The 72089-nt window shown below is 31.6% G+C and overlaps 3 protein-coding genes across 5 annotated transcripts; 1 reads left to right on the top strand and 2 right to left on the bottom strand.

The window, feature by feature from the left end:
• The first annotated feature begins 21198 nt into the window (after window positions 1-21198).
• Window positions 21199-24313, top strand: LOC111288086 (cytokinin hydroxylase-like). The gene is made up of 4 exons (XM_022878851.2): window positions 21199-21579; window positions 21734-21963; window positions 22506-23114; window positions 23772-24313. Exons 1-4 carry the CDS (start codon window positions 21282-21284, stop codon window positions 24198-24200), a joined length of 1566 nt encoding a protein of 521 aa, XP_022734586.1. The 5' UTR covers window positions 21199-21281; the 3' UTR covers window positions 24201-24313.
• A 7335-nt stretch (window positions 24314-31648) lies between these two features.
• On the bottom strand, window positions 31649-46244 carry LOC111281175 (tripeptidyl-peptidase 2-like). Of its 2 annotated transcripts, XM_022868821.2 has the most exons (34): window positions 45871-46244; window positions 45673-45751; window positions 45484-45557; window positions 44883-44992; window positions 44691-44771; window positions 43970-44056; window positions 43745-43887; window positions 43298-43448; window positions 43083-43205; window positions 42650-42733; window positions 42355-42542; window positions 42060-42234; window positions 41814-41935; window positions 41650-41729; window positions 41182-41240; window positions 40732-40886; window positions 40290-40468; window positions 40046-40158; window positions 39807-39977; window positions 39239-39367; window positions 38994-39094; window positions 38764-38881; window positions 38458-38537; window positions 38041-38113; window positions 37664-37749; window positions 37503-37554; window positions 37296-37424; window positions 37045-37116; window positions 35840-35932; window positions 35079-35174; window positions 34281-34379; window positions 33752-33844; window positions 32534-32743; window positions 31649-31973 (listed from the first exon to the last, which is right to left on the bottom strand). In XM_022868821.2, the coding sequence occupies exons 1-34, from the start codon at window positions 46070-46072 to the stop codon at window positions 31815-31817; spliced, it is 3966 nt and encodes a 1321-aa protein (XP_022724556.2). In that variant the 5' UTR covers window positions 46073-46244; the 3' UTR covers window positions 31649-31814. The 2 variants fall into 2 exon arrangements, with proteins under 2 accessions (XP_022724556.2, XP_022724563.2); XM_022868828.2 differs by lacking the exon at window positions 35079-35174.
• A 1838-nt stretch (window positions 46245-48082) lies between these two features.
• On the bottom strand, window positions 48083-55751 carry LOC111281149 (Pectinacetylesterase family protein). 2 transcript variants are annotated; one of them, XM_022868789.2, is made up of 14 exons: window positions 55450-55751; window positions 55127-55372; window positions 54951-55033; window positions 53264-53393; window positions 51669-51748; window positions 51299-51385; window positions 50536-50660; window positions 50402-50462; window positions 49788-49844; window positions 49627-49704; window positions 49411-49534; window positions 49037-49185; window positions 48599-48709; window positions 48083-48510 (listed from the first exon to the last, which is right to left on the bottom strand). In XM_022868789.2, the coding sequence occupies exons 2-14, from the start codon at window positions 55251-55253 to the stop codon at window positions 48505-48507; spliced, it is 1218 nt and encodes a 405-aa protein (XP_022724524.2). In that variant the 5' UTR covers window positions 55254-55372; window positions 55450-55751; the 3' UTR covers window positions 48083-48504. The 2 variants fall into 2 exon arrangements, with proteins under 2 accessions (XP_022724524.2, XP_022724531.2); XM_022868796.2 differs by having other exon boundaries at window positions 49411-49516.
• Between the last annotated feature and the right edge of the window lie 16338 nt (window positions 55752-72089).

Below are 72089 nucleotides of genomic sequence, written 5' to 3'. Positions count from 1 at the left end.
CAATCAATTAATCAAGCACATAAGAGACGACAATTTAACATAGTTTGGTCTAACTGACCTACATTCACGGATGAAAAAATAATATCCATTAGTTGTAGAGAATTACAAACATACGTCAAATCAATCTCATTCAACAATTAATACTCATAGGCTTTTTCAATCTCCTCTAGTCCTACAAAGTATTCTCAACCCAAATAAACATAAACTCATGTGTACTTTTTTAACATAAATAAACATATACCTATATATATTCATTCATCATACTTATGTGGACCATCTCAATCCCTTCTAGTCCACTTTCAAATATTCAAATATATACACGTATAAGACGTAAATCTTTAATACTCTTATGGGGAGTCTATCTCACAAAATCCTACAACTATCTTATATCTTTTTCTCATACCTAACCTTGAAAAAACTCCTTCTATTTATAACTACACAAACTTTCTTATTAACAATCTTTTTTTTTATTTTTCTTTTGCAAGTCAAACTTGTCTATTAAGAACAATTTTCCTTTTAGAATTCTTTTTTTACAAATTTTCTTATCCATCAAATAATGTCTAAAAATCCAAAACAAATCTCTTATAGATTTTGAGTTATTATAGACTTTGGCTACTCTATTTTAACCAATCTAGTATCATTGTCGTTTCATTACTTTCATATTTCAAAGGAAAAAACTAGTTGTTGCCAATTTCCTTTAGCACAAGAGCAACAACAAATTACATACAAGGCTATGTATTTTTAAGCATATCGGTTGTTTAGGTTTATAAAAATTTATTCGAAAAAAAATTTACAAGTGAAATGCAAAAGTATTGGCTTTTCTCTTATCATGTCTCATTTTTTGTGAGTATCCCATTTATGGTACTTTCATATTTTGTGAATATTCCATTATGCAGTGGGGCTTGCCTTGCACATGAAGACTCTACTCTATTGAGTGCCACCCACAACTATCATTTCCAATCAACATATTGTACGAAATTCTCGCATTATCAAGAAAACTCTCTTGCAATAACCTCTTATTCAACCCATCATTGAACTTCTAGGCACTGAACCACCGCACTTTTCTCTGATCGAAAATTGAAAAAACTCTCCTGCTGTAAAGTGCTAGAACGAGTTTTAATTCAATTCAACCCCAAGGAAGAGGCTGGTATGGGAGACATATAGGAGGGCCCATCCTTACCTCTTTCCTATTTGACTTATTTAAAAGATAATAAAGAAACTTTTTTTTATGTGTAAACAGGCTTATTGCCCGCCACTGGGAGTCAAATTTATAGCCCATATGGATCTAGCATTTAGTTTTCTATAAAAGCCCTAAATTACTGAGCCCAAAAGTTCGAAACAGACCATCATTGATGTTTATACGCTAATCTATAGACCCTTTTCATTGTCCAGAAATCTTTAATATAATGATTAAAAGCATTTGAGAAAATATTAAAGATTTGATTTTGAATTAATTTTTTTTATTTGTATTAAAATTTTATCTTTGTGATGTAACTAAAAAATATAAACCCTTTTGATTTTATTATTTGCATAACTAATCAAATTATTCAGATGACCAAAAAAGGCAAATGAGGTGATTAGTACGTCATCGAATATGCCCCCAATCTATTCCCCTCTCATTATCACTGTAAATAAATCTCCCTCTCTCTCATCATCGTTCAATTTCTAAGTATAATTATATAAATCTATACAAATTTTACTTAAGTTAAAATATTTAAAAAAACTCTTAAATTACATTGTTTTTTAAATAAATTTTTATACTTTTATTATATTCAAATAAATTTATCTTTGTCTTTTGATTTATATTTAAATTAATTCTTACATAAAATAAAATATTGATTTATATTAAAATATTATTTGGTTAAAAATTAAGAATTTTTTTAATGCAATAAAAATATAGAGATTCATTTAAGGAAAGTGATAAAGTTTATAAGTTCTTTATTTAACTTATTTTTTATTTATGCATTTATATATATATATATATTAATATTTTAATATTTTTTAAGTAAAATATTATTGAATTATTTAAAAATTAACTTATGACTCCTGTAATGTATGAATTAGTATTACTCATTTAAATATATATAGATGCACATAAATTAATTTTTTTAAAATTATATTCAAATCTTTTAAATTTATAATGTATATAAAATTTATATATCTAGCTAACATGTTATAAAAAAATTAAACGTTTTGAATAAAGTGACAAAATTTTAAATTTATAATAAACAATATTATTTAGAAAGAATTGAAAATGATAAAATAAATAAAAATTTTTGAGTAAAATTATTTTTTATTTCCTCCATTTTTATCTTTAATAACATTTATATACTTACAAATTTATATCAAATAAAGATAAGTTATTTATATTTGAAAAAATTATGAATTTTCATTCTTTTAATGATTCCGTCTCTTTTATAAAAGAAATTATGAATTGATATATTCAAATAATGTAATTGAATTTTTTTCTCCAAATATAGATATTCTGTTTGAATCTTATACTTTTGCTTATATATAGTTAATGGTCATTTTATTGTGTAATTAAAGGTTATGTTTTTATTAAAAAATGAAAAAGATATTAAATTTTACCCAATTAATAATATTTGAAAATATAAGTTGACGTCTTTATTGATGACACATTTTAAATACCTAAGACTAAATGAATCATTGCACTTTATCCAAATTTTAAAAGAATGATTTGAAACTTTATAATTAAATTAATTTTGGATTAATTTTAGTATATTGATTGGCTGGTTAAGATGTTTGCCAAAAAATTTTAAAAATATTTGTATAAGAATAAAATAATATAGTTTGAAAATGAAATTAAGCTGTAAATTGAAAATATAAATAAAAAAGATGTAGTACATATTATTTGCAGACTTGAAAACTTTTGGATGGCAAATAGGATGTAATTTATATTTTTTAAAATTTAAAAAGGATATAATAAGTGATAAAAAAATTAAATTTTTTATCAAATGTCAAACATATTTGAAATATAAATTTGATAATTTTAAATTATTAAAAAATATTGACACAATAATCTTGATCAATTATTGAATAAAATATAAAAAAAAAATGTTAGAGATGTGTATCAAAAGAAAAAATGAATTGAAAAAAAATGGTTATAGAGAAAAAAAATGAAAAGTAATATATCTTGGAACAAAAATTTACAAATTAGAAAAAAAAAATGATGTAGCATGTATTATTTATAGACTTAAAATTATAGGATAATTCTTGGACGATAATTATGATAATTCTTGGACGATAATTATGATTCATAGATAATTTTTAACTATTTAAATTTGAAATGTTGTGCATATTTGAATAACTTATTTAAATTTTATATTTTGTAAATATGTAAAAAGAGTAAGTTGAGAGATACATTTTGCTTGATTTAAATAAGATGAAGCATATAAGGGATAAAAGGCTTGAATAAATTTAATCTTTATAATTTTGAAACATTGAATAATTGATTGGATTATAATTTTGAAACATTAGTAATTGATTAGATAAGATTATTTGGTAAATTTAAATTTGATAATTATTTATTGAATCTTATGTGTCAAAATTTTAAATTATCCATGTAAGGATCTAATGGCATATTTTATCAAGTATTCATGTATTATGTAATATAATATAATTTGATTGTTGACTCATCTTATGCACGAAATAATTTTATCTATTTAATATATGTATGTACATATGAATTAATATTCTTTTTAAAATTATATTTAAATCTTTAAAATTTATAACATGTATAAATTTATATATTTGATAAACTTGTCATAAAAAATATTTAAAAAAAAGAAGAAAAGGAAATGTATAAACTTTATCTGTAATAATATATGTCATATATATTTATATTTTTCCAAACTTAGAAATAAAGAAAGAGAATTTATTGTGATAAGATAAAAATTCAATTATACGCAGAAACATAATGTAATACAATAAAAAGAATTATATAAAATTGTATGGATCACTTAATGCACAATATAACCTATATTGCATAAACCAAACCTTTCACACTACGATGAATGATAATATCAAATTTGTAAAATTAATATAGCAACTCTAACTCTAACCTAAGAGAGAAAATTAAAATTGAAAGGTTGAATATCTTAGTTATTTTTAACATTGTTTTAATTATTTTCCAATTATTATTGAAATCATGCCTTTTTAGAAGATTTAATTTGTGATCTAGCAAGTAACAAGTTACTTACCTATCCCTGATACTAAAACAAATTTATTGAGTTTATTTCTTGTTTGTTTATATATTATAATTAAAAAAAGACATTACCATAAATGGGTTATAATTAAGCAAATTTACAAAGATTAAAAAAAATGTAAAAGGTAAAGCCAAATTAAATTGATTAAGTGAAAAGTCAAAGTTAAAAATAAAAGGTTTATGTACATTACCTATAAAATATAAGAATAAATCTTATTATGACTTTGTACTTTGTAATATATAAGAAAATCAAAGTTAAAGACATGACCTAAAGAACTAAACACCTAATAAAATTATGTTAAATAATGACTTATTTTTAATATATATATATATATATATATATATATATATATAGACACACACAAACACACATTATCAAGAGATTAAATTTTGTCTTTTTGAATAATAAAATATTATTATGAAATTTATTAAGATAAAATTAAATTTGATATTTTTGAATTTAAAAAGATAGATATCTAAATTATTAAAAAATTAATTTTGAAAGATAAAAAGATGTATATTTAAATTATATATCTAAATTCTTAGAAAATTAATTTTGGTTAACTAATAATTTTTGAATACATTTATTTATTTAATAAATACCATAAAATTATTAGTAAATTAATTCTAGAAGATAAAAAGATATATATCTAAATTATATATAAATCATTAGTAAATTATTAAAAAATTAATTGTAGATAACATATATTTTTAAATATTTTTATTTATCTAATTAATTTAAAAGATAGAAAGATATATATTTAAATTATTAGGAAATTAATTTTAGATAACTAATAATTTTTAATTGCTTTTATTTATTTGATAAATGTCATAAAATTATTAGAAAATTAATTTAATGTGATAAAAAGATATATATTATATTATATTAAAACTAGTTTTTTTTGCTCGTGCCTTGCAAGGAATTTTTTTATTATAATTTTTTATAGTTTAAATTTTTAATTTATATTAATTTTTATATTATATATAGATAGATAAAAATAATCATAATCATTTATAATTTATAGTTTAAAATTAAAAAAATTGTCGATATATAAACTATTATGAAAGAATCTAAATAAGCATTATGAAAGTTTTAGATTATGAAAGTAAAATTATATACAAATATCAATGAGAAAGTTAATCTTTTATTCACAATTACATAAATTTTTTAAAAGTATATATTATTTTAGTATAAAAACTAAGATTTACACATGTGATATATTATGAAAGACTTTTTCATATTTAAGTTTGAAACTTTATCTTGTCAAACTTTTATGACAAAAAAAAATATTGATTGTGAGAAAAAAATCATAAATATATATTTAATAATTATTTAATTTAAAAAAATTTAAATTTTTAAAAATTTAGTTTATCCAAGTTTAATTTTAAATTAAGATAAAAAAAGTTAGTATAATTTTAAATTTAGATATGTGTGTAATTTTGAATTGAGATAAAATATTTTTTTATTTTAAATTATAAAAAATAAAGAAAAAAATTGATAAATAACAGTGATTCAATCATAAATTTTATTTATTTAAATTTATATGAATATTAATTTAGACGGTGTATAATTTTTTTTTATGATTTTTAAGATTTAAAAATTTAACCTTTAAAATCTATTTAAATTGGATAAGAGTGAAATATAAGAAGATATATTTTATTGGATTTAAATTAAGATAAATCTTATATATTTTGAAAGAATTTGATAAATGTAAATTTTGAAACTTTAAAATTTTTAAAAATTAAATAATTGATTTAATAAAGTTATTTGAAAATATCTTACGTGTCAAAAATATAGATTGTCCACCTAAGCATCCATATAAATAAATCTTATTAGTTTTTTATGCATGTTGTAATATAATATTATATATGATTATTAAAAAAATTAATTTTTAATAACTAATAATTTTTAAATGTTTTATTTAGTTAATAAATATTATAAGAAATTGTCTATTAGTGCAAGTGTAGTACTAGAAAATAAGATTGCATCTTATCGGAAAATTTAAGCATATATATGGTCTAAATAGTATGTTAATGGAACTTTACCTAGTGGATTTTTTATAATAATTAATTTTTGTTTGTTTTTAGGTCACATTAAAAAAATTACATAAAAGTTAAAGCTGAATTGAAAGATAATAAATTACTTGATTTAATGAAAAGTCAAAGGTAAAATAAAAGACCTAAAAATGCTTTTGGTTAAGGAGAATTCATAAATTTTTTCTCAAAATCTTGATGATGGATGTTTTATATCTATAAAATATAAAAATAAATGTTACTATAACTTTGTATTTTATAATATATAAAAAAATCAAAATTAAAGATAAATGACATATCATACACACCTATAAAAGATAAAATTAAATTTGATATTTTTTAAATTTAAAAAGATATATATCTAAATTATTAGAAAATTAATTTTGGATGACTAATAATTTTTAAGTACTTTTATTTATTTGATAACTACCATAAAATTACTAGAAAATTAATTTTAGAAGATAAAAATATATACATTTAAATTATATATTTAAATTATTAGAAAATTAATTTTGAACAACTATTAATTTTTAATTTTTTATTTATTTGATTAATTTTAAAAGATAAATATATATATATATATAAATTATATATATCTAACTTATTAGAAAATTAACTTTGGTTATATAATTTTTAAATTTTTAATTTTTTTAAGAATATCTCTAGATTGATTTGGATTGCAATTATAATTTAAATAATTTTGATATTTGAAAAAATTCAAAATTATTTAATTTTTAATTAAAAAAATTATATTTTTTAAAAATCTATCTTCCGTGTCATCTAAAAAAAGTGTTTACATAGATTATGTTTCGGAAGGTTCTTTCTATCTTACTGTTAATGATTTTTTCTAATGTTTACATAGACGTTTATATAGCAAACCTTATCAAGTATCTATATATATTATAATATATATATATATATATATATGATTAGATTATTCTTAAATTCATTTTTTAATATATTTTTTAATAAAATAATATTTCAAATTTAGTTGAATTTAATAGATTAAATTGAAAGCCCATAAACAGTCCAGCCCATGAAAATATCTAAATTAGATAGTCTTATTTATTTGGAGTTAAAGCAAGCAGAAGTTATAACTCTAATCTAATCTATGACTTAAGGTGGCAAATAGGAGAGTGGAATGGGTTTAATTTGCCAGGTCAAATAAGAAAAGATTAACCATTAATAGTTTTTACAATAAAATTAATCATCTTTTGCATTTCATTCTTTTTATTATTATTATTATTATTGTTCTAGATTTTGTAATAGTAGTGATTTTTATTTGATTTGATATATTTTTAATTATTTCCAAAATAAAAATTTACTATGTAATTTTTTTAAAAATAAATGGTTAAATAACACATAATCATTCATATAGCAATTTCATTAGTAATTGTTTAAGCATGAAGGCATTTTTGTCAAGCTTGTAAATCATAAACCCGAGACCAATCAAATATAAGTAGAAGCATTAATTGTTAATTTTTTAAATATAAAATATAGATATAAGAAATTATATATATCTATTTGCAGTAAAATTTTTAAATATTTGTAAGCAAAGTTAGTAGATTAACACATATATTTAAGATATGATAAAAAGGTAATTAAAAAATTTAAACATGTAGCAGTCTTCTAATTGCGAGTATATTACTTATAATTATTGTATCATAATTAACTATTATAATTTTAAATTATATAAGATTTATTAAAATTTTATATGAAATCCATATTTATAAATGATAAATTTTTATATAAATTTTTATATAAATTTAATAATTATAAGATTGTAATAAAAAAGATTATAACTAAAACGCTTCTTTTTTTAACTGCACTTATAAAATTAGAAAAAAAATTATGTTGTAAAAAAAAAATATATATATATATATAAATAAATAAATAAATAAATAAAAGCAGAAGCTTTTTATGTTCCGGCCCACATATCAGTAAATTAGTGACAGGCCGGGGCCTGAATGTTGGTGGCTAAATTTTACCGGATCGGACTTGGAGGAAATTGTTTTCTTTGGTCCATTTGTTCACCCATTGGATTTAAAGTTTTTGTTTCAACGTCAACTACATTATTGTTATTTCATACATTAAAATGTGGTTATGCGGTCACATATTAGAATTCTCAAAGGATTTTTTTATGAAAATTTTCTTAAGATATTTGTAAGAGCTTTTACCGTTTAAGAAAAAAAAAAAAAAAAAAGATCACCTATTTTAAATGTACTTGCATCCCACTTGGTAGACCTTTTCATTCAAATACCACTAGGTTGCAATTTGGAGACTGACCAATCCAAGTCGACTTAGTATGATCCGACTTATTTTTCTTTTGATTTCTTTTTTTGCCCAGAAATAATCACATCTATTGATTTAAAAAAAAATGATTTGAAGAATAACACTTAATATCATGTGGCTGCATGATACGGATGTTACGTTGCTCTCTTTTTCTTGGTCTCATATAGATGTTATAGTAAAGGGTGTTGATAAAGGTGAATGGAGATTTATGGGTTTCTATGGACGACTGAAAACACATGGGAGGAGGGAAATGTGGAATTTATTGAGAATACTCAGGGACAGAAGTTCATTGCCGTGGTTATGCACTAGAGATTTAACGAGTTATTGGCAAAGGATGAAAAACTAGGAAGGATCCAAAGACCTACATGGCAGATAGATAATTTTTGAGGGGCGGTTGATTACTGTTGTTTCTTGGAGATTCCTATGGCTGGACCAAAGTTTACGTGGACTAGAAGGGTAGATGGAGAAAGGATTCTAGAGAAATTGGATCTAGGGCTATGTAATGAACAATTATTATCTATGTTTCCATCATTGCTGGAGAGACACCTTTTGTCGACAACTTCAGACCATTTGCTGCTTCTCTTTCTTCTAAATCAGCCCGACATGAACATTAGGAGAGGTAAAAGGAGTTTTCATTTTGAGAATCTGTGGGTTGGCCATGCAAAGTGCGAAGAAATTATTGACATGGAGTGGAAACAATGACAGCCAGTAAACATAGATGATTTGTATGCGTTAATGAAAGGGTGTCGAAGAAGGCTACATACGTGGAGTAGAACACGGTTTCGGGATTTGAAAACTCGGATAGTTCAAATAAAACGGGAGCTTGAATTTCAAGGTCAAGGGTCAGACAGGTTCGAACAAGGCCAGCTGGAGCTAAATGAACTTCTACATCAATAGGAGGTGTTGTGCCTACAACAGGCAAAAGAGTTGTGGCTTAGAGATGGAGACCGGCACACAAAATATTTCCACTGTGTGGCAACGAGAAAAAGGAGGAATAATGTTATCTACAGAATCCAAGATGAGGCTGGGCAATGGTACGACCAAAAGGAGGAGGTTAAATCTGTACTCTTGAAGTACTTTGAGAATCTATACACGTCAACAAATATGAAGGCTCTTGATAGCTTATGTGGGGTGGTGGATGCTAGAGTCACGGTTGAGATGAATAGTTTACTGGATGAGGTCTTCTTGGAATCTGAAGTAAAAAAAGCACTTAACCAGATGAATCCAGGTAAGGCCACTGGGCCAAACGGGATGAATGCACTGTTTTTTAAGAAATATTGGCATATCATAGGGAAGGATATCACAAGCATTATATTAAAGGGCCTCAATGATAATCTAGTACCACAAGGGATTAATCATACAAACCTGGTGTTGATATCAAAAATCAAATCCCCAGGCTTTGTCAAAGACTATGGACCTATTAGTTTGTGTAATGTAATTTACAAAATAATTTAAAAGGTGCCACCCAATAGATTAAAAAAGGTCCTGCCGAAGATTATCAGTGAAACTCAAAATGTCTTTGTACCTGGTCGATCTATTTTCGACAATGCCTTGGTAGCTTACAAAACTATACATTATATGAGGAACAAATGAAAAGGGAAAGGCAGCCATATGGCAATTAAATTGGACATAAGTAAGGCTTACGACAGGGTGGAGTGGAAATATCTAGAGGATATCATGAGGCGATTGGGGTTCTTTGAAAGATGGATTGCGTGTGTGTACGGTTACATTCTCGATTTTGATCAACGGTCAATAATGTGGTAGGATTATTCCTTCACGAGGACTTGGACAAGGAGATCCACTTTCGCCGTATGTTTTTATCCTATGTGTAGAAGGGCTGTCTAGCCATCTCCATAAAGCCAAGAGTGAAAGGAGAGGTCAAAAAAGTGGACCTCGGATATCCCATCTACTATTTGCAGATGATAGCTTAGTCTTCATAGAAGTGAAAGAGGAGGAATGGAAGAACTTGAAGCAAAGCCTACGTGACTATGAAGCTGCCTCTAGTCAAATGGTAAATGTGGATAAATCGACCAACACTAGTTCAGAAAGCAAGAATAAGCTAATGGATATCCTTGGTATTCACAAGGTCATGGAAGATGGCTTTTATTTGGGACTCCCAATGTCGTTTGGAAGAGCTAAACAGACTATTCTTAGACCAATTAAAAGTCATATCTAGGCAAAGATTCAAGGGTGGTGCGGCAAACTCTTTTCACAAATAGGAAGAGCTGTTCTCATCCAATCTGTAGCATAAGCCATCCCATCATACATTATGTCTTGCTTTAAGCTTCCGAGAGGCTTAATTAATCAGCTATCTTCCTCAATGGCTGGATTCTGGTAGGTGTATGTTGAAGGGAAAAAGAAAATACATTGGTGCAAATGGGATTCCATGTGTTATTCAAAGTTAGATGGAGGACTAGGATTCAGGGACTTAGAAGCTTTCAACTTGGCATTGTTAGCCAAGCAAGAGTGGCGACTTATACAAAACGAGGACGCATTGTGCTTTAAACGATTGAAGGCCAGGAAATTTCTAGGTGGTTCGTTTATAAATGCTAAACGTGGAATGGCCCCTTCCTATCTTTGGATTAGTTTATTGGCAGGTAGGAACGTATTGCTTAAAGGGTCGAGATGGAGGATTGGGGATGGAACAAGGGTGGACATATGGCAAGACAGGTGAGTGGATAAAAATCCAAGCTACAAAGTAGATTATCCTAGGGGCCAAACTCCTACACCGATGAAGGTGGCTGGTTTAATAGACCAAGAATCAAAAGACATGGATAACCCGGATCACAGATGAAATGTTTTCAGCAGAGGATGCTGCTAGAATAGTAACATACCTTTGAGCAAGCATGGTAATCGGGACACTCTTATTTGGAATGATTCTTTGCTAGGAAACTTCACTGTCAAATCAGCTTACTTCAAAGCAAGGGAGGAGTTTCGCAAAGGTGGACCTAAGAGAGACCAAAGACACACAGTATGGAAGCTTATTTGGACTGCTAAAGTGGCCCCAAAGGTTAAGAGTTTTTTCTAGCAGCTTATACATGATTTTCTCCCAACAAAGGAAAAACTAAATGGAAAAGGCATGCAGGTGGAGAACTACTGTCCAGTTTGTGGTAATGTAGGGGAGTCCTAGCACCATGTTTTTGTAGAATGCAGCCTGAGTCAGAAGATCTGGTAAGGGATACAGCCGACAATTTTCTTTATACCGTACGATGGCATTCCTGAAGATTTTTGGCTAAATCTACTTTCCATAGCAGGACAGACAGCTTCACTATAATTTTTTATGATTTGCATCTGGTTGATTTGGACGAACAGATACAAGTGCATTCATCAAAGGAAATGCTTAATGTTTTCGAATCTGTTGGGGATTGCTAGTCGCGTGTCGAGAGAGAGGTTGGTATGGGAGCTCCAGAAAGTTTCGATATAGACAAACCATCAGCATGTCGATTGGCAACCACTTGAGCAGGGGATGTTTAAACTCAATGTTGATGCATCTTTCGATGCTTCTAGGAATGAAGTAGGAATGAGAGCAGTTTTTAGAGACTTAGACAGGAAAATTATCTTTTCAACATGTTCTAGAGGAGCCAAGGTCAACAATGCATTATATGCAAAAGTGGAAGCCATTAAATGGGGTTTGCAAATTGCATTTGATCATGGGGTGGAGAATATACTATTGAAGAGTGATTGCTTGATGGCCATAGGAAGATTGCTAATGCGGCTAACTCTTATTTCGCAGGAGGTAATATCATTCATGGCATTAAGGTTTTAGAAACAGGTTTTCAGAAATATTCTTTTCAACACATAAATAGAAAAGTCAATAGTCTAGCTCATGAGCTTACAAAAGTATCAAATTCCTTTGAGGAACAGAGGCTTTGGCTGAACTTTCTTCCACCAACCTTATGTAATTTGTTTTATCCGGACAATGAATGACGTAGCATCTATATATATATATATATATATATATATCTATATATATATATAAAAGAATGGAAATCAATACCGTATATATTTTTCTTTAAAAAAAATAAAGAAGAGCTGATAACTTATATATATATATATATATATATATATATATATATATATATAGATATATAAGAACTAGAAATTCTTTAGACAAGTTGACAATGATTGGATCTATTTATATGCAAGCATTATTTGAGTCATATCATTTTACATTTTAATGATTTTTTTCAATTGGGTCCAATTTATAGTTGAAGCCTATTTTTCAAAAAAAAATTTTAGATAAAATAAAGTGTCTACATTAATAATATAATTTTTCATTGCTAATAATATAATTTCGTCATAAATTTTTTTTTTCCATTTTAACTAAATTGAAGAATTAAAAATAATATTCCATCACTGATACATTTAATGATAGAATTCCATTGCTAAAGATTATATTTTTTGAAATATTTTACAAAAATTAAATTTACAAATCCATCACTAAAACATATTATCAACGGAATATTCGTCGCTAAAAATTCAATAAACCTGGTTTGCACCAATGACAGAATTTCTGTCACTAACAATTAGTAATTTTGTCATATTTTGAGGATCGATCCTTGTTGATTGAGAATTGATTCTTATTTTGGAAGAATCGATTCTTTACTCAACAGGATCAATCTTTTTTTTTTCTACTTTTAAGCCAATTTTTCAATTACAAATCCAATAAAAACCATTCATATAAATTTTAATATAACTATATAATACCACAATTCAACATTCAAATCAAGTATGAAAATATAATAAGTACTAAATATAATAAATAACATATACAACTATTTATACAAAAAGGTCTAAAAGCATAACAACGTATGTCAAATGCAAATGTAAGATTACTTACAAGGCAATTTGACGAAAAGAGACACTAAAAGGTAAGAATAAAATGTTCCAATAAACTAATTCTAACTTTTCTATTCCTCAAGAAAACTTATAAACTAATTTTACTAGCTATCTAACTTAGAAAAAGAAACTGGTTAAGTGAACTAACCAATCATCACCAACCTGCAAAGATTAAAGAGGAAAAGTAAAACATCCAAAATGAAAAATAAAAGGGTAAAGTCATAGCCTCACATCTTGAAATCCACAAATTGCATGCAAATTTTTCTCACAATAATTCCACACCAATTTCATAAATTCAACAACAATTATACATTCATAACTTTCTAATTAACAAATTCCACTAAATTCATGACATCAAATCCACAAATTTCAACAATTTCATAACTTGAAATTAAAAAAAAATTCATACAAATTTCACAATTCCTACAATAATTCCACATGAATTTCTAAATTCAACCGCAATTACACATTCACAACTTCAACTCCACAATTTCCAACAGTTACATAATTTGAAATCTACAAATTCCACACAAATTCCACAATTACCACAATAATTCCACACTAATTTCATAAATTCAACAATAATTATGCATTCACAATTTTCATATTAACAAATTTCACCAAATTCACAACTTCAAGTCTATAATATATTCCACCAAATGCACAACTTCAAATCTAGAAATTACAACAATTTCACAACTTGAAATCCACTTAATCCTTGCAAATTTCACAGTTTCCACAATAATAACAGACTAATTTTATAAATTCAAAAACAATTACACATTCACAATTTATAAATTCAACAACAATTACACATTTTCAACTTTCAGGTTAACAAATTTCACCAAATTTATAACTTTAAATACACAAATTCCAACAATTTCACAACTTGAAATCCACAAAGTTGATGCAAATTTCACAAATTTCACAATAACAACACATCAATTCCATAAACTCAACAACAATTACACATTCACAACTTGTAAAGAAACAACCCTCATTGTCATCTGCTTATGAAAAATTAAAATTAAATAATATAGAAATTTACCACATTGTTTTTGGCTCGTAACGAATATCTTGTATATTGATAATCTTGCAATATAATAATAAAACAATTAATAGACAAAATTAATAAAAATAATAATATAACTATTAATAAAAAAAACCTTGCACTAAAATAACACTAAAAAATAATAATCAATATACTAAAAAATTTTCAATAATATCAAATTAAAAAAACTGAAAAAAATGAAAAAAAAAAAAAAAAAACAAAAACCCTAACATACAACAAAATCCAGTGTTGGCAGTTTTGGTTTCCTGGATTAACAACAAATTACCAACTTAGAAATCTTCGATATCCTTACTAACTTAGAAATCTTTGATATCCTTACTTTTGGTGTGCTAGATTAACAACATATTTATCCGAAAAGATATTGGTAGTATCTTTAAAATTCTTTTTTTAGCATCACTTGCCAAACCCTTAATGTTCCAACACAATATTCTCATATTAAAATTACTCCCAATCAAACCAACTCAACTTAGGCCAAAACATGAAACAGGAGATAGAAAAGCACCGCACCTTAGGTACCCACTTTGAAGCAATCTAATTTTTCAATTAAAACCTCGAACCCTTTCAATTTCTCCACCACCAATGAGTCTTCACAATTTGTCGAGAATCCCAAGCGTTTCCCCAAATTCCACATGTCTTTTGCTTCTTTGGCTATAATTTTTATTTATTTACAATGTCTTCATCTGAGAAAAACTCATTGGCAAAACCTTCATTCCGGTTCACTATATTTTTCTACTTTCTTTTATTTTCCTTACCTTTCTTTTCTTTCTCAATAGAAATCTTACTTAGAATAACATTTTCCACTTCCTCTAGAGATTTAATTTTACAATGTTTGGTCCTAGTCTTCAACAGCTTAGGCTTCGTAGGGATATACCCCAAAACCTCTTTAAGGCTCACTTCATCAACCTTTAAATTTACCCCACAAACTTGAAAAAGTTCTTCCACCAAGCCTATTTCCAATCTATCTACACCTTTATCCATTTTAGCCAATCTAGTGGCCGATCCACTTGATTGGTCCAACTTATCCCTCCCACTCTTATTGGGTGACTCTTCAATAACCAAATTATTAGATAGCCTTTCATTTACCCCAACTACTAGAGAGTCCTCCTTATATATTAATGCAATATTTTCATCTACAAAATAAATATCCTCACCACCTCAACAACTCTGTCTTTGATACCCATGTAGACTTCATTACATTCTATAACAAACTCATTGTCCTTACTCCCATCTACTCTAGCACAATCCTTATAGCCAACATTGAACTCCGATTTCTAAACTTCCCTCTGTACTTCCTCTTCAATGGGAGATACTCCCTGGATTCAAATTAAAATCCAAGAGCGATTTTATTGTTGTTGGACTTCCCTGGCTTGCAACAACAATTAAACAGTGAATTGACATCGATTCTACTTCTATAACCCGGATTGGAAAGGCTTTATTACCATAATTGATCTTGATGACTTCATCTATTCTTTCCAAGCGGTTTGTCATGAAAAACATAGCACCTCTACTAAAATCATCATAAAACAAGGTTTTACCATCCATTGAAATAAAGTCCCCTTCATAATTGAGCAATAGACTTAAACGTATTATAGTTCCATCCATCTAGCGATACCTTATAAGATGTAACCCATATAGTTTTGAATTTATATTCAACTAACTCTAACCAAGAAAAGATCTTTACAAACCATTCTTTAATCCATGCCCAGTCCCTTACTTTCATGGCTTTTATAGTTTCTTTTTCATCAAAATTAATCTAGAAAAGCTTGCCTAAGATTTTTTTTCATATGGAGTTCGAATACACCTTGCATTCAAAAGTGTTTTTATAACATGGAAACTTCATAGTACCTTCTAGTTGTTTCTACCACACAGAACTCTAAGTTATGCAACACTTCCATATCTAGATCCACATTACATTCTGTTACACTTACTAACATCTTGCTTTCTTTCTTGTTGTTCATAAGAATCGTTGGGATCAGCTCTAATATCTTTCTTTAGCAGAAGTTCTTTATACATTTTATATCTATCACTCCAATCAAAACTACCCCTGCTAATACCTTAGGATTTCCAGGGTCACAATCCGATGATCTTCTTTTCCCCTGCCTTTGCTTTCAATTACTCTACAATGTTCTTGACTAGCTTCTACATGAACTTTCCTCAAAACGAAGATCTACCATTAAATCTAACATGATCACCCCGATCCTATAATCTGGAATCCAAGCTCCACTCATTCTCTCCACTACTCTCTTGGCTTCTTCAAACTTCTCAAATTGCACAAAGGCAAATTCTCTTTCTCTTTTGCTCTTTTTCTAAGAGATGAACACATCCGTCACTTTCCTGTGATTTTGGAAGACCTCTATAACCATCGCGAAGGTAGGATTATTGTTAACAAAGAACAAGAATACTTCCAAACTACCTTCTTGCTTCTAGGATGACAAAAAAAAAAATGATGATTGAACAATGACTCAATTTATGAGTATATATATGACTTTTTTTTTTATGAGTCTATCAAATTTTGAATCTTAATTAGTGAAATGAAGAGGTTAATATTTATCAACAAAACATGTGACTATTGGCTTTTAATTACACAAAATTTAAAATTTAAAATTTAAATAGTGAACTGATTAGGTGATAAATTTAATAATGGCTATATAAAAATTCATTATTTATATATTTATTGAATTATGGAAAATTATCCTATCAAAATACCTCAAAAAGTTGAATCCCACTTGAAAAATTATGAGAAAAAAAAATACATTTATCATTGCTTTGTTAATCTCATGTGAAGTTTAAAAAATTTATGAAATTATATATAAAAAACTCTTGAGATTAATCAATTACCCTATCTATTATATTAATGTGCACGGAAATTTTTCTTTTCAAAAGGGTTAAAATTCCCTATTTGTTAAACTAAACATGGTTCAATTTGTAATGTCTAAACTCATAATAATGACGCTAATTTCGCAAGTTGTGATAAATATAAATATGGAGGCACAATATATAAAATATTTGTTGAGTCCCACGAAACTTTCTTAGTGTATGTACGTAGCAGAAAACGTATAGTGGAAAGCATAGCCAAAAAACGAGCACATGTCAGTTTGAGGTTACGAAATTGTATCCATGCGAAAGAAATTAAAATTCCGGACAAGTAGCTTTCAGGTTTTTTCTGGTGGACGGCGATGCGTTTTCCACGTTTTTCCTTTGATTTTGTAATATTCCTGTTGTGGGGTTGAATTTTCCTGTCATTTCGTGGAATTCAAGCTGTACAAATTTTGAGTTAATATCTAACATTGAATCTAACATCAACATAAATCACACTACACACACTTTATGCATGTCATGTTTGTTTCCTTTTTTTTTTTTTTTTCTTATAATTCATGTCACCTTTTATTTCACCGGCCATTAAATCTATTTCCACAGCATGATCATTGAAACTGATCAACTTGCTTTGAGCTAATTAATATGGGATATAAATTTATATATATATATATATAATGCTTTTAATTTAATAAAGAGAAACGTTAATCGGTGTTTATACATATTAATTTGATATTTATAAAAAAATTATAATTAATCATGTACGTAATTTAATTTGATTAAAATAAATATTAAATGAAAAATACATAAAATTTAAAATAATACCTTAATCAGTGGTCAGATGTACATGTACGTCCAGATCCTATATAAAAATGTGAAAGCACTGTATAGACAAAAGGTAATGCACGATCATAGTGACTTTTTTGAGTTTTTCTATTCAAACATAGAGGCCTGACTATCATTTAAGTTTTCAACTTGTTATGCTACTAATTGTGTCCTTGACTACTATTTTTTTTTCTTTGTTTTGCTTCATTCTCTTTCCTTTGTTTCTTCTCTCACCAGCCCTCAAACAAGTTGAAAAATGATATATTATATACAATAAATCATTGAAAAATGATACAACATTGAAGTATATATAACAGCCAAATTCATCGGATAAAAATATACACGAAATGCATAAATAGTGATACAAATCGTTTCTTAACTAAATTTAAATGAAGATTCAAAGGAGAACTTAGGAAAAAAAATCATTTTCACTGTGTGTAATTGAAAATTAATGTACTTCTCAAACCAAGGAATAATTCTCTAGTCTAATTGGATTACAAACAATAATAAATAAGCTTATTTTTTATTAAGTTTTTACAAAATAAACATAAAAATTAAATCACAATATAGTTGACCATTGAATGCTGTAGCAATATGGTACCTTCTCTGTTTGAAAATCTCTATATTTGCATGGAGCTCGAGGGAGGGAGGGAGGGAGGGATTGTTGGCAGAAATCTTAATTCCTTTCAAACCATACCTCGCACAAAATCTAAGATCTAATTAGGATGGTAATAAATAATGGTTAAGTGACTTTAGACTTTTTTTTTAGAGTAAATAATTTTGTATAAGAATGAATATATAAAATTCAAAACTTCAAGTGTATTTTTAATAATTTATTAAAAACCGATAATTTCATACATTCATTCAAGAAAAACATGCACCAATTTGGACTTTCTAATATTAGGTGTTTAATATCTTTTCATTGTCTTAAAATCTTTGTGTACTTTTGACTTTAAGGATTGTATTTTATACAAAATAATAATAATAATTATATCTTTTTAAACAATGACGTAAAACACTATAATTCAGTTGAAAAGATCATGGAATTATTTCAACAAGATGTATGTATACGTATATAGACAATATGAAGAGAGAAAAGAAATGAGATATAAAGGAGAGATTAAATTTGACTTAATTTTTTTGGCCAAAAAATTTGTTTTCATGCCTAAAGGCTAAAACCACCATTAGTTATCGTATAATCGTTTCACAAATGTGCTCATAAACTTTGTATTTGGGACAGATATTGAATATGAAAATGTTTCTTCTAAAGTGTACAAATTAATTAGGGTTCATAAATATTTATTAATATTATGCAGCAGTGTGTATGTTTAATCTGTTTTCGCATGAGCTTTCATTACTGTTATAAATACTAACTAATTAATATACTTAGATCTGACTGGGTTTTGACCTTCTCATCTCAAATTCCGAACAGTGACTCAAACTTAATAAGAATATCTAATATTCCTCAAAGAATCCAAAAGAATTTCTCTTTTCCACTGTCCAAACACCAAATATTTGGAATGAAAAGGATTATGCTTTAATTTTTATGGAGGAGGCTAAAGCCTAAGGAATATTTACAATCAGGTATAATTAATTTGTATAAAGTATTTTAGTATTTTTTTAGAATAGTATGAAAATTTATCATATTCATTGATAATTAAAATTTTAAATTTTATTATCATGATTGAGAGGGTGACACTTATATTTTAAGGTATGTAAAAAAATTAAAAATTAAAAAAAATTGGCAACCTCTTAATCTCTTAGATATTACTTATAATTAATCAATCACAATTTAAAGTTGTGTGAAATCTATCAAAATTTTTTATTTAACCTACACTTATAAGTGGTGAATCTCTACATAATTCTTTTATTAAAATTTTTGGATTTTTACTAATTTTTTGAGATTTTTTAGAATTTTTAAAATTTTTAAAAACATTTCAGTTTTTTAAAATAATTTTTAGATTTTTTAGAATTTTTTGAATTTTTAAAATTTAAAAATTTTATAATTTTTAAAAACATTTTAGTTTTTTAAAATAATTTTTAAATTTTTTTAAAATTATTTTTAACGATGATGTGATATTGATTGAAATTTTTGATACGTATCAAGTATCTTATTATATACTTATGTCATGTCAAACAGTTTGACTAATAGCATTAATCTAAAATATTAAAGTAGATGACGAAATAAAAATTGAAGTATTAAATTGATAATTTTTTTTATTTAAGTACTAAATTAATAGAAAATATATAATACGTAAATTATTTTATTTTTAACCCTTTTATCCATTGATAATTAAAATTTTAAATTTTATTGTCACGAACCGATAAAGATGACATATAACTTTTAGGATATATTAAAAATAAAAAAAAATTTAAAAAGAAATGAAATATGTGGTAACCTTTCAATTTCGGCAAATATTACTTACAATTATTCTACTATAATTAATTAATTAATTAATTAATTATAATTTTAAATTGTGTAAAATCTATTAAAATTTTATATATAACCCACATTTATAAACGGTGAATCTCTATATAATCTTTTAATTACTTTGTGATTAAAAAAAATTACGGTTTAATTGGGGCGATTAATCTTCCTATAAATTCTCGACATTTTCAAAAGTCCACGTGTAATGTGGAAGCCAGTTGCAAAGTTACAAAAGCATCCGACGTGGGGGAAAGCAATTGGACAGAAGATCAAGAAAGTACGGGCTGCGTCAAAACGATATATATTCCGACCGTGTGTGTTAAACAATTAAAGCCGCAAGGGGACCAAAACTCGATAAGGGAACCAAGGTTTGACGAAGACAAAAATCAGGCTGATCGACGAAACCAAAACCAATATATTTATATGAAATTTGTCCATTAGTATTACTAGTATATTATTTAATTTTTATACAAAAGCAGCATACACAACAATTAAAGCAGATTTAAAAAAAAAGATTCAGCAGGAAATTAAGACTTGAAAAACGTACAAATCCAAAAATGGGTGGAGCAAATAGTCAAAACTCCGACATTTGAACTCCCCTATCCCTCCTTCCTCTTCTATAAATACCCATTTCATTCTCTTCTTCAATCATCAAATTTACTCGTAACAAATTTAGTTGGTACCTCAAGGTGCTTATATACAAAGAGCTGTAGCTAGCTAGAGAGATCGAGAGATCAGATTATACTTATATAATGGGGTTTTTCAAGTTATCCCAAGCTTTTTTCAGCACAGCCATGCTGGCTTTTCTTCTCTATGTGTTCTTGAGATTGTTATTCTCTTGCTGGATTCTGCCCATTCGAGCTTACCGAAAGATTAAGAAGAATGGGTTTGGAGGTCCAACTCCTAGTTTTCCGATGGGAAATATTAGAGAGATGAAAAATACTAGTAGTAAGATTAATATTAATTATTCTTCACTTGGATCCTCTGTTATTTCCCATGATATACACTCCACCGTGTTTCCTTACTTTGCTCGGTGGCAAAAATCTCATGGTAAGTTTTTGGTTCTTGTCATATAATTCACACGTCTCTCTCCCCCCCCCAAAAAAAAAATGAAAACCCTTAATTTTATTTTTTTTATTAAAGAACTACGTATGTTTTGGTTTGGTTAAGTGGGGTTAAATTAACGTTTGTGTTTGTCATGCAGGAAAAGTGTTCATCTACTGGCTGGGGACGGAGCCTTTTTTATATATTGCAGAGCCTGAATTCCTTAGGAAAATGTCATCAGGAGTCCTGGGAAAGAGCTGGGGGAAATCCAATGTGTTTAAACATGATAGAAAGCCTATGTTCGGAAGTGGTTTGGTCATGGTTGAAGGAGATGATTGGGTTCGTCATCGCCATGTTATTACTCCTGCATTCTCTCCACCAAACTTGAAGGTCTCTCTTAATTAGTTTCTCTTCATTTTTATCTCACAGTCATCAAGAAAAAAAACTAATCTAAGACTCCATCCTATACACTTCCGCTGGTGGAAAAAAGGACGTTAATTTTGTTCATAAAACTGCATTTTCTGCAAGTCACAGCTTGTTCGAAGTGCAAAAGTCTAAAATTATGCAATAGAAAACTTGGTCACAATCCGTTAACCTGAAGATGGCCTGTACACGGTGGTCACGAAAAAATTAATATAGTCTCCTTAAATGGCAAAAGGCTCCATTGATTTTCAGAGAATTCATGACCAAAAAAGAAAATAAAAGAGGGCATTAAAAACATCTTTACAAATTGAAATATTATACACTTAAAATTTACGTCTTAAAACTTATATATATATATATATATATATATATTTTTTTTTTCCTTTTCTGGATAAATGAATAAGTTAATGGATAACAATTTAGGTTTGATCAGATAGTGATTTGTTACTCGTCAATTCAAATCCTTGTCTTTTTCCTGATGAATTATATTTTTTTTTCTGATAATGTAGGCTATGGCAAGATTGATGGTGGAACCGGCCGCAAAGATGCTCGAAAGGTGGGCTACCCTAATAAATTCTGGTAAACCTGAAATCGACGTTGAAAGAGAAATCACAACAATGGCGGGGGAGATCATTGCAAGGACAGGCTTTGGGTTGAGCTACCAAAACGGGAGTAAAGTGTATGAAAAATTGAGAGCCATGCAAATCACACTTTTCAACTCCAATCGCTACGTGGGTGTTCCTTTTAGCAAATGGATATGCCCTAAGAAAACCCTAGAAGCCAAGAAACTTGGCAGAGAAATAGACCAGCTCCTATTATCCATCATAGACAATCGTAGGAAGTCTTGGGATGGATCCCCTCAGATTGACTTGCTCGGTTTTTTGATGGAAGGCAACCGTGTCGACGGAAGAGTGGGGAAGAGCTTAACAGCAAGGGAGATTGTTGATGAGTGCAAGACTTTCTTCTTTGCTGGTCATGAAACCACCGCATTGGCTCTCACGTGGACATTGCTGCTTTTGGCCATGCATCCAGACTGGCAAAGTCAATTGAGGGAGGAAATTAGACAAGTGATTGGAGATGAAGAGATCGATTACACCAGTCTTGCTGGCTTAAAGAAGGTAATTATTGATTTATATGATTATTCTTCTTCCATTTCCGTGATTATTATTATTATTTATTAGAAAAAAAGTTATAATATCCCATCTATTTCTTGATCAATTTTCACGCACACATATCTTTCGTGAGCCAGTCTGAGAATTTTCCCATATCCTTGAAGTCAAAATCTTGAACCGTGTTGAGTGGAAAGTTCAACAATAATATTCCATGTCAAAGGTTGAAGTTGGACCAATTGGCTAACATGTCATCAGCATCATATGTAGAAACAAACTGCTGCTTTTGGCAATTTGGCAACTCCCAAATAGTTTGGACTTTGCCCTAAAAAAGAAAACCCAGAAAGGCAGTTCAACCGACGTTGCTAGTGATAGTTCAAAAACTTGAAACTACTAGTTTTGGTTAATTTAATTGGGGTCTCGATCCCAATCGGCCAACTTAGAGTCCTCTTCAGTTCCACCCATTTCAAATATTGATTTTGTTCTTGTTACGTGGACAAATGTCATGGTTGATAAAATATATCCGTCCTGTTAAATATTGATTAAACGAATTTCACGTGGAATTATTTCTTTTCTCCATTTGTGTTTTCCCTTTTTTTTTGGTTTAATTTTGGTAAGTTTTATCAAATGCTTACAAAGATATAATTGTGTGGCTATGACATGCAGATGGGATGGGTGATGAATGAGGTGCTAAGACTGTACTCACCAGCACCAAATGCACAAAGGCAAGCAAGAGAAGATATAAAGGTGGATAATCTTGTTATCCCCAATGGAACCAACATGTGGATCGACGTAGTAGCCATGCACCATGATCCAGCCATATGGGGCGACGACGTTAATGAGTTCCGGCCGGAGAGGTTTAAGGATGACCATCTATACGGTGGTTGCAAGCACAAGATGGGGTTCTTGCCTTTCGGGTTCGGAGGGAGGATGTGTATAGGGAGGAATTTGACAATGATGGAATACAAAGTTGTCTTAACCCTTATGCTCACTAGGTTTTCCTTCTCCCTCTCTTCAAGTTATCGTCATTCACCTTCTATTTTGCTTTCCCTAAGGCCTAGATATGGACTGCCTCTCATAGTTCAACCCCTTTAGGTTCTTTTTTCCTGTGGTATAGTCGGATTAGATTTGTTGAAAGGTGAAGTTGTATTCTCTTCTTTTCAATCTGTTTCTTTCCTTACATGAATGTATTGTTTGCGCCATGCATATACAATGCGTTCAAACTTTCCTTTGGTGTTTGTGTATTATATATGGTAAATAATGGAAAGTTATTAAAGCAAAATGTTCAGTTTCTCTGAATTCATCATCTGTTTCTGTCTATTACATATATTTCTGTCTATTAATTTGAACATGTAGCTCAATTGTATACTATGTCTTCTCTATACCGGATCTAGGGTATTTGATACTTTTGTATACGTTCTTCTATCATTGTCACCCAGCAATTATATTTGACACTTGCTGTAAACTATATGCACAAAAACAGATTTTCTACTTCAGAATCTTGGCACTAATAATTAAACCCGGAAAGATTATTTGATACACATCTTAATGTGAGCTGTCTAATATAGATTAATATTTTATACACTGACATTGTAGACATTTCATATACTATCAATCAACTAAATGTTGCCACTTTATTAATGAAAAAGTTTAAAGATTTAGAAGCCCTCAAAGATAACTATCTTTAAATTTTATTCTTGAATATTACACATAACTTCCTCTTACTGCTCAAGCTTTTGAGCCACTTCTGCCATGTCTGAACTTTTAACCTTGTAACCCAGAACTGCCAAAAGCTCATCCATTCCACAGTCTTGTTGGGCGAATTCTTCCTCCCAAATCTTGGCCTTTCCGGTTGTAGAACCTCCGCAGAGGGATGAGCTACCCACAGTTATGAAAAACTGTTGTTGAAGACGATGAGATGACAGGTTCAAGATCAAGATTCAAGAGATTTCTTGAGTTATTGGCTAGTTACGAAAATTTTGGATTTGGGGATCTGATAACCTTTGATACTTGATTATGGGTAAGGTACAAGAAAGGCATAGTGCTTTTGCTCCTCCATTAAAGATTGTTGAAGGTCGAATGTGGTGTTCCTCCATCAAAGGTTGTTGAAGGCCGAATGTGGTGGTTGGAGTGGTGGCTACTTGTGATTGACATGAATCATGATGGTAGCTAGGGTTTTTTTTTGTTAAATTGTTTAAATTAAAGTAGAATTTTTTCTTTACCTAACAATTTTAGTTGTAATTATAACTTTGAATATTATATTTATTCAATATAGTAATATTATTTTTACAAAATTTGAACTCTTAAATTTAAACAGTTCATCAAAATTTATAAATAGATTTATAAAATTAATTTAAAAATTCTAAGTAATGATTAAGTTTTTGTAGAAAATAAAAAAATAAATTAGTTTTTAAAATAATGTTCAAGAATAAAATTTAAAGATATTTTTTCACTTAAGGACTTTTAATTTTTAAAATTTTTCATTAATGAGGTGACAACATTTAGTTGATTAATAGTGTATGAAATATATACATTATCAATATATCAAATATAAATCCATATAATATTTAGATATTATCATTATAATTTATATAATATTAAGATTTCATTTCATTGATTTTTTTATTAATCTTTTATATTTATATCTTTTTTCTTCTAATTCTTTTTTTTTTTGCTAAAAAAACTTCATTTTATAATAAAAATATCAATCAAACAAACATAATTTTCTGCTACCTTTTGTGCCAACTTATCCACGTGTTTCAAAAATTTTATTTTCTCTTTATAGATACTAAATTTGTCCGAGCTTTTGAATTGGATCTTGATTTAAAATTTATCGGACATATCAGGTTCCCAAGCCCGAAGCCCAATTTCATTTCAACTGAACCTAAGACCCGATTTTGATTAGGCTTGAGGTCCAATTTCGTTTCTAAGCCCAAAATTTGTTTATCTTTTATTTTATTAATTTACTAATTAAATAAAAATACAAAAAAAAAGATAGAAAAAAAATAAAAACAGAAAAACAAAAAGGGCCAATGGCAATGGGTGCCATGCACAGCACCATTACTGCCCCCTATTCCCCCTGTTCACCCCTATTCACCTCTATTTAACCTTGCAAACTATATAGCACCCAAACCAAATCTCTTGTGCCCATGTTCACCAAAGGCTTATAAAGTACTAGCCCCACTCACGCATTGCCATAGACGGATCCGCTCTCGAGACCAGGCTTTCATACACCTAGCCGCTCAGCACTTATCTTCACCCCCTTCCACAAGCCTCTACTACACATGATTTTATCTTGTTCAGAAAATCATACCCATAAACCCAATTACCCATCAAACCATAAGTATAAAAAAAATTAATAGAGAAAATCAAAAATAAAATCATAATCCTCTTCTGACCCAACACTAAAGCTTTCCTGAAAAAAAAAATTAGCTTAGCTTAAAAAAAAAAAAAGAAAAGAGGGGTTTGGCCGAAACTTTAAAGGTTGATCTAGGCCGTTCGGGACACTTTCGGGTGAAACCAAGTCCAGATCTGTGTTTAGGAGGACGAAGAGGATCTTTTAGGAGTTTTTGAAATTTTCTGACCAAGGCCAATGATCGGTTGATCGATTTAGAGAAAAAAGCTCTTAGAGAATGAGAGAGGGTAGAGAGAGAAAGAACTAGAAGAAATGAGCTAAAAAAATTGAGCTTTTATAGAAACTAAGAAAACCCAAAACGACATCATTTCAATAAGTGTCAAAACGACATCGTTTTAAGCACCCAGGATCCGAGCATCAACTTGTGACTCAACTTGAGGTCCGTGCACTCGACTTGATGACCTGCTTGACCTTTGGCTTCTGACCAGTTCAACTGAATCGACCTAGATCGAACTAGACCTGCCCCTAATCATTGAATTCGATTAGATTGTCGAACCAATCGGACTGACGTTGATCGAACCATTGATCGGTCCGGTTTAGGTAAACTTTTTTTTTGAATTTTTTAAATATTATTTTTGTTATTTTTAATTTTATTATTAATATTTATGTATGTTAAAATGTTTAAATTTGAGAGAATAATTTTTTTATATGATAAAAATTTGTGATAATTTTGTTATTTTAAAAATAAATCTTATAAAATAATACAAAAATAAGAAAAAAAAATTTTTATTCGATGATAAGATTTAAAAGTATTTTGAGTGGTGATACATATGCAATCTCTAGGCAAAAATTTTTTTTAAATATTTCCAGTGTATTGGAGTATTTATAAAAAATTTTTAATACAATAAAATTTTTTCTTTTTTGCTATAAAATAAAAATAAAAATTTGTTAAAAATAATAAAGTGACAAAAAATGAGAAAAAAAAATTTTATCCAATGACGAGATTCTAAAAGTATTTCGAGTAGAAATACTTTAAAAAATTTTTAGGTGAGAAGATTTTTTAAATATTATCAGTGTATTTGAATGTTTATAGAAAATTTTTAATATAATAAAAATTCCTCTTTTCTCCAAAATTTTTAAATAACAAAAATCAAAATGTCAATAAGATTTCTAAAGAAATAAATAAAATATGTGTGTCAACATATTAGCATCTTACATTGCATGCATAACATAGTTTTTACGAAAAGTAAATTCGAGCCTCTAAGAATGAGATTTTAAGGTATTCCGAGAAGCGATGCCTAAGAAATCTTTAGATGAGAAAAGAGTTCTTCTAATGTTACCAACGTATTGAAATATTTTAAGAATTATTTCAATAAAAGGGTTTCAATTTATTTTTCTGGAATAAAATTTGAACAATAAATAATAAAAAGATAATAAAAAAAAAACAAACAAATTTTAATAAGCAAAAGAAATCAAGAAAATTATTTTTCAAACACCGAAAATGAGACTATATTTTATCAAAATCAAAGAATAACACGTAGTTAATTAGTACTGTTTTTAAAACGGGAACCCAAACTGTTTCACAAATCATAAAATTATTTTTTAATAAATTTTAATTAATTTTAAAATCTTATTAAAATGATAAATTTTAATAGGTGACCAATCATATCTAACTAACAAAAATTGGTGTCAACTCTATTTTTATTTTTATTTTCATTTTTAAATTTATTGAACGGCTCTCAAACCGTTGCGACAGCTTTCAGGAATAATACAAAGACTCTTCATTTTCATTATCCTTTGGCATATATAGATTTTTTGAAGTGTTCGGAATGTGTAACTCTAGTTTTCTTTAATTTGAGTAACTCCTTATCTCTTCTTTCAATATATATACATTGTCATATTTATTTCATCGTTAAATTATTGTATAATTAATTATACAGATCATAGTATTATTTTTAGTAATTAATTAAGATACGAATTCATATACTTATTATGTAATATTGTTTAAATTTTCTATTTGAAAGGTACAGAGAATGAATTCAAATTGAGGAACCACCGAATCAAAAATGGATCTTTAACTTGGATTCTTAAACAAGCAAATAATAAGCATGACAATCATGATCTTTTAACTACCACGTGAAGACCAGACTGATCGAGGCCATCGTACAAGAATTTCAAGTCGTAAATCATTTCCTTACCGAGAGTGAGAAGCCAACTAAAGAAATATACGTGGACAGGGATTTGCAGCTTCTCCATTGGTGAAAAAGTGTTGGATGGAAGTAAGCTTCACCATCCCTAGTTCAAATCAATGACCATGCAGAAAGAGATGTTCTGATTGATCGAAGTTTAAGTGCGGTCCTGACCGGGAAGCTCCGAAGAGACCAGCAACATGTTTATTTCGAGCTCCCTTCAACAAAGCATAAATAGTCATTATGTGGTCTTTTGACTATTATCAAACTAAGTTGCGCCTAGCCATGATGTCTATGAATTGATCATGAAAATTAGAGCATGCTTATTTCTAGTCAACGAGGCACTAAACTAAATTATTCAAGCAAACATATTAATCAAGCTAAAAAAGATTTTAGATCACGTCATGACGGTTCAGTTTCCTAATCAATTTGATTTAGAACTAGCATCAAAGCTTTTACATTCATAATATATAGTTTTTTAATGGAATTTTTTAACCATTTCTAGTATCCAAGCAGTTTTATTTGGGGGCGACATAGCTAGGATTTTCTTTTTTCCTTTTTGTAGAAAGAAAATGGCTGAAGATGGGGTGGGTATTTCGAGTATTACAATTTTTTTCTTGTGTTTTATGGCTTGAAGTGGATAATTCCTGCTTGATCACCAATCTATGCCTTAAGTTTTCTCTGTATCCATAACCAAGGACTTGTGTCCTATTCCCTCAAAATCAGCTTATTAGGATATACAACGTCAATATTTTTTTATACCTTAGTAACCTCCTTTCACATTCGATGTGGAATTGAAGTATCTTACCTACTCTTTCTTGGAGGGTTTATGCCAATATTTTTTATATCCCAGCAATCTCCTTTCATGTTCGATGTAGGATTGAAGTACCCTGCCTATTCTCCCTAGAAGAGCTTGACGAGACATTCTTCCTAACCCAATCTGGTGATGCTTACCCTCCTTAAGGCCTTTCACATTCGATGTGGAATTGAAGTACCTTACCTACTCTTTCTTGGAGGGTTTATGCCAATATTTTTTATATCCCAGCAATCTCCTTTCATGTTCGATGTAGGATTGAAGTACCCTGCCTATTCTCCCTAGAAGAGCTTGACGAGACATTCTTCCTAACCCAATCTGGTGACGCTTACCCTCCTTAAGGTGCTTGACATAGATCGAATGGTATATGGCTTATTTTTATATCACTTGTTATGGGTCGAGACTCAAACTCGAGGCTTGTATGGCTCTAAGACCAGTGCATAGACTCATATAGTATCTCAGATCAACCTAACTGTCACAATTTACATCAACTTATGAGGTATTGTCTGTTTCGGCCCCTTTAGCCTCACGATTTTGTCCCTCACAAGTTGAAGGCCTCTCGAGGTGGCTTCACTTGGGTCGAATACACCCAACCTCGTGATGCTTAGCCCTTTCAAGCTTGACGAGACATTCTCTTCCACCCAATCTTGTGATGCTTACCCTCCTTAAGGCGTTTGACATAGGTCGAACAGTCCCGGGCCTATTTTTATATCACTTGTTACAGGTCGAGACTCAAACTTGATGCTTGTATGACTCCAAGACCCAGGCATGGACTTATTTAGTGTCCTAGATCAGTCTAACTGTCACGATTAACATAAACTTGTGAGGTATTATCTGCTTCGGCTCTCCTTTGACCTCATAGTTTTGTCCCTCACAAGTTGAAGGCCCTTGTGAAGGCCTTTCGAGGTGCTTGACTTGAGTCGAATGCATCCAAGCTCGTGATGCTTACCCTTCTCAAGGCGTTTGACATGGGTTGAACGGTCCAGGACATGTTCTGATATCACTTATTACGGGTCGAAACTCAAACTTCAAGCTTGTGTAGCTTCAAGACTCAGGTATAGACTTCATCTAGTGTCCAATATCAGCCTAACTGTCACGATTCACACAAACTTATGAGGTATTATCTACTTCGACCCTTTTGGCCTCACGAGATTTTATCCCTCACAAGTTGAAGGCCCCTCGAGGCGCTTGACATGAGTCGAACGGTCCAAGGCTTATACTAATATCACTTGTAACGAGTTGTGGCTCAAGCTCCAAGTTTGTTAGGCACCAGGACCGGGGCATAGACTCATCTGAAGTCCTAGATCAACCTAACTGTCACGATTCCTTATGATTTTGTCCCTCATAAGTTAAAAATGGTGTGAACCCTTATATCTCGTGACCAACTCTAATACACAACCGATGTGAGATTCATAACTTTTTTTTAGGATCATGACATCTTCTTTTACTCCAACAAAAGCCTGCTTTTCTTTAAGATCATGACATCCTCTCACACTCCAATGAAAGCCTGAAACAAAACTGCCTCACAAATTAAAAGCGATGTGAACTTTTATATCTCATGACTAATTTTAATATACAATCGATGTAAGATTCATGACTCCTCTCTAAGACTGTATCATCTTCTTTCATTTTAACGAAAACACCCATCCTCGATGACACATTGATAATAATTCAAAAACTAATTCTAATATCATTTATCGTGTAATTATTACCTTCTCTCTTTAAAATCGATTTATCAAGCGTTAATATTTTTTATACTATAATAATCTTTTTTTCATATTCAATGTGAAATTAAAATACTCTATTTACTTTTCTTGAAGCTTTCGACGTAACACTTGTTGACTACCAATCGTCAAGCCCTTTTTCTCCCTTGTCTCCATCAAAATGTCAAATCGTCATCTATAATTGCACGACGACACTGACTTCCTACAAATCCCACTCTTGCAAGGAACAACGGTTTAAGATGCAAACTGGAGTAGGTCCACTTTTTCTGCTTGGTTTCTTTGCGCAAATTTCGGGTCTGCCAATAACCACAACACGCTGGAGAAAAAGAACACCTCGTGCTAATCATGGTGAACGCCGGCTATTCTAGAAGCAGACGTCAAGTTGCGGCTACACATTTTCTACATTGTAGGGGGCAGTCCAGTGGATCAAAAGATAATCTCAGCTTCTCACAAACAAGAACTTGAAAAGCAGAAAATTTGCATTTTATTATGACAAACTGTCCCTACAATGATTATCCCAAATATACGCATATATGCTTGCAATGTTCAATCTTTTATCAATTTGAAACTGGCACATAATCTGGTTAACCACTATCAGAGACCAGGTTTTCATAAAATTGAGCAACCTTAAAAAAGGGGCAAGCTTGGAGGGAAGCGCACATGCATCCATTGTCTTTCATATGTTGATAAATGGCTCCATCCAATATCATCAAGCAAAGAGAGCTTCAATTCATAGAGTTTCTTCTTCGGAGGCTCTCCATCATCCTGAATCATGTCATTTAGTACCTGTGACAGCAGATAACTGAAATCAAGAAAAGGTCCTGCCAACAAGTTCCCTGAGGGCACAGGCACTTATTTAGGCTTTCATTTTAAGAACTCTCTCCATCCAGTAGGAGGGAAGTTACTATATTTACAGTCAACTAATGTATTAAACGTGAAAATAAAACCTTATAAACTGTGCAAAGCACTAATTAGCATTAGCCTAGAAAACGTAAGGGATAGAAAATCATTCCACACTTGATTCATATATGTTTCATAATTTTTTTTCCGCAGGCTGACAGGTGACATAAAGCATCAGTTACATGTAAAATTTCAATAATTCAGGTTTCTCACAGTCCTTACTCCTTTCCCTTCCTCCCATTTTTTCTTTCCCATATTTATTAAAATTTAAACATGTATTTCAATATCCATGTTTAAATACCCCTCCTTAAATGCACCAAAAAAGAACCAAATAAAAGAACATAACAATAACTAGACAGTTCTACTGCCTTTTCTTTCTTTCTTTTTTTCCTCAAAAAACAAAAGTAAATACCCAGTGCTACTTGGATTATCACGAAAGAAAATACCTTAAGAGCAGTTCCAAGCCTTCCACACCGCCTTTCACGCAGTACAGAGAGGGTGCCATATTTAGAGGACCTCAGATCTACCCATTTCATCAGTTCTTTAAAGTTCTCCTCAAATAAATCTGACTGGATATCAGAGCCCAAAGCAGAGTCACCAGTTTGATCCAAGTCTTTTGTGCCTTCACTAGCACCCAATGCTGAAGCTTTCTCATCCTATATTAATGGTGATGAGGATAAATTTTAATTCTAATGAAGATGATAACCTATCATAACTGAGTTTGTTGATATAAGTATCATATATTTGCATATATCACTTACCAGCCCAATTTTCAAAAAAAGACTAACAATCAATCTCAGCAAATGGAAAAAGCTATAAAAAGATGGAACTTCAAGAGAAGAAATCCCATTAAGTTATAAGACTTTAAGACAGGAAAATTTGGCCAGTATAGCATTAGTAAATCTTTGATAACAGCCCAACCCCGCCTAAAAAGGAAGAAAAAAGTGGAAGGGCCAGCTATGGCAATCAGAAACTCGTGTTTTTATCAGTTCACATGATATGAAGAAAGCTACGTGCGTTATGCACCATAAAAACCTAAACCTAGGAGTTTTATGCAGAAAACAAGCTAGGCATTCTTAAGTTGGGATTGCAGAAACTAATGATTGGCCAGGAACATGATTCTTTTATAAGACAGTCATAAAACTAGTAATAAGGCACATAAAATTCACAGAGCCCCACAAGGAAGAGAGACTAGTTAGAGCTGTGGTGTTTAAATACCTCAACTCTCTCAAAAGTTTGGCCCTTCTATAAGTGGTTCTGAATTTTGCTTAATGTAACATTTGGCTTGTACGTCTCATTTGAGTTTGTCAGTGTGTGCGTTCTTTTACTCTTTGTTCCAAAGAGGCAAATCTTTGACTTGTTTATTTTCGTGATTACATTCCCATGTAAGGAGATAAGTTAGATATTTTAAAGTCCCTCAGCTCTATCAAAAGTCTAGCCTTTCGAGAGTGGCCATGGATTTTATTTATGTGCCATTATTTCATGTCCTCATCTCTGCATCGAACTTGTAAGGTTCACTTTTGTTTATCGATATATGTGTGTGTGTGTCAATGTTTGTTTTTGTTAAAAAAAAAAAAGAATTATTTCATTGTAACCAATATCGGTTAGAATATAAGTTGATTTAAATTAGAAAATAACCAGATGATACATAAACCAGTCACTACCTTAACAGATTCAATCTCAGCAAGTGCCAGTCCTTTTTGGTACAGTGCCTCTGCTAATTGATCACGAGTTGTCTCCATCTTCTTCTTATTTTTCTGAATAAATAAAAAACAAAAAGGAAAGGTCGCAACCTTGATGCACTAGAAAGGGTAACAAAAAGCCTAAATAAATTTTGGCTTTGCATGGCAGGAAGGTTGGAAAGAGATGAGGATGGAAAACTTATTAATCTAATGGCTAAAATTCATAACAATTTTCCTACTTGTATAACTTAACCATTAGATTAACAAATGTTCCTTCCTCACATCCTTCATCCTTCCAACCAAGCAAAGCCAAAGAGATGAGATAGCAGCTCGGACAACACATTGGAGACCATCAGAATTATTGAAAAATAAAAATCAAGAAAACAATATGTTTAGCAACTTTAACTCTGATAAAATACTTTGCTGAATTCCTAAGAGGATTTGGCCAGCATGGCTAGAGTAAAATGATGAAAGGACAAGGGAAGGGCAAATTGGCAATTTAAAAACGTACCTCTGCATCCTCATCCTCTGGATCACTTTTAAGTGAAAAGAATTTTGCCAGTTCATCTCTGTCTATACTATCAACCACCTCATCTGCTGCACCTATAACCTGCAAATTTTAATTATATTAGTTAAGGAAAACATTTTATATCAGATGTTCCCCTTTCAGTTTGAGTATTATAAAGTTGAATGGACAATTATTAGTCTCAGCTGCTTTTTATGTTGTTTGATATTTTATTTCTGTAAACTTTTAGCTAGAATTAATATATTCTACCCGTAAGTTTTGCTAAACACATAAACTCCTACCTTCTTCAATAGCTAAATCTTATAAAGTCACAAGAAGTCCATTCAAAGGCCAGAGTATTTGATAACAACCAAGCCCCCACTAGAACCAAGAGAGGGTTCAAAATTTTAGGCCCTCATGGGGCTAAGACAAAAGTTAAATACTGCTATGCTTACAAATAAATAAATGAACAAAAGAATATGGAGGCTAACAACTTTATAAGGGCAATCCTTTCCATTCAATATAAGTCTAACAGCAAAAGGAAATCTATTTAAAGTATGCATATACATCATTTTAAGAGTCTAATGTGAAATGAGTTAAAATCCACTTGAAGTGACTCATGTGATTCACCATATTATGTCTCTAAAGCTAGTTCAAATTAGCAACAACCGAGCAATTGAGAAGAGTTATGAGGCAGCAAAGCATAAAACAAAATGAAGAGGGACAAGCCAAGACACTTTCCCAAGAAGCCTCAAGAGAGCCTGATATACTTTCATACCAAAATCTGCTTTTGATAAAACTCACCTCTTCATAATGGTGGACTTTGTCCCCAATATTGCTCTGGGAAAGCAAACTTTCCAAGATCTTCACAAGCAATGGAGTGTATTTAGGGTATTCAGACTGCCAAAGAACATATAATAGATATTAAAATTGATACAAAGCACTAATGACAGCCTAAGACGAGCAGTTCAAATTACTAAAAGGAAGCCACCATCTGTTTCTTGCAATATCCACCTCTAGATCTAGATGTCATATAAAACATAAAAAAACAAGAAGGCTTTTCACCTAGTTTGAGGAATTATATGTCAAGCTAAACACAAGTGAACGCAACAAGCTACAATAGCACACTTCTCCCATTGAAGAATTGGCCTGTCTAACACTGACGGGCACAAAACTTTCTCCACCATGTAAGACAGCCATTTAGACAGGTATATGACAATATTCAGCTTATACTTGAAGAGCTAATAAACTTAGGTGCTACAAATAATTTTTTACGATAACTTGTACATAAATTTTTCACACAAATATTCCTATCTATGATATGGCTACAAGCATACCACTGTTTGAAAAGAAAGAAACAGAACACTCAACCTGATCTACTACGCTAGACTAGGATTGTAGTACTCACTAAACCAGTGACTCTTTGACACAAAGTGCGAGAAAACTAACTCTTTAGGTAATGCTTAGGGAGAGAGAGGATGATTCCTCATAAAGAGATTCACCTTTCTTCAACCATTTGGATAGAATATACCTAAACTAAAGAAGAGTGCAGAGAGAGTTCTAACCTTAAGAGATTGAGCTAATTTTTTCCATTCTGAGCGACCTTCGTCAGTATCTTGCTTCAGGCTTCCAAAAACCTTTAGTTTTGCATCTCGAACCTAGTTGAAGAGTTGAATGAGCATTATTCCATATGTTAACACCAGAGAAGACAAATGTTTTAAAAGGCATAAACATAAGCCCTTATCACAAGCAAGATAGAGATATGAGAGAGGTCGCAACAATGGAACATGTAAATTTACTTATTATTCAGAGGGAAAAAGGAAAAGAAGGAACACACATTTTGTCAGTAAAGTCAGCCATACAGCTATTGTAATTTATTACAAATGTAATAAAGAATCATATCACCCAAGTCAAAAAGAAGTAAAACAGTACAAGGGTATGTTTTACAAGTTCCACCTGAAAGGCAATTTACAATTGCCTTGCCTTTGTAACCTCCCCCCATGGCAAAAATGCCGAAGCCTAATATATCAAAGAGCCTGGCAACAGAGACTTCACTAAGAAGTAATAGGGTCCCATAAGAATGGAAGAACTCAAACAGAAATCAGTGACCAGATTCTGAAGCTGTTAAGCAATATATGTATTACACCCTTGATTGTAAGTTTGTAACTGTAATGAATAGTGTGACACCAATATTTTTACTAAAGCATCAGAATACAAGTCAGATCTAACATTATTTAGCTATTAAAGGAAACAGCCTTATTAGTTTCATTGCCTTGTCGAATCCACACAACAAATATATGAACAAATCTCCTTTCTGTAGTATTAAGAAAAGAACTGCCTTATTACTTACTTCACATTACAAACCTGGTACTTGGAATCATAACTGGACATTTGCATAAGATATAATAGTTCTATGACCATTAAAAAACAAGAATGATAACAGACTCAGATAACACATTCTACATTATAGAATTTTCACAGAGTTGGGGAAAAACTAAATAATCTTGACTCTTGAGGAAATTTGTTTCTGTTACCTTAAAGGATGCTATACAACAGTAAAAATCTTGAACATAAATAAAATAAACTAATCAAAGTAATAAACACCAAAATTAATCATGAATACGTGGTTTTCTGAGAAAAAATTCATTAAGTTAAAATGGTTATATAAGAAACTATTATAGTTTGATAACAATAGAAAAATGATGAAATAGAATTGTGCAAGTATTCAATCAACAAATACCAAGTTTAGCATAAACAGTTGCTCAAGTACCTCTTCTTCTAAAAGTTCAGCTATAGGTTTACTGCAAGCTGATGAAGAAACTTTGCCTTTGTCCTCATCAGTCTGTCAATAAAATGCCATTAAAAATGACAGAAGAAACAAGAAAGTAAAACATGAAAGTAATGTTCAGTGGTGCATCACTTAACCATAGAAGGATTATTTTAGGTATTTACAAAATGTACCATACAAGATGTAAAAGAAATATGTAGATACTCCATAGGTAAAGTCAAATATATCACAACCTTGTTGGGTGGTACCACATAACATATCTGATAAGATACGGGATTCTTTTGTGGATTTTTTCCCTCTTTGGCATATGATAGTGTCCCATGTGATATTGCTCCCAAAAAAACAGATCCTTGTGAGGAGTTCTGCAGGAAAAATTCAAGTGTTACTATACATCTTCTATGCTATTAATAAAGTAAAAGAAACATCAATAAATGTATTACCTTTGGAATCTTATCTTTGTTTGGTGGACTTAAATAAAATGATTCCTTTTTCCTAGAAAATAATGCTTCAAGTTAATTACATAGTACAAATAATAAAACAACATAGATAGAGTTGCTGTGGGTGGTCTGCATGAATTATATATATTTGACATTAAACATACCCTGGAACCAAAACAGAGGATTTAAAGGTACCATTTCCCATCACAGGGCCATCTGGTTCAGAGAAAAAGTTCAATCGAACAACATCCTGGTTTCAAAATAACCACAGGGACAGTAATGAGCATACCTCATAAACCTTTCCAAACAACCATGGAAGATGACAATAACTAAAGAAATCAAACTAATTTAAAACAATTTGACAACACATCTATTAGGATATACCCTTCTCCAATATCAAAACGAAAAGGCCTGAAAGGCAATAGCTAAACCATTTTCTGCTTACATACCTCATAATTTAGAAGCAGCATTAAGAAGTCTTTAAATATAAGAGCCATTATAACATGAATAAACAAGAAAAAAAGAGAGGCACAATATTTACCTTCTCCTCCAAATTCCTTTCCAGAAATAGAACTAATTGCTTCATTTTTTCTAAATACTGCACATTGTCATGCCTGAAACATAATAAGTCACTATAAGTGAAAGCAAACAAGGATTTAAGCACCTCATTAGAAAAGATTGATAGAATGAATTTTCCTGTTTTGCAGCAGTCCTACTACAAAACCTATTTCCTTAACCTCCAAAAACAAGACAATCATGGATAGTTCCCAAGTTACAAGGTAAGTCATGCTATTCAGGAATTTCTTTAATTAGATAAAACCACAACAGAAGACCTAGGGAGGATTGTTTGGGGACAGGGGAGAAGAGAATCCCACCAGCATCCAAAATCCCTCATTCTGGTAGCAAAACTAGGTCAGTAATACATGGTACGTTTAGCAAAGAGCATATTGAAATGTACCTTAAATGCAGTTGCAGAGTGTATTCGCCCTTTGGAAGTTTTGAAGAGTTTGGATAACAATCACCCATTGCATATACACGCTATAATTGATGAGAGGAAACGGATTTCCACAGGTCAGCAGAATTGTGGCACAAGATGAAAGCAGATGCTCATTAAAAATCCATATGGTAGAACAGAAATTTTAACCTATGCCTAAGGCACTGCACATGTAAAATGTGGGTCTACTTCATATGAAATAAAGTATAATTGCCCAGATTTGTTGCCAGCTTCTTTCCAAAAAGATTTACAGTAGCAATAAAAATCTACCTTGTTTGTGTCAGAAATCATGTAAAATTGGGACTCAAATTTAGTGTCATATATGCGATTGTTGAGCAATGGAATATGAGGTTTCACTTCTGCTCCATCTTCCAATTTAAAGTTGTAGCTGTAGAAGCAAAAAGGAAAAGAGCATGTACATGCATTAAAGTGAATGATTGCATATATAAAAGACATTATAATGGAAAATTTTCATATAAGCAACCCAAGAAAAAACGCACGTTAATTTCAATGCCAGTATTTGTTTCCCTGATGGTAATCTGTCACGATTGGTTGGAAGAGTACAAAGTTTTGCCTCAGTAGGTCGATATGGAATTCTAATCTGTATATTGAACATAAAGAATTGGAAAAGTCAAAGAATGATGCTTTATTAAATCTGAGCAAGCACATCAGAAGGAAAGTAACAAGTAGAGAAAGAGAAAGCATAAATTACCCACATTACACTGTAAATAATAGACTGCTTTACCTTGTTTAAAACAGCACTAGGGGCAAGTTTTTCCAATGCCAATAGCGCTTCAGCCTCAATTCTGATGGGTGCTTCACTTCCGTCAAGGACTACTTCTGTTCGGTTGACTCCAATTCCATGAAAGACAATCTAAATAATTTATAAAAATCCACATATAAGGCTCTTAAATGTAAGACACAATTTTATTAACACTTAAAACAGAATTCCCATGTTTGCTTCACTGAGAGAGCACAACTCACAGAACATGCAACAGAAAATATGTAAATACTCAGTAAGGTTTTCACATGCCAAAAATAAAAATAAAACTTATTCAGGATGAAGTCTCCTTGACATAGGCATAACCTCAGGATGGGGAGACACATCAGCAGAAGGAAGCAGAAAATCAAGAAAATTGAAAAAGAAAAGTAGATCATCCACATGCCATTTCAACAAAATGTTCCAGAGCAACAAATATTCACTAACCAAGAAATTGTAAAAGCAGTAATTGATAAAAATAAATAAAATCAATCAAAGAATTGTATTACGGATGGAAAGTTATAAATTGAATAAGTTTTCAACAGAAATTTACCTCAAAATCTACAATAGTTGTCTCATGACTTCCCATGCCGCTTGACCAAAACTGAGCTATTGCTAGTTCCATTGTTTGACCACTTACAACAGGAAAGGCGAAGCTTTTGGCGGTGGGAGAAGAAAATGTCACAACACTCTCCCACTTGATAGGCCTTCTCAACGGACAAATCTGCATATTGCAAACATGTCAAGTAAGGCTTAGGTCAATCTGGTATGGGTTCTCACTGCATGCTATACCTGGACGGTGTCAACATAAAATCGTCTAGTAGTATCAAACCCAAATGTCTGCATGGTTGCCTCAACCCAACAAGCACCAAGTGGTACCTGTATGTATCTCCGTTCTATGTGGCCTATTTAAACAGGACAATCACAAAGGAAAAAAGGGAATCAACTCAAGGAAGAATCATAGCAAGAAAAGATTTTTTAATGTATAAAGGGTAAAGAAAATATAAGTTGGCATCCAATTCTGTGCCAAAAGAACCTGGAAGGAATGACATCCTTGAGAATGAAATTAGTGGTGGCCGATTCATTACAGCCATTGGCTTTGTTATAGTAATTGGGATTCTGAAAAGAGGACCACGCCATGGGGCTTTGCAATCAATTCCATAAACTTCATAATAGTGCAGACCATCACTAAGACTGGTTGGATCAACAACTATGCTGAAAAGACGAGAAAATAATTCACCATTATCAAACAAGTAATCTTCCAGAATCACAAACTTAATTTGGAAAATATAGAAATTTTGATTCATCTACTTTACAAGTGAAAAGAGGATGGCAAAATAAATAAATTTTAGTAAATAGAAGTTAGTAAAAAAGAAAGAAAAGAAAATAAAAAAAAGGACTTGATAAGCAGACTGCAGACTGCACATAATGATTAGATTAAGCACTTCTATATAGATAGTGAATTAGCGTTTACTAACTTGAAGGTGCGCCCATTATGAGTGAGGAGAAGATACTCAGGAGCTCTCACAACTGCATTATCACTAGAATGTAGCTCAATACACTCTTCAAAGGGAACCAATTCTTCTAATTTACTTGCATCTTCATGAAACTTCGGTTCAACTTGCACTGCCCACTATTTAACATATAACTTTAGCAGCTGTAAAATTCAGGGATAAGCTGAAAACATGAAGTTGAGTGGAGAAAAATCTTCACAACTATTTATTTATTTTGAATCTGAAATGACCAGAGAGATGAGAAAGTAAAATAATTAAATTTTTACATTTTGAAAATGAACACTTGATGGAGGGAGTACCACGTAGCAATTTAGTAATAAATGAAAAGCAAAGAACAGAAAAAATACTGTTTTTAAGAGTTTGCAGAAAAATAGCCATGAATTAAAAATTTATCAAGTATATCAATTAGCAAACCTCAGTAGATTGTTGGCAAGCAGTAGCCTCTCTTAGGTAGATACCTCGTGATGTAGAAGCTGCAAGTGAAATACATCCTACAGTTAAGTTCCACAGCAAAAGCAATCCAGACTGCATTGAGAGCACTCAAGTTTCAAAGCAGCCTCATTTGTGAAGTAATTGCTTAAGTATTGACAGAATGAATGCTCATAACAAACAAGATTTTAGATAAAAATCAGTATAAGCTGACTCCCAATATCAATGTAAGTCCTCAAAAAGTTAGATAAAACATATAAACAATATATCATTAGTTGCTCTTGGCACTAGGTAGAGTTTACCGATTTAAAACAAAAAACTGTCTTATAAATGGGTTGAGGCTTGCTGCTAATATTCAATAAACATCCACAAATGTGTTGGGCACATAGCTATAATAGTACCAAACACATGGAACAGTGGATAGTATTTGTCTGCATATCAACCTAAACTTACTTGATTTTCCAGATTGATTGATCTTTATTTGATACCAAACACATGAAAACTCTCGAGACTTCTGTATATATTCATATGCTCTGCCAAACACAAGAGTCAAGATGAAGTTCAAAACTATGAAATAAATATATAAAGAAGCAAAGGCTAGGGGAAATTTTTCTTACTTGTCAACTTGCATAAGCCCTTGTCCAGTGGTTAGCTTGTCTTCTGGCAAACAACCTACAAGAACAGATGTATTCTCAAGAGCCTTCCTTACACTATATGGGCTCACGGGAATTCCCTCAGCCTGCAGACAACATTAAAATAATCTGACTTTAGATGCAGAGAGAATAGCACCAAAACATGAGGGAAAAATGAGAGGGGAAAGAAACAATCAAAAATTAAAAAACTTGAATAATTCAGAGAAAGACCTTCATGGCACTAATAAGCAATGCAATTCCCCCACAAGCAGATGGAGATGCCATTGATGTTCCATTCATAAGCATGCGCCCTTGGAGTGTCCAAGTAGGAACAGGGGCAACAGCCCCTCCAGGAGCACTTATACAGACTCCAAGATCTCCATCAACTGTTGGCCCTCGGCTGGACCTGCATCCATTGCAACCAATTTCAATGAGTTGGATGCAAACAAGGGCATGGATCTACAGGTGGAAAAGTGTGGGACTTCATGTTTCAAGGCCAAACATGGAAGAATTGAAATTATTTTACCAAGTGTATTCAAGCCCTTCAGGTGGAGGTTCAACTACAGAATGAGCACCAGCAGCCATTTCAGGAGAGACATATGCACCAACTCCTATGATGCTTGAAGAGGTACCCCCTGGAGCACCAACCGTGCTCAATGCCGGCCCACTATTACCAGCACTACTGACAAATATCAAACGATGCTTATTCACGACCTAAATTAAACCCAAATATGGCACCCATAACATATTAGACAGATGAAAATTAAGGAGGTAAACCACACTATACAATTATGCCTATATGGGAAGTTAGGAGCTCTTACCTCGTTAACAAGATCAACAAAGCGTCCATAGTCTGGTAATAATGTAGGTTCTCCATAGCTCATGTTGATCAGATCACATTTATGCTGTCAAAGGAAAAGGAGGTAAAAAGCCAAATGGTTATGATTAAAATGCACCATATTAAAGTCAGTGATATAACACACTGACACACAGAGACACCCCAATATCATTTGCAGTACCTGAGAATCTAAGACAACATGCTACAATAGCTATCCATCTACATTAAGTGCATAAATACTTCAAAAAGATATATGAATATGTGTTCTGCGTTCATATTGAACACAATCTGGATATATCCCAGAAGGATATAAGTAAACAAGGGTAGTTAGACAAGTACACAATATAATAAATGCCTAAGGACCATAACAACACAAAAGTGAATAAATCGTTAGAAATGAATGCACTTTTACCCACCTCCACAGCAGCTATCAGTGCCCGTGTCAAGCCAGTTCCAGTCTCCATTGAACCCAAGCGCGAGTCTCCAATTTTACATGAAATTAACTGTGCTCCAGGTGCAACACCATTTAACAAGGGCTCCTAAATCATCATGCAAGTCAGAAGACAATTTTTATTGAAACTTTGAAAAGAAAAATGCCACAAACCAATTAATTAAGCTTAAATGGCAGTACCTGGGGATGGAAAGCAGTAGCAATACCAGCAACATGTGTACCATGAGGAGAGCTATCTGTAACAATGCTTAAGATATTTCCCTCATCATACACATTAACAACAAATGTACAAGCATCTAATTTGCTAAACACGCCATATTTCCGCTCAATCCTGCAAGGTTGGTTTCAGAAGAGTCAGCTAACAATTATATTACGTTTGTTTCAGAAACTCCAAAGCAAAATATCAAAGAGGGGCACTTAAAATTTTTTAAGACAAGTGCTTAACAATATGAAACAATATACAAACAGAATGCTACATTCCAAGCACCCAAATCAAAGTTTACCATGGTACCGTATTAATATTAACATTCTTCCATCATTAAAAAACCATTTCATTGCCTTTGTATAAATGTCTACCAAAGAAAGATTAGTCAAACGGTTGATAAGTTAAATGACAAAGGTGCAGACCTGTAATTAGTTAGGGGCACAAAGTCAGCCAGAGTCCCACATTTATGATCATCCTCGAGACTCTGAGTGTCAAAAGCAACCCTCCATACTTCTCCATCATGCCATACAACAGCATCTATAACAGGTCCTTTGTCATTATAACTCTAACACATGAACATGTGGAAAGCTCAGAGCAATATAAATTTAGTTAAAGAAAAGTAATTTAATAAAATCCTTGGCACTCACATCAGCCAGCTTTCTTAAGATGTCTATTCTATTCTGGAGATCTTCACGAGTTCTTTTCAATTTTGGATCCTCCACCTTTGTATGTTTCTATATACATCGACATAATAACATATTATACACAGTAATAGTAATAAAATGCATGCTAAACAAGTATGATGATATGAGACCACCAACCAGTAAAATGCTATCAGCAACCATAAGATGCATGGGACTTTTCCATTTATCCGTAGGGAATATTTTTTATTGTGGAAGAAAACAACATATTTTGAAGCATATGCATAAGTAATGAACTAAGTGCATTAAAAGAAGGTTAAAATAAATGCTGCTTATTGCCAAAAAAAATTCTAAGAGTATAAGAAAGCATGTAATCTTTTTGTTGATAGCTAAAGAAAGATTCTATGCATCCCAAAGTGCTCAATATATTTCTATCAAATAATACCCTTCATAGCATGGTCAATTTTCTTGCTAAATGAGTAAGATATCATTAAGAAATTAGCTACACAGCACTATCATAACACAAGAGATGCATAAACAAAATTTAAGACCTAGTTTCACTTTCACATAATGGATGCAAATTATAGATATATATAGAATATAATTAGATAATTTTCATGCAATTATACTATAGTTATTAAAAATTTAAAGAAAAATGGATTTGAAATATTAAAATCTATGTCTATGATCATACAAAAGGAGGTTACCAAGTAGAATTTCCAACAACCTGATCAAATTCATCAAGATGCATTACAGCCTTTGCAATCTCCACCTGGTTTTTTTCATCCCATTTTTTCTTTCTTTCTTTCTGCAATGTGAATAATGAGGGGAATGATAAGAAAATAGTTTGTCATCAGTCAATTTATCATGGGTCATGAGCAAAAGTTGTTTTATGAATTAAACAGAAAATAATTTTTACCTTTAGACGTGAAGTCAAAGTGTCCGTAAAGAGCTCATAAACCAATTTATAGCCCACATGCCACTCACCAGAAGGGTTTTTCCATGAAGAATTGACAACCAACGAAGCCCCTAAATTTCATTTTTTAACAAAATATGGACTATCGGATTATAAAAATAAAAGTTAACTCAGAATTAAAATAGATGATAATACAACATGGAGTATATACAAAAAGAAAACAAAACGGAACATTATCAAGTAGCTAAATAATGTCACATAAGTACTAGAGGGTAATCTAGTATCTACTATGCTCTATGTATTTGATGTGTCACACATTTTTCTTTACAATGACAAAGTTACCTAAAGAATGGAAATATCCAAGAACTACATGAAAATAGACTCAGTTGATCAATTGAAAGACAAAATACAAGAAAAACCCATTAGTTATCGTTTAATACAGGTAAAGTTTTAGCCACCACTCCATTGCAGAGTTGAAGAAGCCTTAAGGAACAAGAAAAAACCCTCGACGAATATACCATTTAAAACAAGAAACTTAGGAATTCAAATTTAATGCACACTTTCCATGATCATAGGTTAATCAAATATTTCACAATAATACAACCTGAAGCTCCGTGAATTCGTCCATCTCCATCAGCCTTCACCACTTCTGAGGTATCAACATCTCCACTCCCAGTACTAAAAAAATAAATAAATAAACTCTCAAGAAACTTAAAAATAATAGTAAAAAACTGAAAAGAAGTAAAGAACTAATTTAATGAACCGTTAGTACAGCAGACTGAGCAGTAAGTACCAGTCAATGACATCTAAGATCTTTGGTTTCCCATCTGAAGTCAGTTGCAAACCAGCAGCAGCCGGGTCAACACCAGAATCTGAAAAAAAAAATTATAATAAAATGGCAAAATATCAAGAATCAAAATCTGGATTTCCTTTCTATTAATTTCCAGAGTTGTTTAATTTTTTTTGAAACAACAAAGTCAAAAGAAGGTACCAAAGATTGCGATGAGGGCGCCGCGACCGTCGTAATGAGCATGAGCTTCAATGAAGCGATCAGCGCCAATCTCCTTCTTCGGCATCAGAGAGGCTAAGAAAGTGGACTCGTTCAGTTTGAAATTGCGAAAACGCCCATTCTCTTCACCTCCGCCACCACCACCACAAGTAATATTGCTAGTCTCTATTGAAGAACAAGGCATCGCCCTATATTTACCACCGCGAATCCCGCTTCCGCTTCGATGAGGATGATTCCACTCCTTTTTCCTTCTTTTCTTGAAATTACTACTATTATTATTATTTTTTAGCTTTATTTTGCGTCCAATGATTAGGAGAGAAGGAAGGGTGTGAGACGACGGAGATACTAATATAGGTGGCTGTTTGGCCCAGCTCAGCCCTTTAAGTATCGGGTTTTGCATTTACTTTTTTATTGTTTCTTGGATCCGAGGAAAGAAAGAGGGGTGTTTTGGGAATTCTGTTAGCTGTGGCGGCGGAAGAAAGCCGTTATGGATCAGCTCGCCACCTGTTTATGAGGAATAGCGTTAGATTTATCTTTTTTTTTTTTCCGTTGAGTGATAGCGTTAGTTTGCAAGTGGGTTTTGATTGGATGTGTTTTGGGTGGCGCGGGGCCTCTGCCGTAGTTAAATTACGGATTTTGTCCTTTTTTACCTTTCTTTTGGACCCTTTTTTCACCTTTCGGAAGGCGCGATTACGTATGAATCAAAATAAAAGGATCACTACATCACTCTTAAATAGAAAGAATAAATAAATATATATATAGTGGCTCGATCGAATAAATTAAAGTGATGTTTCGTTATAAAAAAATTCATAATTTTTTTTTTAATTTTGATGATAGATATTTAATTTTTATATTTGATTTAAGATAATTTGATTACAAAAAAAATGATAAATTTTTAACGGTAACTAAAATTTCAAAATTAAAAACAGATTTTTTCTTATAATATTTTAAAATTTTGAAAAAAAAATTTATTTTTAAATTTGATTTAAATAAAAAATTATAAAATAATTATTATTCTTTTGAAAAGTACATCTAAAAATAATTAAAACTCAATTATAATTTTTATATAAAAAATATTTTTAGATTATAATTAAAACGTTTAACATAAAAAAATATCTTAAATAATTTTTTATTTTATAAATAAATTATTTAATGTATTTTGTGCAAAAAATATCTTAAATAAATTTTTTTATATTTTAAAATAAAGGATTTAAGGTTAATATTTTTATAAAAAGATTATTTAAGATATTTTTATACGAAAAATTATCTTAAATAATCTTTTTATATTTTATAAATAGATTATTTAAAATTTTTTTATACAAAAATACCTTAAATAATTTTTTTTATTTTTTAAAATAAAATATTTAAAGTATTTTTGGATAAAAACGACTTAAATATACGCTTTTGATAAAAAAAAAAAAAAACACATTAAATCATTCTTTTTATTTTTTTAAAAAGTATTATTTAAGACGTTTTTTTATTTATAACCGCATTAAATAATGTCCTTTAAAAAATGACAAGAATTATTCAATATAATTTTTTTATCCAAAAACGTCTTTAATAATCTTTTTTTATTTAAAAAAAATATATTATAGATTATTTAAGGTATTTTTGGTTTGAAAATATCTTATATAATCTCCTTTAAAATAATAAATGAGGTTATTTAAGGCATTTTATAATAAAAAATGCCTTAAATAATTTTAAATATTTTTTATTGATAATATTTTATAAATAAAAATAGTAATCATAAAAATATTTGTTTTCTTTTGTTACTAAAAGTGTTATTTATCGTTTTAGTATTTATTATTAATAGAAGTTAAAGAAAAATTATCATTATATATGTCAAAGAATATACATAGATTTCATCCAATCAAACGAGTGAATTTAAATACGAAATGATCTAAAAAAAAAAACTCTAAATATTACGCTTTCTCAATACGATTCCACGAACTAAACGCCCCTTAAACAATTTAATATGTAAAGTCCAAAAAAGAAATTACATAAATTTAAAATTTTAACTTTGAATAAGATATTGCCCATATGATCGATTTCAGAAATTCATAATTATTGGGATTGCATAACCATTTTTCCTTAAGCTCTATCTTTGGATACTTTTAAAGCCTTAATATTCCATCTTCTATATATTTTTTATATTTTGTACATGTTACATATTTTTTCTAAGCATACTCATGAATTAAATTTAATTGACCAAGTCAGGTTAGAAACCATAATGATGTAATACAAGGAATAGATGTCCATCTTGTTTCAAAGATCATATTCTAGGACAAAGTATAATATAATCATAATTAAAAAAAAAAAAAGATAAAAGAATATCACAGTCTATTTCTTGTGAATAGAGTAATTTGATAGTTCTGCTATCCTGATATTTCTTCTCAGCATACTGACCAAAACTTTAAGTATGAATGTAAAAAATCAATTGATTTTTTTTATCCTATTGTGATAAATCAAGTGTGATTCTGGTGTAATGGCTGTTGCCATAAAATACGATCTATACTTCCTTTCAACATCCTTTTCTTTTTGAAAAAAAGCTACCACAATGAGCTTCAACAGGTTGGCAAAGAATAAGAATTTGTCATAACTGAAGAATCATTTATCTTAAACCTGCAAATTCATTTCAGTGACAACAAGAATATGTTATTTTAATCAAATAGCAGCCCCGTTAGAAATACTGTAGGCATTAGGACATTACCTGAGCTGATGGTCTAAGGTTGTGGCAGGTGGTATCACAAGGATATGGGCAATCAATCTCTTTGGTTATTCTTCTGCTAAAGTACCAATCACCAACTGCTTCTGCAATGGTCTGTTATAACATTTTCAAGTTTTCTCATGAATGAAATAAGGATTAAAATAATAGCATCAACCATCAAGTTTCAACCAAAATTTATAGGTAGGAGAAAAATAAATCTCTTGTTCCAAAACTAGTTCATATTTACAGGTCAGAACATTTACAGGTCAGAACACACGCTTAGATGGTAATCAGAAGAAAGTATGATCCATCAGCGAGTTCACACATTCAGGTCTGATGTTCACTCTAAAAACAGTTGTTACTGAAGTAACGTAGGAAATATGAAAGCCAGGTCATAAACCTGAATTTTAGAGTGGCTGCGAAGTTGGCATAGGTAGTTACCTTATTGTGTATTCTTGGAGAATCAACAGCAAACCATGTGTCCTGTGACTCACTTTGGCAATGAGCAAAGCATGAATTTATAAACATCCCCCCACTTATTGAATTTTTGTAGAATGAGTTAAGAGCTACAAGCATATCATGCCTCAGACCTGGAAAAAGATTTGGATCTTAATATCAATTGATATCATCTAAGAATAATTAGTCTACAATGATTTATTTATATTTGATTATGAAAAACCATAGCTCCTAACGTTCCTCCACCCAGAACACATTCATTAACAAAAAATTGTTAGCGTAGATAAGAACTAACCACATGAAAATGATCTAAAAGAGGTACCAACTAATCAACAAATATGAGGACACCAAAGACCAACCTTGTAATACATTGATCTGATTCGCATTGCACATTGCTGGATTAAGCTTGCAACGATTCCAATGTCCATGCAAATCAGCGGAAGGTGGAATCAAACTATGATGAAACTGTTGGGGAAAAGTTGACTAAAATAATGGTCATACAATGCTAGAACATTCACTTGAACGACAGAGTGAATAGTATTGAATTTATAAACAATTAGAGCAAGGAAATTTACCTGGAATACATCATAAGCTGAGTTCAAGATAAAATATGGCGTTGTAATATATTTTAATGCATACTGGGGAAAGAAACACTGCAGAAAAAGAAGTTAAATACCGTAGCAGTAAGCAGAAGTAAGTCATTCTTGTATGGATAGGACCATCACAGAGATCATACCAGCTTTGAATTGTTGGTCGACCTCATGCAATTTTGATTTAGATTTTTCTCTATCCCCTGTCATGTACATTTCCTTTATGTGAATAAAGCTTCATGCTTAAAGCACACTTTAACTACTTTATACATTCTGTGATAAATATTAACTAGTTTTTGTTATTAACAATTCTGGAAGTACTTCTGGACTTGAAATGGTGCTAGTTACCACTAAATCATGTATCAAGAACTCTATAATTAATGCAATACATGAAAATGTGGAGCCATTTAAATGTTTACTGAGGCAACTGAATTCAGATTGACAATGTTGAAATTTGGGGCTCAAGAGTGGGAATGGTTCTCGCCCACTTGCATGTAACCCTTTCTCCTTTCTCCCATTTTTATCAATGTGAATTGAAAACTAGTAAATTGATATAATTGCAATACATTGAGCACCCTTAATACAGTTAATTCTACCAACTACACACTATAGTCTAGTGTTCTCTTGTTTGTCCTAAGTAGAATATACAGCATAACACATAGTTGCTTATAAATCACTAGAGATTTGGATACAAGGAGATAAACCAAAGTCCAAAAGATTTTGGACAATCACAATTTAAGTATTTGATAAAAATAAGTACCTGTAAAGCAATTAGATCAAGATAGAAGGACCTCATAGTGTAATTCAAACTTATGTCTCGTCTGCAAAATGAAAACCAAGGATGTAATATCCAGAAATAGAAGATCGTGCACTGCTGAGAATAGTGAAACTTACTCATCCAGAAAAAATCCAGCATCACTTAAACATTTCACACTGGCATTGCTTGGTAACATCTTTGTGAAGTTGTCACAGTGCAGAAAGGTCGCTAGAGCCCCAGCAGAGCAACCTGAAAGCAAGGCCTACAGCGGAGAAAGAGCAAAAAGATGTGAAGCGTTGCTAAATTTTGCATAAAAAATTGCAACTGATTAATGCAGATCAAAGTTCAATGGGATGATCATCTTCTTACAAATAATAAACACGTAAATATGAAGATGATAAATAGACCATTATCTTGTGTTTGCCAGAAGGTATTGAATCTGTGTGATATTCATAAAGAAGCAGCAGATTGAACTAATTAGTTTCAATGGGCAAAACTGAGGCTTCAAGGGAAGGCCTTACTGTTTATTATCTTGCGTTTAGCTTGGAGTACTTACATCTAGTTCGTATGGAAAGAAAGAAACAACATGCTGTTTGGCAGGCAACAACTGAGTCAGGAGGTGTTTTGCTTAACATCATGGAAGTTATTAGATACAAACTTTGTGGAGTACAAAATATAGCAGATGACCACGTAAATAAGGGACTTAGTGTTAATTGAGGGTTAGGAGATCAAATTTTATCTTGATTGTTGTTTGTAAATACTGTTTCCAGCAAAATGCCTTTTTTTTTTTTGGTAGAAGGATAGATCCTGCTTTCTTTGAAAAAGAAAAAAATAGACAGTTAATATCAAACCTCTAAAATATGAAGTGAAATATGCAAAGTTCAACTAAATGAAACTTACCTTGCATGCAGTTGCCAACCCCTTGGGTAGAAGATCATGGATAATTGCTTCCCAAATTTTATAACCTCTGAAATAAAGCAATGATGTCTGTTCATTTCAGAAGCATACACATGGAAGGAATCAGTTAAAGAGCAAGTTCAAAGGTCTTTCCCAGTATACATCTTATAAGTTAACAAGTTCTTAATGTGAAAGAGCCTTCTTCACAGATTGTAACTTTCAGTGCCACTGCCATAGTTATTTCTGAATCCTATGAGGACTTCACCATCAGGCATCTTAAATGGCATTTTGAGTTTAAAGAATAATGTGATAAATATGATTTTAAAATGAAAAAGGTACACTGCATGGCACAAAGTTAAGATGAGAAAGTTACCCCATTGTCAAACTTGCTATCCCCTGAAAATGAGGCTCCATCACAATATCTCAGCTTCACACGGTTCCAGTTGTAAAAATCTGATTGTAATGAGAATTTCATGATTAATCCAACCAATGATAAAGAAAAGAAATGCCATTATCTTGCAAGGATAAGAACCTTTAAATTTTGAGTGCTTAATTCATTTTTGCTCAATATGGTGATATGAAAAAAGGTTCTGTCTTCAATGATTTAATCAATCAACCTACCAAAAGCAGAACTTCTTCTTCAATGCATATTTTTGAAAGTCCTCGAAATAATAAGCCCACAGAAGGGAGATCAACCATATAATTATGAAGGGAAAAAGAGCAGAGGTTTAATGATTTGATAGTTGCTTAATTTGCAAGCAAAATTTTTTGTGATCAAGTACTAACTCCACCTCCTTATTCAAACAATCATTGAGTTATCTAATTCTTCATCAATCAAGGAAACTACTCTCAACTGCGCAGAGTAAAGAGCCAATGGCTAGAAAATAGAAAGCAATTCCCTAAGTATATTTTGGAGTGTCAAGCATAAATAGGAAGATATGCGCGACTTCGGTCAAAAGGTATTGGGATCTTACCTTCCCTTGATAATTACTTCAATCATATTGTAAGTAGTAGTAGTAGTAGAATGTTGCCCCAAGTTTATGTCCTTTAGAATTATATAAAAACAACTGTTTATCAAAGAGAGTAACCATTTAATCCAACAAAAAAATTTGCCTTTTTGTCAATGTATGAAGAAATTTATAACCTCATTCTCTACAATACTATTTAGATATGTGGTTATATAGCACAATCTAACTGACTGGCATGAGCTTTTGACTTCATATAAAGTTTTGATGCAGCTTATAGAACAACACTTTCCTTTTTAAGGGAACAAAGTCAACTAGGAAAGTTTATAAAGGTTTTTATTCTTTTTCTGGTGACATAGAGCTAGGGGATGCACATGTGACTTGCCTCCTATGCTTTCCAACTATAGCGAAGGAATGTCTACTTCATCCTTTAGGGTAAGGAACAACTGCTTTTTCCATTTTCCACAAAATTGATACTTGCTCACCATTTGGGACATTGAAACAGTCCTCGAATGGGACCTACATGCAAGGTTATATATGTAATTTAAAATGCCCGAAGACAACAAGCGCAGAAACGAGTGAAACAATGCCTGGCAGAGAAGAAAGTGGTGCCAGGATTTATCACGTGAAGGCGACCACAGACGATGGTGAGAATCATGGACATGTCAACAGGATTACCGGGATTACCCTTTTTCAAACAAAAGGATTACCATAATAGATTTCTGGTACCAGACAATAGTGGTTGGTCGAGGAAAATGATGTGTGGGAAAATTAATGATGAAGCCTGCTTGCTGCATTGAAATTGACCCGTTGAATACCAACAGCATCAACTAATAATGAACCTTTCCCTCTTGTCTATATTTCTATGAAAAATCTCTATGATATGACAGATTACCAAGAACATACATTTAAATTCCCATTAATCAATCATAATTTCTCGTTAATTTTCATTGACACATGTATTCTAGATCCTTAGTATTTGGAGCATGTGAAATGACTGAACCTGGATTGAGGGACGCGTTGTTGCTTAAGATGCCAGAGAAGACTTCCAACTTGTTCATGTAACGAGTTGATCCACGGCGGGTTTTGGCTCTCTCCAGGCATGATGGTATGTCATTACACCACCCACCACCCTGATAAGAAGATGACCATATGGATCGAATAAACTTTAACAATCATAATCAATAATCCTAAGAATACTGGACCCACTGACCTAACAGAACTGACCAATTGGCCATCCCGTTAATCCCGTGATCATATGCAATATTGAGGGTCTTTCTTTAGGTTCAACGCTTGGGCATTTTGAATGGACTCTTTATTCTTCTTTTATACGCAACTTTAATTCGTGTTAAGGGGACCATAAAACAACTACTCCTTTTTAACAAAAAGCAAATTTGAACCAAATATCAAAATATAAAATTTTTTTTAATTCTTTTAGCCAATAATTTTTTTATTCGATACATACAATAAATCATTTCTTAAAAATGCAACATTTTAATCATTATCAAATATTATTCTTTCACCTTTTTAAGCTTTACCACGTTAGCATGTGAAATGACAGGATCCTATCTTATGGTTATAGTTTCATAATTATGACTGTTCATGAAGTCTAATAAAAAAAATGCGATAATCACACGTATGACTAGTATTTTTTTAGTTAAAACATATGACTTTTATGTTAAAAAAAATTGTAATTTAAGATAAAAATAAAAATATTAAATATTAAATTTATTAAATATTATTTTTAAAAATAATTTTATTAACCAATTAAATTATATTTTAAATTTTAAAACAATACTATATAAAAAAAAGTTAATAGCAATGATTAAAAATAATTATATAAATTATTTTAAATTTCAAAACAGTACTATATAAAAAAGTAACAGTCATTGTTAATTCTCACGGGTTGGACTCTTTTATTTTACCATTTGTATCTGATTATTTTACCTCTTTTTGCTTGTCGGCAATGGAATGATTTTAAATTATCTGACAAATTTGACCTCTAATAGGCTACCACTGTACCACATCAGCATTTCTAGGAGGGGTCCGCATTAAAAGAAAAAGAAAAAATAAAAAGTGAAATACACAAAACCTAAGATTTCAAAACAGTGTCAAGCAATGCCTATTGGTTTCCCAATGCATTTTGGTTCACCGTCGGCCAAATCATTTTTTTAGTCCTATTGTCACTTTCCAGGTAAATTTATGAGATATTATACCCTTTTATTCATTGGATTCACAGTTTTATTTTATAAAATGTCTTTTACAAGTTAGTATAAATTATGATCTTTAATATTATAATTAATTTTTAGATATTAATAATGTGTCATTGAAGATGATGATTTTTATTGAAGTGAGAAAAATATCATAATTTTAAAAAAAATCATAAATTTTATATTGATTTTATATTAAAATTAATTTTAAAATATATATTCACATTATTTTTATGAGATAAGATAATAAATTTTAACAAATTCAAACAAATAATATCTTATAAATTGTGACACCTATTATAACGTGATCTTATTCTAAAAATAACACGTGTTCTTATTCTAAAAAATAAAAATTAACTATATTATTATAGTAAAGATAAAATCAGTAATTACCTCACACTGTAAAATCCAGTTGTTTGCTGTGATCTTAGTCTAAAAATTAAAAATTAATTATATTATTATATAAAAATCAGTAATTACCTCAAATTGTAAAATCCAGTTGTTTACTCCAGCACCGAATCCTCTGTGCAGATGATACGCGGGCAAACTTCCATCCAAACAAACTACCAAAATTCACGAACCAAAAAGTTTACTACCGAATAAAGACACAAAGAGCATCCTAATAAAAAACTTAAAATGAGAACTGGAAAGCATACCAGCGCCGTTCACGGTGGCGTTTGGAACCAGAGTCATTTCAACCAGGAGTCGCTCTTCAGAATAAACGCACCATGGCCCGAAAGCTAGAAAAAATAGTAAACTCAGCATTATCTCTAAAATCAGCATCGTCTTCACGTTCAATATTTTCACAGAGCTCTGTTTCTCATTGAAAAATCTCGTCCTCGCGCTTTATTATTGATAACGGACAAAAAAATCCCGCGAAGCAAACAGATCTGTTTCTAAAGCTTCGAGAATAGATAGAGGAGAGATTAGATAAATAACACGAGAGAGAGATAGAAAGAGAGGCAGGTCGTTAACATACGTATAGATAGAGATAAAAGATTGCCACGCTCGTTAAATGTGCCGTTGATTATTTGGGGCCAAAATCAGAGAAAAAGAGAACACCAATGTCTCGACCGAAGAAAAAATAATAATAATAGTACTCCAAGAAAGAAATGAAAGGAGGAACTCCAATTCATAAAACGTATATTTTTTTTATTTTTCATAATTCCATTTTTTCCTAGCCTGGGATAAGAGAAAGAGAAGAGGGGAAAAGGGGAGATAAAAGAAAACTTAGAATTGGCAATGATGTTTGAAGTTTGTTCTGTCGTTGCCAAAATTGAAGAGTTGATTAAGGAATATGATGGGCTTACATTTGGCTAGGTTGTGTTTCCAGTTTGTTGGTGGAACCTACTTTGCTGACTTGTGAGGACTACTGGTAAGTCACCAATTCTGATCCACTCACTGTTTGAGTGTTCGCCCTTTCTGGTTTCCTCTTTCAATATTAAGAGTGGGACAAAATTTTTTTAAATTTGTGTGTTATTTATGTAATTAATAAATTTTAAAATATTATTTATTATTATTTTATTAAATTTAATAGATAAATAAAAATTGAGTTTATATACAAATTATTTATCAAACTTTGATTAATTTATATTTCGAGTATAAATGAATTAAATATAAATCAATTTTATTATATTTGTGAATTATTTATTTAATTAATGAGTTTTAAAATATTATTTATAATTATTTATTAAATTTAATAATAAACAAATTTAAATAAATAATACTTAGTGTTCATTGAACGTTTTAAATAAATAATCTTACCGTTCATTGAACGTTTCTTTCATTTATATTTTAGAGTTAAAAGTCAAGAAAGCAAAAGCTCTTGGTTAGTCAGTTTTGGTTAGGTTCTTCCCCACTAATATCCCAATTTCAGCCCCACGGCTCCCCTTAGGGTTGATCTTTCCATTGAAAGGCTGCACTAACTTTGGCAGTGACCGGCGCTTTTACTCCCTAATTTTTTTTTTTTTAATCAGCTATAAATTAAGATTTAATGTATCATGAGTTCAAATTCCATGACGATTAGAGTTATGTCTTGGTATTTTAAAATTGACGTTTTAACAAAATTCCCCCCTTTCTAGTAATTTATTTATTTTTAGACAGAAAAACCAGTGAGTTCAACTTTCAGCATCCTATTTTTCTCAGGTACTAATGTGATCATGATTTACATTTGTCAAACCCTTGACCCTTATTTAGCAATGTCTTCTTATTTGGTCTCTGGAAATTAATTGCTACTGTAACATGAAAAAATGACTTAGAAGTATTGATACACAAGTTAGATTATTTCTTTGGTAACCATTGTTACCAACTCTATTAATAACTTAATATACAATAATGAGACTTTAGTTTAGTGGCAAGACGTTCTAGAACTTTAAGATTTTAAATTCAAATCTCATTTCATGTGGATTTAGTTATTTAGTTAAATTATAATTTATTAATTAATTATTCAGTGATATAATAATTGATTATATAAATATAATATTTAATTATGAGTGTAATTTAAAAAAAAAAACTTAATATATATAATGATAAGAATATTAAGTTAGGAAGCTCTCATTATCCTCCAATAATTACAAGAGTAGATGTTTATCTGCTTCATTGGATAATGAAAATATTTCAATTGTAAAAACCTTGGAAAATTACAGGACATTCTTTTGTAGTAGGTCTTTATCCTGCTTCTTTGAATAATCAAAGTATTTCAATTATAAAAAGAAAATAACTTAGAACTATACCTGCTAAATTAGTAAAATTTATTGACATTAAAAGAGTAGACCCAAGAAATGAAAACATAATTAATTTTGGGAGTATGGAAGCAGTTCAACAGGTGAGCAAGAGTAAAAAGGAATCCAGCCAGGAATTTTGAAAGTTGTCAACTTTGCTTTAAGAGAAAGAAAATTTAAGATAGAGGGTTGGAAAGAGTTGTTGCCATTGATCATAAAAGAGCATCTAAATTTATTTCTTGATAATTCATTTCATTTCGTTAGAGATTAAAGAACAGAATAGATTGATGCCAAGTGCCTACAATTGCGTGGTTTGTTAATAGATTAAGTATTAAAAAAAATGGATGGATCACTTTCCTTTTATGCTTTGTAACTAAGAGGCTCACAGATCAGCATTTTTGCAAGCTTTAATTGCCAGATCTGTTTCACATAGGCACATGAACTTCACATGCATCAGTTTTTGATTGAGTTGGAGATGTTTGAGATATATAAGATATTCTAATCATTGATTCCCTTAAGGCAACTCAAAATTTTAAGACTATTTTCATCAAATTGTCAGGTCGAGTAAAATTGAAAAAACCTTGCAATTATGATATATTATTTTCCATTCCCAGTTTTTTTTTTTGGTAAAATTTTTAATTTTGTGGTCCTAGTAAGAAAATGTAATGATATCCAACAAAGTGGGGAAATTTGTTGTTTGTCTCTTGCTTTTTGTTTTATCCTTTTTCTGGTCCCTTTTTATTTGTGGGCTATGACACAAAGTCACTATTTCACACAATTTGCTGTCCGATGAAAAGGGTTAACATCCAACTGATGATTCACCAAATCTCTGATTCATCAAATTTTGACTTTAATCTTAGGCAAATGAGTAGTTAGTTCAAATTTCACAACAATTAACGTACACTTAAAAGAGAAGAAAATACACACCAAACTTGAAACCAATAATAAACAATTTAGATGAAAAATGCTGACAATTGTATTCAGAAGACAATTGTGAAAGGATGGGTAGGTTTAAGGTAGGAAAAGAATCAATGAACTTATTCTAGCAGATACTACAGTCACTTATTCAATCAACTTTTTCTTTTCCTTTAAGAGGGTGAAGGAATAACAACATGAAACTAAAGGCATCATGATAACAGCCAACCACTAACATCAGAGATAGTAAATACTTGAAACCAAAGCAGTCATAGAAGCCAGCTTGTGAAGCCAAGGTTTTGTTGCCAACTGAACCGTATTTTGCACATATTCCGGAACCTGTGAGGCAAATTCCATTTAGCATGAGCTGTACTACTCGGCTGTGGTGTTTTCTGATCAAATATTGTGAGGGATGTAAATCAATGACTTTTTAAGACTCGTGCAAGTCTAAAAAAATCTGCTAATTCATCTAATCAAACAATACCTTTTATCATCCTTCTTCTAAATAAGAAGCCATCAAAAAGCTTCAACTCCTAGAGAACAGCAAAGTTGTGTTTATGTATCATCTATGATACCTGCAACGTTTGCACTTCGCACTTCAGACTTCAGTCACAACATTGAAAGACTATCTGGCAAACCGAAAGTGATAACATATATAAAATATTGCATAAAACACCAATGATTTATAGTGGTTTACCCTTAATACGAGAGTTACTTTCACTTTTAGAATCATTGCAAGAACAACCTATTCCGTTGCCAAGGAATCTGCCATCCCAATAACACCCCCATTATGAATAACTAAATTTGTTTAGTGGATAGGAAATGATAAAAGAATTAGGCTTTGTTTGGTTATAGAAAATATTTTGTATTTTTATTTTTTATTTTCATTTTCATTTTGTATTTTCTGAATTTTGAAAAACATGTTTGGTGCATAAAAATGAAAATTTATTTTCAAACATAAAAATTGTGAAAATGTGTTTGGTATCTCTATTTTGAAAAAAAAAAATGATAACTAAATAAAAATAATATATTAGATAACATAATGAACTCTTTCAACCATCCAGAAGCCCTCCCCTTTTTCTTCTTTCCTTGCCTTATGCTTAGATGATTTTCTTGTAGAAGAATAGCGAAACCCGGTTGTGCATCTTCTTATGAATTTGAGAGCCTCATAAAAATTTTCCTTTAATTTTGGCTTTTTTCATTTTCATTTTCATTTTCTAAAATTTGTTTTCATTTTTAACTACCAAACACATTTTCACTTATATTTTCTATTTTCCATAAAACAAAAGCAAAAAGTGGTTTTAATTTCTAAAACCAAATGTAACCTTAATTAGTTAAACTAACAACTGAAGAAAAAAGAAAGAACAACTTTTTAATACATGTATCCGGTCTCCGTTGCATGTTGCCTAATCATGCTTGCAGTGATTCCATTTTCCTTCAACATCAGCAGAAAGTGGCACCAAAATATGATGAAACTATTTAACAGTTGGAGGCATTTGGTAGTTAAAAGAGTATAATGATCTTTTTTCTTAATTAGAAGCCCTTAGTAGATAGCCAAAGGTAATTCGAACATATGTATCTGACACACTTAGTGCTACATCAACTCAGCCATGTCATTATTATCCCCCACTGGCCTCTACCTCTCATTTATAAATACAAACATTCAGGCATCACAAGGCAAGTCCCATATACTCTCAATCCTTTACGTTTTCAACCTTATTTATTCTAACTTATGCATCATAATGCAAACGTAAGGAACATTTCCTGCCTTTGCACCTAACTATTCTCTTTTAGTCTTCTATTCTTTCAGGAATACCCTCATATCAGAGCTTGGCATCAACATTTGACACACTAGGTAGGGGTTTTTCATTTATTAGCCGAGCACGAAACAATGCCACCTAAGAAAAAAACCTGAAAGAGAAGAGAGATGGCAACTCTGGTTAAAACAAAAATGCACAATAGCTAGCATTTGGACCAACCTGCCTCATAACAAGTTGGTACGACCATAGAGTAGTTCTAGTTCTTAACCAAGTAGATACAAGCCCTCAAACAAAGGTTGCAGACCATAATCCCAGTGCAAGCTTCAAAAATGCCAAATTTAGTTACCTCTAACCTACAAGTTGCGAAAAGACAGCCAAGTTATAAAAAGATGAAGGCTTTCTCGACCTAAAAAAAAAAGAGCATAACACCACAACTTGCCATTACCTCAGCCATAACATGACATACGCCATAACCCAAAAATCTAAACAAACAAATCCTAAGCCCTAACTGAACAAAAACTCGGAAGCTCAAATGCAAGCTATGGAGAAAGAGCTAAAGGCAAAGGCAATGACTTTTAAAGATGAGCTTAAATTTTTGGAGACTTTTCCTTTTACCAAAGAAATTGACAAAGCCATGCCTCTTAAAGGATTTAAAATGCCAACCTGAGAAACCTATGACAATGCTTTTAACCTCTTTGATCATTTGAAACTTTATAGAACTAATATAATGGTATAGGGCATGGATTAAGCTTTGATGTGTAAGGACCTCGCTACCACCCTTAAAGGTGTAGCTCGATCTTGGTATAATAGCTTAGAACCGAGGTCAATCATGACATTTAAAAAACTTAGCCACTCTTTTCTATCCTGATTTATAAGTAGCTAAAGAATGAAGAAGGTAACCTTGAGCTTAATGTTGATCCACCATGGTTTGCAGTGAATCTTTGAATATTACGCATTTTAACGTAAAAGCTTTACAGGTAAGCAGCCTCTGTAGCCACCTTGACAAATGGATTCAATGATAGAAAATACCACTTAAAGTTGACCTTATCATTAGAGCCACCTAAGATTCTGGCTGATATCCTACTTGTAGCTAAAAAGTACATAAACCCCAAAGCTACAATGAAAAATAACTAAAGTGAGAGAGGCTCATCCCTACCCCTCTGTGGTAAAAAAGGTAAGGATTTTTATGATTTTTTTCCAATAGAGAGATGACATAAGGCTCGAAACCCTAGTAAAGAAAGAAATTATAAGGCACTGAATACCTCTCAAAAAAAGATTTAGATACAAATTGAGAGGAACCCAAAGTTTAGATGGTCGAAGCCATTGAGACAGAACACAAAGAGGGATCCAACCAAAAGATGTGTCTTTCATAAGGACATAGGCCATAATATTAAATATTGTATTGACCAAACAATGATATTGAAGCTCGGATTATGAAAGTTAGCTAAAGAGGTTTATGAAATAGCAAAGACAAAAGCATGCTAGATTTAACATAGATAGGATGGAAGAGAACCCATTAGGGATAGGAAAGGTAAGCCAAAAGAAAATAGAAGGGGAAAAATCTGAAAAGATGAGCCAAGACGGAAGAAGTTGAACTGGTAATAACAAGCCAATCACTAAAGTCATTAATGTGATTATTAGAGAAAGCTCAACCTCAACCAAGAGAAAATTAAACCTATGAATGATGATGGCTATGGGTTCTTCGGTAAAGAAAAAAAATTAAAAAGATGAATCAATCTTGTTCAACTCAAAAGATTTGAAAAGAATCCAATACCCATATGATGATGCTATAATGATTATAACTGTGGTATATAATTATGTAGTCAAAAAATCCTATTCAACAACGGGAGCTCCACCGATGTCATGTATTATGGCACCATGAAGAAAATGTGAATTAATGAAAACTAGTTACAACTGATCACTACGACTTTAGTAGGATTTAGGAACAAGCAGGTACTAGTAAAATGAACTATTAAGCTATCGATCTCTTTAGGGATAGAACCAAAGATAGTCACATCTGTCATAGAGTTCATGGTTGTAAACATCCCATCTACCTATAATATGATATTAGGCCAATCCAGTGAATCTGTTATCAGCTCATAGGCTCAATTCCTCATCTGAAAGTGAAATATTTAACATTTCAAGGGGTTGAAAAAGTAAGGGAAGACCAATCCATGGCATAACAGTATTATGTCCCTATAATGAAAGAGAGGATTAGGAAATAGACTAACAATTTGATTAAGATTGAGAACACAGAAAAAAGGCAAGCAAGAGAAATCGAGGAAAAATAAAAAAGCATGAGCAAGAACATACAACGTAAGACTGATCTGACGAAAGCATGCTTTTAAATTGCTCCAAGCTCTTAAGCTCAAATGAAAAGACATTTTTTGTTTCATTTTTTGAATTTTTGAAGTAATTTTGAAAATGACCAAGTTTTAAATCGGTACAAACAATTACATGTTATTTAGATCGAGCTAATATGCCAACTAAAATATAGTTTAAAATAAAAATGCATACTAATTCAACCATATATTTTAACAAGCTACCAAAACATACTAATAATCACATCAACATTTATCTTCATAAGAAATGGTCATAACCTGATCGAATAAAAAGAGATAATTGACCAAAAACTTGACTCAGACAAAAACTAACCTAAACTAGCATAGAATCTTGTAGCTATACTGTTTCTAGATAACATCCCCGAAAAACATATTCAAATCGAAACTAAACTTTAGTACAAGAACCAGTGAACTTAACTTTTGAGAAATAATACCAACATTTTTGCTTAGACATTGTCCAATATGCTTGGAATTAATATCGAAGTAATGGTCCATAGACTGCACACTAACCTTGATGTGAAACTAGTTTGGCAGAAGAAAAGAATCTTTACCCTAGAAAAATATAAGGCTATTGAAAAGAAGGTCAATAGACTATTACAAGTAGGCTTTATTAGGGAGGTTTATTACCTTGATTGGATAGCAGATGTAGTCATGGTAAAAAAACATAGTAAAAAATGAAAGATGTGTGTTGACTTTACCAACCTAAACAAAATATACCCAAAATACAATTTTGTCCTCTTCAATATAAATCGACTAGTGGATACTAACATAAATCATGGCTTATTAGCTTTATGGATGCCTACTCTAGCTACAACTAAATTAAAATGTTGAAGGATATTAAGGAAAAATAGCTTTTATTACAGAAAAAGAACTTTATTATTAAAAGGTGATACCCTTCGAATTGAAAAACATAAAGATAAGCTATCAAATGCTTGTTAATAAGGTCTTTAAATATCAGATCAACTGTAACATAAAAATATATGTGGATAATATGATAGCTAAAAGTAAGAGTTTGGCAAAGCACTTGAAAGACCTTTGAGAGACCTTAAACACCTTGAGAAAGTATAATATAAGCCTTAACCCAAGCAAATGTGCTTTTGGATTCACGTCAGAAAAATTCTTTGGTTATATGATTAATAAGATGGGGATATAAGTGAACGCAAAAAAGATTTAGACAATCCTAAATATGAAAACACCAACCTTGGTAAAAGAGGTGCAAAGGCTGACTGAAAGAATAATCACCCTAGGTAAGTTCATGTCTAGGTCGACAGAATGATGTCTATCATTTTTTAAAATTTTCAAAAATATTTTTTATTTCAAGTGGACTCCTTAAACCACTACAGAACAGGCCATTAGCTTAGTCTTGGTCTGAGAAGAAGACAGAAAGCAAAGACTAGTTTAATTTATGAAAAAAGTGCTGACAAAGCCAGAAATAAACTATAACAATATAGAAAAATTAGTTTATGCAGTTGTCACTTCAGTCAAAAAGTTCAAACCATATTTCCAAGCTCATGCGGTATATGTACTAACTAATTAATAATTGAGATAGGTTTTATAGAAATTAAAATTGTTAGAAAGATTAATCAAATGGGTAGCAGAGCTCAATGAATTTGACTTGTATATACTACCTAGGTCTATATTGAAATCTCAAGTGTTAGCGAACTTTATTGTATAGCTTACCTCAGCCCATTTTGAAGAACAACTTAAAAAAAATAAGAAAACTCTAGACAAGGCAAGATGGAAACTTTTTATCGATGGATTGGCCATGAACCACAGTAAAAGAGTTGGGCTCATTCTAATCAGCCCAGAAGGATTGCAATATCGATATGCCTTAAGGTTTAGATTCAAGGCATCAATAATGAAACGAAATATTAAGCATTAATAACAGGCTTAAAATTGGTAGCTAAGCTGAATGTTCAATATATAATTGTACATAACAACTCTCAATTAATGGTCAGTCAGATAAATAGAGATTTTGGAGCTTAAAAAGAAAAGATTCAAAAATATTTGGATAAAGCACTAGCCCTAGTCAGTAGTTTTAAAAAAGTCGAAGTAAAAAAGATATTGAAGTTTAAAAACTCGTTGTAGACACCCAATTGGGTCCGGCCCAGATCAATTGGGCCTGGCCCAAATGGGTAAGGCCCATTTCAATCATGTATTTTCATTTTTATTTTTTTTCTTTTCTTTTTCTTCTTTTGTATTTTATTATTATTATTATTATGTATATCTTTGTTTATTTATTTTTATTTAGATTAGATTTATATGTATTGTATGTATATAGTTATATATTTATTATTATTATTATCTTCTTTTTTTTTTGTAATATATTTTTGGGTTTATCTTATGTTATTTTTTTTTTATTATCTGTTAATTTTATCTGATTTTTTTTCTGAATTATCTGATATTATTTTTTTATTTTTATACTATCATATCTTTTGATTATCTAGTATTTTTTTTATTTATTTTGATTTTAATTCTGGATGGCTAAGATTCAAAGTTGAAGAATCCCATTCTGGAGGGGAATTCAATCAGAAGAGTCCAGTTGGATTCAAAGACTGAATTCCCGTCCAAAGAGGAATTGGGATTGATCAGGAACTCCTGATCAATCCCTATAAAAGGGACCCTCTGGAACAATGCTGAACAGACAGAAAACAGTAAGCAAAGCTACTGATTTGAGAGAAAAGGAGGCGTATAGGAAGCTAGAAAAAGTTTAGGAGTGTTCTGGGAGTGAGAAAAATTTTTTTAGAAATTTTTGGCGAAAATTTTTTCTGAAAATTTCTGGGAAATTTCCAGATTCCGGCGAAAATTCCGGCGAAGTTTGAATTTTACGATGAAAATTCCGACCAAAATTGAAGTTTCCGGCGACCTGCCCAGTTTTCGACGAAGAATCCCAGAAACCGGCGATCTTCCGGCCAACTTCCGGCGAAATTTCCAGATTCCGACGACATTTTCCAGAATCCGGCACCGGTGTTCTTCAGTTTCTAGAGAGAAAGGAGAGAAAAAGGAAGAAGAGAGAGAGAGGGAGAGGAGCGTTCTGCCGAAAAACGGAGGAAGGTGCCTTTTATACCCTCCCAAAACGACGTCGTTTTGGCTTTAAGTTAACCAGAGGATCCGCGCGTTTTGCCGAACCCGACCCGACCCGGGCATCGACCCGCTTTCTGACCCGCGCGTGCCAGCTCCCTCCAAGCCGAGCCGAGCCGAGCCAAGCCGCCAAGCCGCTCCCCCCGAGCCGTTTTCTCTTCCTTGAGCCGAGCCGAGCCGAGCCGCGATCCGAGCCGCTCCAGGTTTTTTTTTTTTTTTTTTTTTTTCTTCTTTCTTTGAATTTTTTTCTTCTTTCTTTGTTTATTTGTTTATTTTATTTTTTATTTATTAGATTAGGTTTATGTAATATTCTTTTTATTTATTTTTTATTATTTTATTTTCTTTAAATAAAAATAAAAAAATTCCAAAAAAAATATATTTTTAGGGAAAAGTTGAAAGTATCAATTTTTCTTAGAAATAAATTTTCAAAAAATATTTTTGGGGAAAAGTTGAAAGTATCAATTTTCCTCAGAAATAAATTTCAAAAAAAAATATTTTTAGGGAAAAGTTGAAAGTATCAATTTTCCTTAGAAATAAAATTCCAAAAACTATTTTTGGGGAAAAGTTGAAAGTATCAATTTTCCTTAGAAATAAATTTTCAAAAAAAGGGTTTTTGAGGAAAAGTTGAAAGTATCAATTTTCCTTGAAAATCGAAATTTTCAAAAAAAATATTTTTGGGGAAAAGTTGAAAGTATCAATTTTCCTTAGAAATAAATTTTCAAAAAAAAAGGGGTTTTTGAGGAAAAGTTGAAAGTATCAATTTTCCTTGAAAATCGAAATTTCCAAAAAATATTTTTAGGGAAAAGTTGAAAGTATCAATTTTCCCTACAAAAGAAAAATCATTCTTTCATTCCTTTCTATCTTAATTTTGATTTTGTTTTTTTTCTTTAAATAATCCGACGACGGAGCCTCTGTAAGTGAAACAGTAGTTTTTCTTGCATACTCTTGAGGTGAAGGAATTTTCTCAATTTTCTGCTAAAAGTATTAGAGTCAATTGAGAATAATTTTCAACAACTAACTACTTGGTAAAATTTTAAGGCTTTTGGATAACACAAATTCAAGCTGGTACCATCTTTTGATGGGCGTTGTGAGGGTGCTATAACCTTCCTCACACGTAACCGAACTCCCGAACCCTGTTCTGGTTAGCAGACCTGGACCTATTCTTCTAGGGACCCTTAAACTTAGGTGTTCCCTAAAAGGACAGATTCTTTAGGTGGCCAATCGCACCTAGATAAAAAAGATTGGTGGCGACTCCCTAAAAGTCAATGTCTAGCGATAGATCCCCGGATCTAGACGTTATGACAGCTTGGCGACTCCGCTGGGGACTTTGAGAGTCAGGCCAGCAAATAATTTGTGTTATCCAAAAGCCTAATAAAATTGAACCATTTTTGTATATGTGTGTTATTATTCATTCATGTTTATTTACCTTGTTAATTATGTCATTCATATGCATGTGCATAACATGAGCTCTACACCCGAGCTCCGTCCCTTTAGGAGGGAGTAAAGTACCTATTGCTTTCGTGAGGTCTAATGCCTCCGTAGTGGCTAGCGAAATACTCCCACTCAAATTGAACCTTTTCCGCTTGTAGCCTGTAATGGGTGAGGATTAGGGTGCCTTACTAGTCTGTGATGGACAAGGATGTAAGGAACAATTTGAGGACCTTTAGACTCTGACCTTAAAACCACATGTAGTGAACCTTAAGAGTGCCTACACCTAGGATAGAGCTCTTTCTACCCGATGATAGATATGCCCTGAAATTAGGACACAAAAAGGGTGTTTATCTAATCATTTTGATTGCTTAACTTTGTGTATTATTTTTATCATATGTAACATTATGCATCAACATCACTTACGTTTCATCCACGGAACTAACTATGTTGTTTGTCTGATTGTATGCATCTGTATTCTTTTCATGATCATGTTTCAACACAATCATTTGCATTCATTTCATACTAGATTTCATTCAAAAAATGTACATTTCATTTGTGTATCAAAGCATCATACACAAGGCACAGCATAACATTTCTAATCATAAGTATGGTACTCAAGGTCCGAGGATAGCTCCATCTAGCGAAAATCCTACTCATCCATACAACACAAGATCCAGAGCAAGGCAAATGGAGGAAGAAAGTTCTCATAAATTTGAAAAGTTAGAAAAAGCTCAGGAGAAGATTGAAAGTGAACTAAGCAAAATTCTGGAGGCTCTTAATAACATGAACAAAGGAAAAGGAGTTGAAGGAAATACAAGCCAGCAAGATGTGGCTGACCCTTTGCACCCTTCAGGTTTTGGCCCACCTCAGGCTCAGTCTGCTCAAGAGGTCCCGCCACAACACTTTACATATCCTGGAATGCCATCATCCTTCAACCCAGGGCAGTATAACAGCTATATAAATCCTGTCTTCACTGAAAAGGCAGCAGAACCAATTCCTGATCTAGATGACTTAAAAGAGAAGGAGAAAGAAAAGATGAGGGTGGAAGCTGAGGAAAGTTCCAAGATTAGTATGCTGGAGCAAAGGCTAAGGGCTGTGGAAGGATTTAGCTCTTATGGGTCAGTAGATGCTGCTGGGCTCTGCCTAGTCCCTGATGTGGTTATTCCCTATAAGTTCAAAGTACCAAAATTTGAAAAATATGATGGTACCAAGTGCCCCAAAACCCACATCACCATGTATTGCAGGAAGATGGCAGCTCATGCTCATGATGAAAAACTCTTGATGCATGTTTTTCAGGACAGTCTTACTGGCTCTGCCGCCAGATGGTATGTTCAGTTGGATAGGACTCGTATTCGCTCTTGGAGTGATATGGCACATGACTTCATCAGTCAATATCGACACATTATCGATTTGGCTCCTGATCGTTTATCTTTACAGAATCTGGAGAAAAAGTCAAACGAGTCTTTTAAAGAGTACGCCCAGAGATGGAGAGATATAGCTTCACAGGTACAACCTCTTCTAACAGAAAAAGAGATCACAGTGCTGTTTGTTAGCACTTTGAAACCTCCTTATTATGAAAAGATGATAGGAAATGCAACAAAGAATTTTGCTGACATGGTGATCTCTGGAGAAATTATTGAAAGTGCCATAAAAAATGGCAAGTTGAAAGGAAGAGAAACCAAGAAGGCATCAGAAAAGAAAGAAGCTGAAGCTCAAGCTGTGAGCTTTGATAGAAACAATTCAGGGGTTATCAACCCTATCCATCCCAAGGCTACTCTCCATACTATCCCGCTGTGAATAATGCCTCATCCTACCCATACCAGCTAACTCCTCAACCATCTTATTCATCCACTTATCGCCTTAACATTCAGGCTCCTGTAAGAACCCAAATCCGCCCTACTAACCCAGCCAATGGCTCGCGAGAACAACGGACTGCTCGAGAAAAACCTGTATTTGATCCAATTTCTATGACTTATACAGAGTTATATCGAGAACTCTATAATAGCCATTTGATTGCCCCTAGCCATGTGGAGCCGCTTAAACCACCATACCCAAAGTGGTATGATCCTACAGCCCACTGTGACTATCACTATGGAATTACTGGTCATTCTACTGAAAATTGCACTGCTTTAAAGTATAAGGTGCAACGGTTGATCAATGATGGAATGGTAAGTTTTGATCAGGGAAAAGCAACAACATCCAATGTTAGCGCCCTGAGTGAAAGTCAAGAACAGAAGGGGTCCGGAGAGTCACAATGAATTGAGGGGCAAGATGTCAATAGAGATTCTTCACCTGATCGCATGGGGGGACAATTTTAAAAAATGGAGATAAGGCTGGTTGAAGGTTTCTTCTGTCATTTTAGGATTTCTTTTCAAATAATGTTAGATTTCTTTTTGCAATATGACTTCACTTGTTATCATTTTAATAAAGGCAAGTCAATGCATTTCATTACATTTTTCTCTTTCATTTGACCATTATTCCATGCCCTGTTACCTTTCATAACTTTATACTCCCATTCTCAAATTTCAGATGATGAATATTTAGACAATGATAACAGTAATTCTGGGATTTAATTTTGAAAACTCATCCACATTTAATATGAGAAGATGATTTGAGCAAGAAGTAAGGTAGAGAGATATGTCTTGAAGATATGTAATCTTTCATACAAGTTCATGAGCTTTGTTTAATAGATGATGTTCAAGGAAGGTATTCACAATTGAGATGAAAAATGGCCATATTTCTTTTACCATTGGAAAAACCATTTATTGCTACCCCTTGAGCCAATCATGATTTTTTTTCTTGAAGAACCCCAACCAAGGATCACCCTCTACACTGGAGGGTAATTTTTGAAAAAAAAAAAAAAAAAAAAAACACCACAAAAGGTCTCAAAAATGAAAAAAGAAAAGAAAAAATAATGCCACACATGATTTGGGGCAAAGTAATGAGAATCTTTTGTGTGAAGAAAGAAAAAATAATGAAATGATGTGGGGGCAAAATGCCAAGTTATATCAAATGATCCTTTGGTTTTGAACCTTTTTAATACATATTTTGAGCCTATTATATCCATTTTTTGTGACCCTTCACCTTGGCCTATATTACAACCTTGAAAAGTCCATTTGGATCAAGTGTGAATACTCAACTTGAATGATCATGTGTTGAGCGAAGGTATACTCATGATGAAGCAATGGAATCATGCTACATTGCTCTAAAGTTAGATGTGTGAAGGATATCAACAATGGATGAAAAATGAGAAAAAAAAAGATGATGAAAAAAAAAGAAAAAAAAAGAAAAAAAAAGAAGAAAGAAATGAAAAAATGAAAAAAAAAGATTCAAATTGAAAACCTGAAGGGTTGATTTTGATAGAAAGAGATCCAGGTCAAATGGCTCACACGAATGAAAGATCAAAGACATTTGAAGACCCCTCAAAGACTGGGGCAAAGTTCGCCAAGCTCAAGTTGACTTCAACAGTAAATGGAATGAGTTTTTAAAAAAGAATCCTAGATTAATGTTGAGAATTGTCTAAATATTCATCATTTGGACATACCATCCATCCCAATGACATGTATCCAATTCATTTCCTTTCCCATTTGCTTTGTACCAAAATAGATCTTCATTGATTATCTTTACCATAATTCACCTTGCATTCTCTCATTGTTTCACCCCTAGAATGAATTGAGAAAATGTTTGATTGCATTATATTTGTCAAGATTTGAAATGATAATGAATGAATGAATATGTGCTTAAAAGAGTCTGGCATTTATTTGAAAAAAAATCTAAGATGATGGTGGTAGAAACCTAAAAGAGATGATTTGAAAGGATATATGATGTGATCAAATAGATGATATAATGGGGCAAATCTTGAAAAGTGATGAATTGATCGATATGGCTTGCAAGTTATGATTGAATGATGAGAACAATCAGTAGACAGAGTTTGTTTCGGAATGGTTAATGATGAGTAATGACCCAGGAATGGTGGATGAAACTTGTTTTGAAATTTGTTAGTGCTGAAAAATTCATTTGAATGATGGTCAAGTATGATCGATTGATGAAGCTTATTCCAGAGTATTGAGAAACTGAACAAGGAAGAATGTGAGTGAAAAAGACAATTGAAAGCTACACTGGTTCGATCTTAGAAGAGCAGTGCAATTGGATCATTGATGAATCCAAGGGCTTGACACCCAAGAAAGAAAAAAGAGCTTGAGAAACTTGAGCACCATACATTGAACAAGAATTAATTGGCCAACATTTGTATAGCATGCATTGAAAATCATGCACATTGCATAGCATACACTACTTTCAAGAAAGTATAGTGTATAAATTCAAGAAGCAGGGGTGTTCCAACATCCCACATGGAAAAGACAGATATGAAAAGACTTTGCAAGTTTGAGAAGAAACTTGTCAGGTAAGTTCCTAATCCTTGAAATAGGATGTCTCTTGGTATCAGGGTTGATTTATAAGACCTTTGGGCATAATCTCCTGAAATCCCTTCAAACACAACTTTCAACTCCTTCGGACATGATCGTCTAGGAGTATTTACTTTTCCAAGTTCGTTGCCTCTGTTTAGAGGAGCAATTTACTTTTCCAAAGTCGTGGTACCTCTGTTTAAAGGAGCAATTTACTTTTTCAAAGTTCGTTGCCTCTGTTTAGAGGAGCAATTTACTTTTCCAAAGTCGTGGTACCTCTGTTTAGAGGAGCAATTTACTTTTCAAAGTTCGTTGCCTCTGTTTAGAGGAGCAATTTACTTTTCCAAAGTCGTGGTACCTCTGTTTAGAGGAGCAATTTACTTTTCAAAGTTCGTTGCCTCTGTTTAGAGGAGCAATTTACTTTTCAAAGTTCGTTGCCTCTGTTTAGAGAAGCAATTTACTTTTTCAAAGTTGTGGTACCTCTGTTTAGAGGGGCAATTTACTTTCCAAAAGTCGTGGTGCCTCTGTTTAGAGGAGCTTTGAAAAAAAAAAAAACAAAAAAAACAAAAAACAAAAAAACAAAAAAACAAAAAAACAAAAAAACAAAAAAACAAAAAAAAAACAAAAAAACCAAAAAATATTGAGTTGAGTCTTGATTGGGTGTCTACGTCTTTACGCAATTTCTGTTTCACAGAAAATGTGCAAAGAGGGGCAGCTGTAGACACCCAATTGGGTCCGGCCCAGATCAATTGGGCCTGGCCCAAATGGGTAAGGCCCATTTCAATCCTGTATTTTCATTTTTATTTTTTTTCTTTTCTTTTTCTTCTTTTGTATTTTATGTATTTTATTATTATTATTATTATGTATATCTTTGTTTATTTATTTTTATTTAGATTAGATTTATATGTATTGTATGTATATAGTTATATATTTATTATTATTATTATCTTTTTTTTTTTTGTAATAT

This window comes from Durio zibethinus, chromosome 17 (assembly GCF_047325235.1).
Source record: "Durio zibethinus cultivar Kanyao isolate XHJ-2024 chromosome 17, ASM4732523v1, whole genome shotgun sequence".
NCBI classification, from domain to species: Eukaryota; Viridiplantae; Streptophyta; class Magnoliopsida; order Malvales; family Malvaceae; genus Durio; species Durio zibethinus.
The sequence above is the reverse complement of the archived record's forward strand: the minus strand, read 5'-3'. Positions and strand labels throughout refer to the sequence as shown.

What these genes read in the sequence shown, in the direction of transcription:
- LOC111288086 (XM_022878851.2), top strand. Translation starts at nt 21,282, where the DNA reads ATGGGGTTTTTCAAGTTATCCCAAGCTTTTTTCAGCACAGCCATGCTG. An exon ending in TCGGTGGCAAAAATCTCATG is followed by an intron (nt 21,580 to 21,733) that starts GTAAGTTTTTGG and finishes TTTGTCATGCAG; the next exon opens with GAAAAGTGTTCATCTACTGG. An exon ending in GTCTTGCTGGCTTAAAGAAG is followed by an intron (nt 23,115 to 23,771) that starts GTAATTATTGAT and finishes TATGACATGCAG; the next exon opens with ATGGGATGGGTGATGAATGA.
- LOC111281175 (XM_022868821.2), bottom strand. Translation starts at nt 46,072, where the DNA reads ATGCCTTGTTCTTCAATAGAGACTAGCAATATTACTTGTGGTGGTGGT. An exon ending in CTTTGACTTCACGTCTAAAG is followed by an intron (nt 44,772 to 44,882) that starts GTAAAAATTATT and finishes TTCACATTGCAG; the next exon opens with AAAGAAAGAAAGAAAAAATG. An exon ending in CTAGTGCTGTTTTAAACAAG is followed by an intron (nt 39,095 to 39,238) that starts GTAAAGCAGTCT and finishes TTCAATATACAG; the next exon opens with ATTAGAATTCCATATCGACC.
- LOC111281149 (XM_022868789.2), bottom strand. Translation starts at nt 55,253, where the DNA reads ATGCTGATTTTAGAGATAATGCTGAGTTTACTATTTTTTCTAGCTTTC. An exon ending in CAGCTTATGATGTATTCCAG is followed by an intron (nt 49,535 to 49,626) that starts GTAAATTTCCTT and finishes CCATTATTTTAG; the next exon opens with TCAACTTTTCCCCAACAGTT. An exon ending in CTCCAAGAATACACAATAAG is followed by an intron (nt 48,710 to 49,036) that starts GTAACTACCTAT and finishes ATGTTATAACAG; the next exon opens with ACCATTGCAGAAGCAGTTGG.